Raw genomic sequence first — 72089 nt, 5'->3', positions numbered from 1 at the left:
TTCTCCGTGACACACACGTTCTCCTTCTCATTACGGAAATCGCTCTTCTTTGCTGATTATTTTATTTGAAGCCATGATTATAGCTCTGTGCTCCAGATCACGCAATAATGGAGACCAGGCGGAGGGCAGCGGGCCTAATTGGGGCATGAGATGCGCGGGGCGATGCAGCCAGGATGGGTGGCCGGAGAGGGACGCCTAGTAATAGCGCTGCCTCTATGATTCCCCGTTCTCGCCCCTCTCTCTGTCTCTCGGGCTCGAATGCAACAAACTTATAGGCTTCTTTTATTCCCCCAACTGTCATCAAATCACCTGCACGAAACTACAATGTAATTTGTTAAACTGTCGTTTCTGCAGATGGAAGATCGATTTCTCCCTTTAGATTTCTATAATTGAGTGAATGCCTATGCGATACTAAAACATTTCCACAGAAAATCCTGCAGTCAGCCTGTAAGCACAATGAGGTTCCCTTGCTTATAGCCTATATGGATTGGAGGATTTTATCCTTTAAGGACTTCGATTTATAAGCCATATACAGGTTACTCTTCAAAAAATGTAAATTGTTGTAATTTTTATATTTTTTATTATTATATATTTGTACCTTTACCTAGAATGCCCCAATAGGGATGCCGGGTTGAAAGTCGTTGACCCCATGCCATCATGTGTTGCTCTTTGCTGTTGTATCATTTTGCCTATATTCCTATCCTCTCAGCAGGGCCCTTATACCAACAATGGATTTAACGCAGTTTGATTGCTAAAAAACCGCGGAGAGGCAGGACACGGAATTCTTGATCTTTGAAATTGCTCTACAAAATTGCATTTGTTTTTGGTGCGCTTCCATTAAAAGTGTCTCCTCGCGTGTAAACAGCCGTTCCGCACTCAGATGCGCTGCATTAACCCGGGGAGGATTGTATGCGAGTGTGTTTTTTTTACTGGGGAAGATTGATGTGGTCCAGTTATGGACGCTGAGTGAGACATAGACCAATTTCTTCTAGGTTCTTCCTCCTATTATGGCAACTGCAGATCGGACAGTAGGCCTATATTCTCTGTCTGTTTGGAAAGCAACAGTAAACTGTCGACAATGCAAATAGTATTATTTGTAATATGAATCTGCTGCTGAGTAACCTTTTATTTGATAATAAAGTGGACCACTCAGCCTCCTTTAATGTACACAAACGTATAGGCTATTATATTTATACTATAGGCCTATAGCCTATAACATGTTTTTTGTTTTGTATTTTTAGAATGAACTATATAGCCTACTGTCACTTCCTCTATTCGGAATAATAATTATTATTATCATCGTCACCACAAATATGTTAAAATAATGAATGCCGTATAGCATATATAGCCTACATGCCTTTTTAGCACAAAGATGAAAAAGCTGTTGCTAATTTAAAATGTATTTAAATGCATGTCTTGCAATAGATTTTGACTTGCTGAGAGACAAATTGTCTATCCCTGCATAAAAGTAGAAATGCATAATAATGCTAATAATATTATATATATATAATATGTATAATATAATATAATATTTGAACTTAATTGTAATTATTTTCTATATATTGATCATCTGCACATGAGTCCAAAATGGATTTGGTGAAAATGAAATACATATTTTTGTCTATGGCCGATCTATAACATAGCTATATATAGACTAGCCTAGCCCTATAGCCACGAAACAGCCAAAGTATACACACCGTCTCTCCTGACTCAAGCCCCTCACATATGCACGCAGGGTTGGCCTTATAACTTCCAATACAGTCCCTCTGCTCTATACGTCTGAGTCAAACGAATCGAAGCTCTGATGTTGCTGATTGTCTCTCTTGAACCTCTGGAACTGGTCACACTTTCCTTTCCTCATCTTTGCGGACCACGGGTGTTTTCACGCTGTGCCAGGTATACAGCCTAGACTTCCCTGCGTCCCTTAACAGCCGATCGCGTCAGCTTTCAGCAGATTGCAGCTGAGAGAGTATAGCATAAAAGATGAGCTACATCCGTAGGGTTGCAGGAGGGAGAGAGGCGCATGGAACCTTCTCGCTCGGACGCCTCCTTTGTGCAGCTGAAAAGAAACCATTTAGTCCCGGGCGGTGGTCTATTCACAAGGTTCACCCTGACATCTGCCAAAAGCCTTCTCTAACCAATACTGTCTGGAGAAGTGAGGGGAGTGGAAGATCAATCCCTGTCCTGTTAATTGTATAATAGCCTACTCATGGACTACTGCTAAAGGGGCTAAATCATTTACGTCCACCACGTCTGATTTTGTTTGAACCACATAGGCCTAAATACCTTTAATTGCACCTGTGTTGATGAAAAGTCGATGTGAGTTAAAGCAGCCGATCACTAACAGAGCTTAAATCCATCTGTACTCGTTTATTTATTTATTTCCTCGATTTGTCTCCACAAATCACCTGCCATGGGGGAATGGGTGCGATATTCGTTTTGTTTGTTATCCAAGGATTGGAGCGAAGGAGGGGGCTGTCCGATGTTCCCTCCATCGCAGCAGACCGACGCTGCCCTGACCAAGGCTGCTTATTTCCTAAAATCACACTCCACCGGGTCCGGTTGGAACAGTCCACTCTAAACCATTTAGTCTAGATTTCCTCTCATAACAGTGATAAAAGGCATGTAGGTATAGTTCTAATTAGAGGAATAAATGACTAATGGACTTGAAAATTACTCCGATCTGAATTATATCAATTTTGTTGTTAGTTCGAGGGGAAACCTCCGTCAGGGAGATGAATCATCTCTTTCTGAAGGAAGAATGTGATATCCAAATGGCTCTATTTTGACATATAATTGCACGCCGACTGAAACTGCAGTCCTGCTCGTAACCCAATCGCGTAATGCTATATGCAGTGAAATTTAAGGGTCAAATATAGGCTCAAATAAGACATCCCTTTGGCGGAATGCGGCTTAGTTTTAGCTATATGTTTTTCAAATATATAGGCTAAATGTAATGTCCCGCATATATATACGATTAAGCAAACACATTAAGATGCTTAATGTAGAATAACTTGAGTATGAAAAGCTAATAAATCAAAGGATGGACTGGCAGAAGATAGAATTGTAGTTGTGCCTGCTTCGTGCATGGTTTGGACCGTGTGCGCGTGTATTTGGAACGGGGGTGGGGTGGGAGGGGAGGGGGGGGATGTCACGTCGCTGACAATTCCAAGCTCCGATTCTGATTGGCTCTCATTTGAGGAAGCTCATGGGCTCTTTCAACTAATAAGCGCCTCCCCGTCGGTCTAAAGGACATTATAATGCAAGGGACCTCCTTTTTTAACCACAAACCGAATTTTCGTTCATTTAGACGATATATACTTTTTAAATTGCTCAAAGTTGTAGGATTTTTTTGGAACGCATCTCGCCCTGGAGCGGTACGCAATGCTTTCTCACGCCGACCTCCTGGACGCTCGGCTCGGTGAGTTATCAACGCTAAACTCCAGCCCGCAACTCCACTGTAAGATAGCAACTTTTCATTTATCCTTGTGAAGTGACAAATAGCTTGTCTTGCTTAACAAATATTCGTCAAAGCAAATATTTATGTCAATTTTATATAAATGTGAGACGATCTGACAGTCTGTGTCAATGAAAAAATAATTAGGCTATTTTTCTTATGGTTAAACGGCTGAAGCATTGCCGCGAAACGTTTTGCAGACTACCTCTTGTTAACTTGCCAGCTTTTTGTCACAAACAAGCAAAAATATTTAATCTATCCCTCATTCATAGCAATTTACGGTTAGATGTCTGTTTATCCAGACCTCTTCCCACTGTCTTCCCTCATAGGGATGAAGGATGCTGCAGAGTTACTCGGGCACCGAGAAGCTCTGAAGTGTCGGCTGGGCGGCGGCGTGCAAGATCAGGGGCATCCAGGCGACATGGCCCCTGGTACAGACACCGTAGAGGGAACAACTCTTCTGCCCGGAGAAGACATCACTCCTGTCGGATCAAACCCCACAGGCATGCCGGTTAACGGCAAAGACCCGGAGAAACAGCAGCAGCAGCAGCAACAGCAGCAGCAGCAGCAGCAGCAGAACTCCGCTCAGTCCAACAGCCAGAAACAGAAGCGGCACAGGACGCGCTTTACACCGGCCCAGCTGAACGAGCTGGAGCGGAGCTTCGCCAAAACCCACTACCCAGATATCTTCATGAGAGAGGAACTGGCTCTAAGGATCGGCCTCACTGAATCTCGAGTTCAGGTAAATGCTGTTCAGGTATGCTGCGGCGAGGATTACCATGATGTTGTCGACATCTAACAAAAGCTAGCTATAGTCTCACTATTTATAGGCTATGTAAGAGATTCGGAGGATCTGTTTCCGAATCTACAATTTGCTTAGATTTCTTGCTGAAATTCAACGTAAATCTTACAACCACTGCGATAGTGTAGCCTAATTATTGTATAATGTATATTATTATTTTATTTATTATTATTATTGTTGTTGTCGTTTGATTAGGCCTACAATTGCAGTTATTCATGAGCCTATATAAAAAAGCCGTATACGGTAGTCTACTTCAAGCCGGCTGCATATAGCTTCCGTCAACTCGAGCGCTGTCCATGGTCCTGAACACACACGCGTTTTGTTAAAACCGTGATAATTCATAGCAAAACGCCACTTGTAGCACTTTGCAATTTCCAAACGGGAACACTATTTTCTTGCTTTCCAACGCAATACTCTATTAGTCTGGCTGTAGTGAATTAAATCAATAACGTGTATGAAAATATTCTGACATGTATCGATTAGCCATTAAAATGGCTATAAGACAGAGCTTTTGTGCAGTCAGTATAGGCATTTTTTCGCGGAGGCCTCTATTTCGCCCCTGTAATTTGTTCACTGCAAAGCAACCTACTGTGTTTTGTTTTACAAGCACATAATATGGATGAACAACAGTCTACATTGTGGTCATTTGTGGCAGCCGCATGCACGATATCAGACCATAATAAACTCAACACATTATCAACCAATTTCTGTCTTATTTATTGTAGTGAACGGGTTATTAACCAGTGATGTGAAATTCATGCAAATTATTCCTCTGAAAGCAATAAAACATGTATAATCATTAGTCATCGTAATAATCAATTCTTTTATCTATAAAGCCGAAGACTGTATATGCTCATATAGGTCTAGCACGCCATGCGTGTTGTTTACAAACCTATATGTGCTCTGCAGGTGCAACCTTGTGTGAACGCTGTAGGCCTACTCTCTTAAAATGCTATATCAGCGACGTCTTAATAGGACTCAAGACTATATTGTACTTTTTTAATGGAATGAGAAATTGCATTTTCTTTCCCCCGAGTGTAATGGGTTTGGTCGACGTTTCACGGATGGCTGAGCGGAATGAGAGCGAGATTTCAGTTTTAATACGGCGGCACCGACTCTCCGCTTCGCGCACGCATTAATCATGCCTGAAGATGATGAAATCTTTATAACGCTCAACCACAACACCGGCTGTGTGTGTCACAGTGTGTGTGTGTGTGTGTGTGTGTGTGTGTGTGTGTGTGTGTGTGTGTGTGTGTGTGTGTGTGTGTGTGAGCGAGAGAGCTCTAGCGCACGAAAGAGCGTGCGCGTGTTTCATTTTTACGTATAGGCTGTAATATATATAGGCCTATAGTGCGCCTATAGTTCTTTAAAGCTACAGAATGTAAGATTTTTTCACTTGTAAATAACAAGTCAAGTATAGCTATTATGACAAATTGTGCGTAACCACAAATATCAAAATTGCATGATGCTTATAGTCTACCATTACGTCATTACTTTGTTATAATAAGCTATGTAATTTGCCAGTTTTAATTATGTTTGTTGTTTCATTATTTGAGATGTATTTCCTTTTATCCTAAAACCGCATTACATCGTGGTTCTTGATGTTAGATGAATTAGCTATACAATTTAGAATTATTTATGCAACATGCATTGGAGCAAAGATCAGCTTTGTGAAAATAACAATATGCCGTGCATGGCTAAGGCTAATGACAACAGATATGCAAGCTGTGTCCCCTTGAATCCTGTTCCCAGTTTCTTATCCAATATATTTGGTCACAGGTTTGGTTCCAGAACAGACGCGCCAAATGGAAGAAGAGGAAGAAGACGACCAATGTTTTTCGGTCTCCGGGAACGCTTCTCCCCACTCACGGCCTGCCCCAGTTCTCTGCCGCTATGGAGAACAGTTTGTGCTCCTTCCATGCCAACGACACCCGATGGGCGACCGGGATGCCTGGAGTCTCACAGTTACAGCTCCCACCGAACATGGGCCGCCAGCCGGCAATGTCACAGTCTTTGTCACAGTGCAGCCTAGGACCCGGTCCCCCCAACTCCATGGGTCTTTCCAATGGTCTATCCTCCAATGGCGGCGGTCTGCAGTCTCACCTCTACCAGAATGTACCTTTTCCTGGAATGTCAGGCTCTCTCTCCGGCCCCACGAACGTATCGGCCTCACAGCAGCTGTGTACTGGCCCGGAAAGTGACATGTGGAGAGGGACAAGCATTGCCTCCCTTCGACGCAAAGCGCTGGAGCATACAGTGTCCATGAGTTTCACTTAGTGACGTTTCAAAATGCCCCATGCGGTGCTTGTTTTTCATTGCCGTTATGTTTAGATGAAATTCGAAAGAACGAGCTAACCAGACCTGCATTTGTGAGAGAAACCCGGAGACTGAGTGTGACTCCATCTAGAGACATTTGACCATAACCAAGACGACGAATGGAAGGAACATTAAATGATTGACTTGATGGCGGGGTTATTTATCTTGTTAATCCAAAAGGATTTATCAGCTATTGATGATACCTACTATTGTAATGATCTAGCCTATAGGCATAATTATTGAGAGCCAAACAACCGTCGTATTTACGTTTCCATTTAGTGTGTCTTTATGCACACAAATGTTATTGTGTTCAGGTGAAGTTGTGTTAATATTATGTCAAATTAATATTTATAAGGTTGGGTATACATTTTGGTAACAGCCTACCACACAAGCACATAGGTAGGTCTATTGAAATGGGTCTCTGAGGCATGCGCAGTGCACGTGGATTTAACTCTTGGAAATATTTAGAGAGATGATGGTGCCCACTCAAATTGAACAAATAAACAAACACCTGTTAGACGACCAGTCTCGTCTGCATGAGACGGGAGCGTAAAAAATATAAAAAATATATATGATCTTTCAGTAGGCCTACTCTGTTTTAGGATGTTTTGTGTAGATAAAACATTCTTGCTATGTACCCGCTGGTCTTTTTTGTGACATGTTTTAACTTATTGTCTGTGCTACTGACACATTTCTTAAATGTTTAAACTTACATCAAAATGCACCATAATTGACAGGTTTGTATACCAATTTAAAATGACGAATAAAAATAATTTTCAAGAATTCAAATGACGGATGATTTATGTCTTCATTCATGTAATAGGTGTGTAGTGGCTATTCCAGTGGGCTATAGGCTTGATTTACTTCACAAGCGCCAAGAATCCGAATGTTAGTCAATGTTCAGTGACCTAGGCTTTTTTACAGTGTTAGCTCCACTAGCTAGATAGGGTTTATGAAGGGTGACTGGTCACACTCATATCCGACAGCAGCGGTAAAGATGTCAGCACTGTGATGTGACGGTCATTGCCTTGACCATGACGGTCACTCTGATAACACCACTCTACTGGACACGATGGATGGATTCAACCTCTATAGTCAGTCAATCCACACTATAAATAAATCAAATAGAATACCCAAACCTGGATATAACATTAGGCTACTCTTAAGTAATCATTTATGACATTATTTATAGCACTTAATAGTAGGCCTATCGATTTCAATGAATCACTGCATGTGATATCAATTGCCAATCAAGGCTATACAGGGACGTCATTGTTGTGGTCAAATATGCGAGCCTCGCATTGAGGTTGCAATAATATAGGCTATCATCAAATCGGAGTCGACCAGACATGGTTTACACATCAATCTGACTCTGAACTCATCTATCGGCCTCAATCAATGTAGTCTCTTGAAACTTGAAAATAGCTGCAGGCTAGCTAGCCTATCACACTCTTTTATACAAACCAAACCACAACTGCATTACGCGAACCATTACCATTAACTTCGATACAGAGCAGCCATGTGACTTTCTCCCTGTCAAATAAATACAAATCACACCCGTGTGAAGTGAGGGGCGATCTTATCAGCATACATTATCATACATCATCTCATTCATGTTTGTGTTTACACTATGACGTAACATTTGACGTAATTTGACTATGACGTAGATTTTACACTATGACGTGAAATTCTCCATTCAAATGGGAATTTAATGTTTGTGTAGGACAAACATTATTGGCCTGAGAAAACACACGTACATTGCCAAAGCAAAAAGTGGAACAATACAATAATTCACTGACTAACTTGTGTCTATAGAATCAGTTTGACACATTTCAATGCATGGACCAGCATCACGAGCAAACAACCCATAAGCATTAAAAGCAATCTATTAAATAGCATAATAACAGTGTGGTTGACAATCGTTTAGCCCCGCACCCGCACGTGGTATATAGGGCGTTTGCAGAGGGTGGCACTGGCTTGATTAAGAAGACATTTGTAACCTTCCTTCTTTGTTCGATACAGAAAGTCACTGAAGCTCAAAGTGACCTCCTGCCTTCCTCCCCATCACACACCCACAACTCACCCATTTTAACCCCCTCCCTCCTCATGAAGGTCTATATGACCGAAAGCTTGCTATATACAACATTATAATAAAAATCTGATTTTGCAGTTTTGAGTGTGCGAGGCTCCCTTAAACGTGATCATTTAACCTCCTTAATACACGGGTTTGTTGTGTTCATGGCATTTCCCCGTGACATTTTTATCCCAAAAGTCCCCAAATCATTGATCAATATTTGTGCAAAATAAAATGATTGTACAATTAGCTGCTCACACAAAGTGGTATATGCATACACACATTTCAAGGTTAATAATATTTTTCAACAGCAGCATTTCGCAATAATTCTCTTTTCTCTAAAGATGTTATTAACAATAACTATGTATATAGTCTAGCCTAGCAAAAAAAACCTAATAAAATCAAGATATTAATTTATAGCAGTCTATAATAGCTCGTAATGTATGACACGCATGTTATACCAAACATAATACAACAATACAACAAAAGGCTACGAGAAACCATGCAAATGATGCAATGCATGCTGCAATGATGCAAAGCATTCGCATCTTTTCCTCGCTTGGTATTTATTTAAAGCATAATTAGGCCTAGCTCCCATGATCACATTTCCGTATCTGCTAGCCTATAAGAAAACATCTCAAGTTAACCTTGACATGATTTGGCTATACGAAATACTCGTTCAAGACGTACGGTGATGTCTATAAACTTAAACTCATCCCCAAAAGGAGAAAAAGAAAATACATTTTCTGTTTTGAAATTGCCTGAACTTCTCAGTCTATGTCAGAGATTAGAAGTGTCAACTTCAGCCTGAAATCACAGTAGCTCAAATTAATCAGCGTGTTAACCTCATCTCGTTGTCAGCGCCGGGGCCAATTTATGGTCACGGGATGGTAATTGATGAGATATGGCATTACCATAAGCGGCCCCATGCCTGTAAACTTATAATTGGAGTTTCTGTAACACTGCTGGGGGTTAAACAAAGGATTAATCATAATTAACAAAAGTATATTACTTTTCCCATATTAAACAGTTGGTTCCCACCTTTTCTATTAACATAAATTTGTTTGCTGTAATTTACTGAATTATTGGAAATACCAACCAAGTTAAAGACCCTGAAAATTTAATTTATTATACTTGCATGCATGCATTCAGATAGTGTGTGTGTGTGTGTGTGTGTGTGTGTGTGTGTGTGTGTGTGTGTGTGTGTGTGTGTGTGTGTGTGTGTGTGTGTGTTTACCGTGGAAGTATAAGGCCTTGAACCAATTTGTGAATAAGGTAGCCCATGAAACGGAAGTGTTACATTTGCGGATAATTGTTCTCTATTTGTGTACTATCGTAAGTTAGCCTCTGTATATGGCGCAATGACCAAGTCACTGCCTACCATCATGCCATGAAACTCACAGACTTCAATTAGGCCAAAGGAACCTGCATTTGCTTGACGTGCCCTAAACTCACTGATAGTGAAAGTGAATAGGCATACTTTGGTAGGTCTATTGATTGTTCTACTGATTTCACATCACAGCCATGACTGGTGTTGTCAGTTCATTCATTGGCAAATGGCAATGCACGCAGACTTGCGAAGAGGGAGGGGGGTTAAAACATAAGTTGATCACTAGGATATACACAGCCAACATACCGTCTATAGCCCATGTCCTGACCCATCGGAGTGTGTTCTGTTATAGCTCTATAGCTCTATGTGGTTCAGCCTCCCAGATTCAGGCCTGTGCTGACTAGTATGTCCTGGGCTGCAGTAACAGATGTGAAATCACATTACCCAAACGCTGCAATTAGTCTCACTCGCTCGCGGGTTAATGAGTTTGTGGAAATGTGCGACCCATTCCTCATTAGGTAATTTCTCATGCACTGATGAGAGCGAGAGAGAGAGAGAGAGAGAGAGAGAGAGAGAGAGAGAGAAGAGATGTGGGTATATAGCAACTCAGTGGAAATTGCATAGGATATTAGTCCACGACTGAATGCACAATATCCATGAGAGGGAAGGTGGTTGGTGTGTGTTTTTTGGAGGGGACTCGTCATAAAAAACAGGCATGCGTATATGCGTGTGCGCGCGTTTCTTCGTCCGCTTAAACAAATCAATAAAATATGAACAGGTTCCACTATAGGTCCTTATACCGTTCTTTGCCAGAGGCTCCACCAGTCACCAGACCAGCCCTAAGCCCCATCATGGTGGCTTAACAGAGGAAGTCCTAATGGCCTGTTAGGGATGCAAGTGTTACATCACGCTGTCTGTCTCATTATGGAGTTACTCTACGTATGTCCTGGCTCTCTGAGGCCAGCGGCTCTATGTGAATAGACAGCCTAGGGCGAGCCTCTGTCAGGACACAATGGATCACAACAAAGGAACTAATTAGCAATCAATTACCGACATGCTTCTGTCCTGCACCTTTTATGTGGTTAAAGTGTAGAGCGGGTTACCACTCGAGATGTCCCATTCGGCACACTTGCCACCTGCTGCCTGCCTGCCAGCGTGTGTGTGTGTGTGTGTGTGTGTGTGTGTGTGTGTGCGCGCGTGCGCGTGCGTGGCCTAGGCTATATGTGTAAATTTGCATTATTGTTTCACAAGGCAGCGGAGCACGCGGTATCCCTGGCTGTTATACATGTCTGTTGCATGGTGAACGTTCCTCTGACCCGCTCCTCGGCGTGAGTTAAGGCTGAAGAAGAATTTTCTAATTACTCCACGCTGGCCTTTATAGACACACTGTGGCTGTAACCATCTGTCACTGATTCTTCGGGGCACAAAGATGCTTGTTCATTAGCCTCATCTCTGCCAATCAGTCTCATTCTCTGAAATAAACACCCCTTTGTTGTATAGAATTGATTTTGATCTTCACTCTGATTACCTGTAGCCTACTTGATCCCCCCTCCCCCACCCACGATTGCTGAAAGAATCAAGCTTAGCTACGAGTTTACAAAAAAGATGAGACTGATTTAGATGTTTTTTTTAGGCTATAGAAAATAAATTGGGCCTGCTGCTAATTCCATCTCTTCCTTCTCTCTCTGTTTAGCTCTTTCGCGTGCTCTCTCCCGAGTCCCGCGCACACACACACACACACACACTCTGGGAGGAGTGCGCGCGCGTGCGTGTGGAGCCCGAGAGTGCCTCTCATGATAACAACTCTGCATCTCAACAGCCTGCATCCATCATCATCAACACTAACATCTGCTCTGAGCCTCAGCCTTAAATCTCTTTCTACCCCCCCCCCCCCACCTCCTCTCCTATACCTTCCGCACTCTCTCTCTTTCTTTCTTCTTTACTTTCTCTCAGACAGGGTTTCCTTTCATGGACGTATAGCCTATAGCTTACTTAAACCAGATTTAGGCTATTGTCGTCGTAGGATATGACTGACGTGTTGCGTGCAGAAAATAGCTGATCTACAAGCGTTGCATCCCACCCGCAATGCGTCGTGAGCTTGTAGATCAGCTATTTTCGGCGATCGTACAACAGCAACGTATAGGCCTGGCCTAGCTCTGGTGGACCAGAGCTAGGCATGGCTATATGACATAGGCTAAGTAGGGCTTTACCATGGCGTCATTCTTGTCCAGAAAGGTCCTCGTCGTCTCTCGCTGTCTGCAGCAGCGTGCAGAATGCGCGTGCTTGTGCGCCCTCGTTGCAACCGCTTAAAATCAATATTTAATGATGATGTTATCAGTGCTTTTATGTGTAATTTAGCCGGAGTGCCAGTATGAATGAGACTCTGTCAGGTTTATGGCGTCAAACATTTATTTTCTGTTAATGGGTGTTCCTGGTGGCTACAAACGAAAACCCCATTGGGCATCTGATGGATCTGTCTTTGTTTCATTTATTCATGCATGCACTCCGCACACGCACATATTAGGCGGCGAACGGCCATGCATGTGCAGTTGTGCACACATAGGCTATACACATCACAGTCAGGTGCACACTAGTGCACTGTAAAAATCCAATGTTATTTTTAATTAGCCTATACATTTGTAACCCCGAGAGTAGCCTAGACTACGAGATACGCGACCTATAACAATTGTTTGAATTGTGGGGCAGGCGCGCATTCGTAGCCTAATGCATCATTGCTCCGTCCAAAACAAGTAGGCCTAGACCCGTTATTTTTCTTCAAATGGAGTGAAGTGAACTGGCCGATTTCTATTTTTTTTCCGAGATTCACGTCAACCGGCAACCGCGAACATGTTCAACCCCTGGAATCTTAAGCGCAGCTTGTCGAGGAGGGCCAATAATAATCACACGTAGTTTTCACAGTAATTTTTTTCCCTTCTCTCTCTTCCAATAACAAGCCATTTTTAATCCAATTAGGTGTGCTAACGTGAGAGGCATAATACCACAGCCCCTGGGACAGATGAGAGAATATGCAGGACATTTATCCCGACAGTCAATATTGGATTTCTCACTAAGCATCTGTGCCTGCTCTCTCTCTCTCTCTCTCTCTCTCTCTCTGACATTCTCCACCTCTGCACAGTGATCAGTCCTGATTAGAACGGCTTTTCTACTTTATCAACATTCATTACATGACCTGGTCATGCATGGCCATGCAGGGAACCCAGGCCAGGACTGAAGTTTGCATGCGTCTCATTGGGGATTTTCCCCACCCGCTCCGGTTTTCACTTTATCCGACGGTTTGGTTTGGGAGGGTTAGAGATGATATGTCACAGTCACAGACATACCCTCTTGTTTTCTGCTATCTGGAGCTGATGCGTGCCGCAAGTTAAACCCGATTTATTCGTATACGACGCTGTCGCGCGCAGAAAATAGGTGAGCTTGTAAAGACACTGGATAGCTAGCCAGCCTATACTGTTGCAGTAGGCCTAGCATCTGTCACACAGAGCCTCTGTGCTGTGGCAGTGTAGCCTATAGCTACCTACCTTTGTGTAAACATTTCAGGGTAGTGTTACTGTTATTCATTGTTGGTAGGCTATAGTTGGTTTATTTTACAATGTGCCTATGCTAAGTGATATGATAGTCCTGCTGATAATTGTGTCAGGGTTGTAACTTGTTATGTAAAGTTTTCACGGTCACGGTGGTGGGTTGATCAACCAATAAATGCATTAGCAAGTTATTTATAGTGAATCTGTAGGCCTATGTAATTGTAATGCATGCTGGTGATCAGGTGATATTAGGCCTACATTTGAAAAGAACAGAGGAAGAAAGAGCTGGCAGTAATATAACTGCAGCTAAATATTGCCACCTTGTGGTGACTATCTAAATGTTCATTGTTCTATGGAGAGAAAAAAAACCCTCATTAATCTGAACAGATGGTCAATTGATCCCATCTTGTTTTGGCATCACTAAATGAAATACACCTAATCGATCTGAAGAGAATATTGTCATTATTGTTTCATCTAAACATATCTGATAAAACACTTGAAAATTCTTGAAGAAGAGTGTGGCTATTTACGGCTGATTGTGATCAATACATTTATGCAGTGTACTGAATCATTGTCATTGAGTGCATTGATTATGCACTGTAATCGATGTTTATTAGATTGGATAAGACTAGCCGGACCACAGTGTAGGGCAGGCCATACACTGTAGGGTGAATGATGAAGGAACACATTTAGTCTCCTGACTTGACACATTTACCCAGGCTGCCAAACTTGTACTGGCCAGGGGGATCAATTGGTAATGGGTTGGAACTTGGATTCAATGTAGCTAAAGGTGCTGGGTAGGGAATCGTTTTTAACCACATCATGAGCCCATATAGCATCCAGTTTCTGAGCTTGCATGCAATAAGAGGTGAACATTTGACAAAATGCTTGTAGTTCTGCTATTTGCAGTGAAAATAAGTGGTTAATTAGTCTAAAAACAGGAAATAGACCTACTTTACAAGACAAAGTGTTCTGAACTGAAGCAGCCTATACTTAGTAATAGTATATTGTCATGAAAGACACATGTATTTCAAACTCTGTGTTAAATTGAACTTCCAGGTATTTTGTACAAAATTCCCTGTTTGTCCTTGTATGGTACTTGTCACACACAGGCTGGACAAGAGCTAGCATTGAGAATTGCTTTTCTGTTGTGAAAATGTCTTCAAAAGTCACCTCTGGACTTGAATGAAGCGCTCAGAGTGTAGCCTATACAGTATACACAATAAAATACACACTTTCTGACTAGACAGTATACAAATTGAAATTACATTGTTAAACTAGAACTGCACTCTGTCGAGTGCATACTTGCTTGTTGCACACTAGTAGGCCATAAAAAGCAGAGCGCACAAGTACTTTCAACCACTACAATCTGTCAAATCTCAGTTTCTCTGTGAAGGAACCCTAACTATTTGCTACCTACCTACTTTATGCATGTAAAAAAGTATTATGTATGGTACAAGTTTCTATCTATAAAATAAATAGTGTTTAGCGATTTAGAACTATTCTGGATCCATTTTTAGTTTCTCAAAGAAAAATAAATGTTATCACGTATACAGTATAATTATTTAATTATTTATTGTAAATTGTCTCATACTCATGCGTATGAATTAATACGCATGAGTGACGGCTTTCGATGGTGACGTATATGTCGATCAGTGCCGGGTGGATTAAAGGAAATGCCTCTACGTATACTATGTATATGTAATTTGTAAGTTGATTAGCGGTATACTGTGGTTACTTTGCGCCACTTTTGATGCGTATGCACCGTCCCAGCATATTCGATGCTAGTAGTAGTCATTACGTCATTTGCTGGGACGGTGCATACGCATCAAAAGTGCTGGGACGGTGCATACGCATCAAAAGTGCTGGGACGGTGCATACGCATCAAAAGTGCTGGGACGGTGGTGCCCTGGGCGAAACTAGTACTTGCGTGCTCTGCTTGCGCAAGTAATGAACACTCTGGATTTGCTGTGTATTAGGCCAGAAGACACCTGCCTCCATTCACCCCTGGGCACATCATATAGACATTCGTTTGTATAAGCAAAATTATGGGGCGCTAATCCCTCCTATGTCCAGCTTTGAGGGGAACACAAACATTGAAGACAAAAGTGAGGACGCAAATTGTGATTGGCCAGAATGAGATGATGAATGATGACGTATGATGATACGAGCTCCCCTCACTTCACACGGGTGTGATTATTTTGATATTGAGGCATGGTCATTATTGTGCCAGTGACTTATGTTTTTGTCATAAAGCACACACAAAAAAACATACAATATACAATACTATTAAAAAACATCACATACGAGTAGTAATAAGTTAAAATGTACAGCCACCTGTAGGTGCTCTTTTAACTGACTGTTGGTGCACACATTAGAAGGACTCAGTCACTAAAATCCTTCGCCCCTCCCGTTTGTAATGCGGGAGCTGGCGAAAACTTCTGGGAACTCAGATTATACTGAAATCTAGGATGTGTGTTTTAAATGAGTCAAACAAAATGGAGATTGAAGTTGAACAGGCTTGTATAGGAGGCGGCATGTCTGATCTAATGAATATCAAATATCGAAATATTGAATCAAACTAAACATCCATTGTCTCGCCCTCAGACTGTGGCTCAAACCCTAGCCTGGCCTAACACACGGATTGTATAGTGCAGTGCCCTTTTCTGGATTTAGATCATGGGTTTCAACAGGTGGTCCGTGGACCACTGGTGGTCCATAAAGGTGTTGCATGTGGTCCCTGACCATGCATTTAGTAATGTAGGAAAGTGAAGATTCGTATTTGAATTTATTGTATTGGGTTAGGGTTAGAGAAAGTTGAGAAACAATGCAGTAAATGATCTGGTGACAAATTATGACGCATCGATGTTGTCAGTTACTGGGAAGTCGGATGTCAAGAACGTCCACAGAAAAGTGAGTTAGAATCTCAAGGGAAACCATACCGGATTGCCTGGTTGAGTCACCATTACAAGGAACTGTGCCCATAATCAATCGCAAGTGTCTGCTTACTCATAATAAGTTACAATGAACAGCAACATGAGTTTAATATGGAAGGTTAATTTCTTTCCCCCACACCATGACCATATCCCCCCTCCCAACACAACAATGGTCAGGGTGGTGGTCCCTGGTTCATACTCAGTTGAAAACCCCTGATTTAGATGAATTTCTTTTGCCTTTGATGCTTTATTCCATTATACAGGTCATCATTTAGAGTTTTCTCTTGAGCAAAAGTATATTTAGTTCCACTATTATGAAGTGCTGCAAAGTGACAGTCTGTCTTTGTACATGTATCCTGCCAGAACTGATTGAAAATAAGTTTGTACTTGATGCAGGGCTTGACATTTACTTTTTGAGGCACTGGTCCTTCAGACAAGTATATTCACTTGTCCGGGCACAAATGTCAGTTGTCCGGAGCATGAGCACAGACAAATACATTTTAAATAAAATATAGTAGCCCTAGAATGTCTTTGATCTTACATACATGTCATGTAGTCCAAATACACAGCCATTTAAACTTGTAGCACTGTGTGTGCACTCACAAAAGTCGTGACGATATTTGGACAATATAGGACAATTTCAGACTCAAAGTCTTGGGAATTAATTCCTGGATTAGTACACACTACACACGCAGTCCTACAAGTTTAAATGCCGACTTGGTCAGTCTGCTAACCGTCTGGGACCGATCTATGGCTGTGTATTTGGAATACATGAAATGTATGTAAGATCAGATCACATACATTCTAGCACTATTAACAATATTGAGAAGGTGATTATTAGCCACATAATAATGCCAGACAATATAGCTGCTGCTAGGAGAGTCACAGGGAAAGTGAAACCAAGAATCACTTGTCCAACGGACAAGTACAAGTTTAATGCACTTGTCCGGAAAGATGTATTACTTGTCGCGGACAACAGGACAAGCCTTAATGTAATGTAATTAATTATATGTACTCATATAAGATTATTTGCTATGTTATGTTATCAAGGTATTCTGTGTCACCCATGGACTGGCATCACCATGGCTCCCACTTTGAGAAAGCGTGATCTGCAACGGGACAGGATAATGGTGTTGTTTTTTTCAGGCCTCTATGTGGCCTCCACATCTAGATTTTCAGGTGTGATTTCAGATGTGACATCTAGATTTACGGATGCCCAAATGTGACAGATATATGGACATGTTACTTGTGATGTAACATGTGACGTGGTTGTGTTGAAGGACCACAGCCTCTGAGACATTTTCACACTTGCTAAGAAATGCTTGAGCTAAAACATGACACAAATCTATCACACTTTATGTAACTGCTGTTGCTTCCCTGTACAAACTTGACAGATTTCTTTCCCTTTTTCTGACTGGTAAAACAAAAGCCTTAACTTCTTGCAGGTGGACCAAACACACACGCTGACCTCCCCTGAAGATCTGCCCTGGAAGGTAATTAAAAGAAGACTGTGTTATCCATCGCTCCTCATTAATGTTCTCTGAATTAACCACTTTCAGGGGAGAGGCATGAGGAGGGAGGGGACAGGAGAGAAAATCCATGCAGGCTTTAAAGTAATCTCTCCCTGTCACGTCGGCCCAAATGGGGAGGGGTGGCTCATTACAGCCCCTGCAGGAGATGAATGGTGCAGTCAGGCAGTGAGGAGAAGCAGGCTGGACCACTGGGTTGACTGGCAGATCCACCAGTGTGTGTGTGTGTGTGTGTGTGTGTGTGTGTGTGTGTGTGTGTGTGTGTGTGTGGGGACAGGGACGGTGCAAACCACAAACTAAAAGCACTTAGCTATGTGTCCTATCTCTGCCTGGGAGCAGGTGTGCGGAAGGGAGCTGCCTGCTGGGATACGAGGAGGGTTAAGATGCGAATGTCTAGAGTCAGCGATCACTCTGATTTAACCCTGACCACATGGAGGGATGGCTGTCACACCCGGCAAACCACGGTAATCATCACCGTCTCTGACCAGAACCTCTTCTTCTCATGTCGTTAACAGAACGACAATGTCCATGTATGATACCCTAGGTGGTTATGTGAGCAGAACACGCACACGCACGCACGCGCACACACACACACACACACACACACACACACACACACACACACACACACACAGTGTGTACTGTATATATATATATATATATATACGGGTAATCCCCCATTTTTTCATGAGTAGACATTGATGCAAGCCTTGTGTTGTGATACACTGATACTTAACTTGACCCAATTGTGAAACATGAATCAGAACTGTACTTATATTGGCCACCAGATGGGGTAGTAGTGTTGACACATGCTAGACAGTGTAAAGAGAGTGGTTCTGGGCAAGACTTGCTTTTCACTTACATTGAGTCAGTTATAGGAAAGTTGGCGTGAAACTATACTCTTATACACTTTGCACACACACACACACACACACACACACACACACACACACACACACACACACACACACACACACACACACACACACCTCGGAGGCCATTTGTAAAAACCTATGCCCCAAATTTCTCACATAGCGCCATGTAGTCCAAACATCACACCAATTGGTACACATTATCTCAATAGCCATGTGATCAAGACGGATCTGTTTCATATTCCATCCTGTAGCTAAGATTGGCTGCCAAATGTTTGCATAAGCTCTTAAAAACACACCCATGTGAAGCTCTTATCATCATACATCATCAATCATACATCACATTCCGTGCTCAGCCAATAAAATCATCACAAATGTCATTCTGGCCAATCACTTTTGGCTCTTCACCCATCTTCACCTATCATGTTTTGGCCTAACTCTTGAACTGTATAGTCAAACAATCAACCTCTTTATTTCCCTGGATTCCTTGGATCATGCATCATGATTCATGATGCAATTTATGGGCCCCATTTGTGCCAGATTATATTTATAGTGAGTTTTCTTCAAAACACTACTACTCTTACAGATTCTGTCCAAAAGAAAAATCAGATCCCTGCGGTAGGCAACCCAGCCTCATGGTGGAGACCTGTGCTCCGACTCGAGGGACTTTTGCTATATATAACTATTACGGTTAAAATGTATTTGTAATCATGTTTTTTATGTTCTATTTCTATATGCAGAAATGATTTGTAACAAAAAATACAAAAAGCCAACCAACCAATCAACACAACCAAAGAAACAAGGAAATATTAAAGGAAAAATAAAAGATAATTTCACTTTTATAATACATGTATTTCACTCATTCTGTTGAATGAGTATTCTTTTTTTCTATTGTCCCAAAATAATCCCAAAAGTCAGTCTCTCGTGACCCCATGTGGGGTCGCGATCCCAACTTTGGGAACCCCTGGCCTAGAGGAAGTTTTATGACCAAGCTCATTAAATACCAACCACTTCTACAAACCATCTCAGAGCTGGGCTATAGGTGCAGAGACTGCAGACTATTTGCTTTTATATTTGGCAGCCTAGGACATACCCAGACTGGTTATTAACAAATTGGGATGCCCAAAAAGGAGACAAAAGGCTGGAAAAGTATTGTGCTGTCTCTGCTATGAAGACATATGCACGAAGAATGTAACCTTAACTGTGTACTTTTTATATTTGTGTCCTTGCATGCTTATCCTTATGTGGACATGAATAAATTGTTACGACGTGTGCGTATGTGCATGCGAGCAAACCAGGAACCTTCTGATTCCCAGGAGGCCTAGCTGTATCAATTCAGCTATAGCCACCCCAGTGATTTAATAAGATGTAGAGAAAGTATCAACAATGTATCAGTCAGTGTATCAAGAATGTATCAGTCTCCCTGGTGGATATACCAATACAGTCACTATTACGTTGCACTGACAGAGAGAAAGGAATGTTTCAGACAAGGAGTCAGTGGGTAAATTTATCGTTGGCTGGAATATGGCTGGAAGTTGTTAAACGCTTCCAGCTTCAGAGGGAGGCAAAACTTTCAAGTTGGCCAGCATATGACCCTGACTTCATACCAGCAGTATTAGAAAGGTACAAACAATGTCACCACAATGACATCACCTCTATACTGTATGTACTATGATTAGAAATGAAGATATTGATCGTTTTGAAAACCTAAAGCAGAAATATGGGTTGGCTAACCAGGACTTATTTAGATACTTGCAGGTAAGGGATTATTTTGGTAAAAAAGTAAAAGGGTCTACTCCAGGTATTACAACAAGCCTAATCACTATATTTACAAATGCTTATGGCTCAGGAAGTAATAGGGGTCTTGTAAGTAAACTATATAATGGACTTATGTAGTTGAAAAAGCACTCTACAATATATGTGAAAGAGTGATGGGAAAATGAGTTGGGCATTGATATAAGTGATGAAGTATGGATGAATATATGGAAAACGCAATCAACGACCACTAATTCCCTGACTTGGAGAGACATTTTTTGGAAAAACCAGATTAGCTTATTTTACTCCAAAACAGAAGTCCAAACAGACTGGCAACCATATGGACTGTTGGAGAGAATGTGGAGATACAGTGGTCGATCATGCACATGTCTTTTGGTCTTGTCCTGTAATTCAACCATTTTGGAAGGAAGTGACAACACTTATCTCAAACATTATGGGTTTTGGAATAGATGATACATTCACATCTTTGTACAAATCCCAGATGGGCTAAATCAGGAAAAAAAAAAAAAAAAGCTATTACAATAAATTGGTTACAAAAGAACTGTCCTACTGCTGACTTATTTATCAACATTGTGAAACAACTACATCTCCTAGAACAGATGACCTATTCTTTAAGACTGCAAAAAGAGCTGGGTGAAAGAAGATGGGAGAAATGGATAGAGTATTTAGCTGGGGGGGCGGATATGGAGTGAATATGGGCTGTGTCTTTCCGGTTGTCAATGTAAGGAATCCAAAAGTCTGTAATATGTATTGTTGTTGCTTGTTGCTGTAGCCTACATACCATGACCTCTTTTGTTTTTTATTCAGTTTTTTACTGTTGATGTTTTTGTTTTATTGTATGTCTTGTTTGTCTTTTGTGTCTGTCTTGCATATTCAAAATTAAAAAAAAAAAAAATAATAATAATTTATCAACAATGACTACGAGTGCATATATTCACAATCTATCAAGTCTACCAGTAAGACGCCTGAGGCGAGCGCTGGCGCTTTGGCATGGGTAGGTCAGATCAACATATGGAATGAATTCTGTACTGGCCATATACGGAGCGTGTCTTGAGTGTACAGTGTTTGATGAGGTCAGATCAACATATGTCAGAACAGGTCACGTCCATACAGGTATGTACTGCAGCTAGTTCTAAGGGTGGCAGCGGGGGCAGTGTCTTTAGGTTTTGATGAGGGCCCAGGTAGGGCCAGGTCTTCATTTTCAGGCCTGTTGAGAACTCTAGTTTTCGCCTCACTAATAACTTTGGGGCAGGCCCGCCAGTTTAAATGGACATGTGTCAGTCAAAAGGGAGACATTGAAGAGGAAGGATGGATGGGGAAGGATCAACAGACAACAGGTCAGCTCCATGTATGGAGATCTAAGGGTTTGAGGTTTGAGGTCAGATGTAGAGTTTCTGGACAATATTGATGACAGCGTATGGGTGTATGGGTGTAGTTGTACTGTGTTGTGTAATTTAACTTGAGTGTTATCTGGTCATCTGGCCTTGTTGATGCCGATGCCGAGAGATGGTTGTGTGTGTGTGTGTGTGTGTGTGTGTGTGTGTGTGTGTGTGTGTGTGTGTGTGTGCGTGCGTGCATGCGTGCGTGTGACGTGTGTGTGTGTGTGTGTGCGCGCGCGCGTATAATATGTACTACAAATATAATATGGTACAAATATGGTAATATAATGGTAATATGGTAATATATTATGGTACAAATATAATATGTTACAAAACTGTAAACTGAGGAACAATATCTCATATTGTGGTGGATACATTCCTTGATGAGCTAAAACTCTACACTGTAAAAGGAGACTTGCAAAACAAACTGCCGTGGTCGGTGGTTCTCACCTGCATGGCTGCATGGATGGTTAAGAAAGAATAAACAAAATAAAGGATTCATCACGCATCATTGTGTTGTAGATTGTGCAAAAGTCAGCAGGAAACCGGTGGATTGTGCAGTCCGGGTAGGGAATGAGGCATTACCCCAGGTGAAGGAGTTCAAGTATCTCGGGGTCTTGTTCACGAGTGAGGGAAGGACGGAGAATTGGAGCGGCAGGGGCGGTATTGCAGTCGCTGTACTGCAATGTTGTGATGAAAAGAGAGTTGATCCAGAACTGAAGGCAAAGCTTTCTTCGTTCCTACTCTCACCTATGGTCATGAAGTGTGGGTCATGACCAAAAGAATAAGCTTGCGAATACAAGGGCCGAAATGAGTTTTCTTCGATGGGTGGCTGGCATCTCCCTTAGAGATATGGTGAGAAGGCGAGAGAGACTCGGAGTAGAGTCGCTGCTTCTTGGTCTGGAAAGGAGCCAGCTTAGGTGGTTTGGGCTTCTGGTTAGGATGCCTCTCGGGCGTCTCCCTAGGGAGGTCCTTGAGACCCTGGGGCAGACCAAGGCGCAGTTGGAGGAAACACATCGACTCACTGGCTTTGGAACGTCTCGGGATCCCCCAGGAGGAGGTCACTAATGTTGCTCTGGAGAGGGAAGTCTGGAACACTCTGATGGAGCTGTTGCCCACGCGAGCCAACTACGGATAAGCAGTTGAAGATGGATGGATGGATGGTGCACAGGTTCTCATCCACATTGTTTTCGACCAGGGGCGCTGGGCTGTCATCACATCATCACATATTTTGTACTGCAATATTTAATGGTTGCACGAGCGACTTAACAGTGAAACTATCTTGTGTGTGGGTGATCTAAAGAAATGTAACTATGGTATTCAATTCTGATATTAATATTGCTTTACTTTACTAATTTCCAATTAGTGTTTAGCTTACATTTGTGTACTTTACATTTGTGTACTTTCTTTCACATACATTCTGTGCCTTCCTGTCTGCCCCTGTAGTTCTGTACTTGTCTTGTCTAACCTTACCTGTGTCCTCTTAGTTCCCCAGCCTTCACCTGTGTCCTGTTTTCCCTGTATCTACGTATATTTACTCCCCTGATTTTTCAGTGCCTTTGTCAGATTGTTATATACCAGTGTTCTGTTCCTTTTTGAGTTTTGTTAATAAACTGTTTGCATTTGAACTCCTCTGCATTTGGGTCCTAATCCTCCTGCCTCGCACACGTGACAGATCCAATGATTCTGTGAGTGCAACGTTTCTTTAAAGATATAAATACATGTGCATTGGTTTGGAAGTTAAGTTGGACAGGTGTGTGTGTGTGTGTGACTGTGTGTGTGTGTGTGTGTGTGTGTGTGTGTGTGTGTGTGTGTGTGTGTGTGTGTGTGTGTGTGTGTGTGTGTGTGCACGTGCTCGCAGACAGTGTGAGAATCGTGTTACCATTATGTATGCTAAATGTTCTACTGTAGTTGTCTATTAAGTTTGACCATTATAACGTTTTTTTACATGTTAGAAAGTGCTACACGAACTTCCTCTTGCTGACATATCCAGTAGGATGCAATTAATTAAATCTTCTTTCTTTTTTTTTCACTCAAGAGGAGGCTGGGAATGGGAGGGGGTGATGTGTGTAGTCTGTAAGATGAACCGAGTGAATGTACTCTGTTTATATAGACAGAGATGATGTGAATTGATACGTCTGTTCGTCAGTTAGAGCAGTCTAATGAGGCATCGTGGTTATGTGTTCATTAAAATGTATCGATTCATTTAGTACAGTGGATTCTGACTAGCTGGCTTCTCGCTGGCAATGTGTATTTTGGTAATGTAGAAGCAAACTAACAATTACAGCATGGATTAGAGCATTACATCACAGCTCTGGTGTGAAATTGCAAAATCGTAACACATGAGAACACATGGAGGAGTCTATCACACAAATGACACACGTGGACACGCTTGTGCGCGCGCGCACACACACACACACACACACACACACACACACACACACACACACACACCATCTGAGCAGGTATTGGTTGGGAGAAGCTGAAACTGAATTGAAGAAGAAGAATAAAATCACAAACAAACCACACACACAGTGCACCAGCCCTATGCAAACATGCAAGCCATGTTCTGTAGCATTTTTATTAACATTCCCATTTGCACCCACCCTGCTTATGCATGTTTCATGATAAATGCTTTCATGTGATGTATTCCCATGCTTTTGTTCTTGCTTAATTTAAGTCGCTCTGGATTAAGAGCGTCTGCTAAATGCCTAAATTGTAAATTGTACCCTGCTGCTGTCATCCACATGCATGAGCAAAACACACTTTCCTGACGAAACCCCTGCTGCTGACAGGACTGGACATCTTTTCGACATGTGGACTTTTAATATTGCAACCAATTGTGCGTGCGCGCGCGCGCACACACACACACACACACACACACACACCCACACACACACACACACACACACACCTGTTGTGAAGCATTTCGGAGTCCGTCATCGCTTGACCATGAGCAAATGCCAACAATCATTAAAAACAAACCGTTTCAAACAGACAGCTTCTTCCTCATTTCAGATAACTGTAGTAGCCTATGTTGTGAACTGTGCAGGGTGCCGGGTGACTCAGAGACACCCACTAACTTCATCATCATCATCATCTCCGTCATGCAGCTAATTCTTGAATTTGACCTTTACTTATGGTAATAAGGACACCCACACATGGTCTCAATGAAATGAACTGGCTGTCAACAAAGTGCCGTGCATTATAATAGTTATCTAAATGGACTCTTTATGAGACAAGCTCCTCCCTCTGTTTTCTCTCTCAGCATAAATAGATAGGCCTACTTATGTTGGACATGTGGTCCTTTGCAGTGGTCCTCTGCTCTCTCCAACAGTCTCTTACACACACTCTCTATGCACATGAGTCAGGGGCCAGGGTACTGCCCAATGTATAATCCATTGTAGGCTACGATGGTGTCATTCAAGGAATAAAACAGATCTTCACAAGACACAATCTTGTAGATCAGCTATATTCAATGTGCAACCTCGTCGTACCACAAAACATAAATCGGGCTTAATTCACTTGAGTCTAATTAGCGCTGTAGCTGTGTACCGTACATCTGTTTTGTCATTGTTGTTAAATAAATAAATGATAATTAACTAATAATATTAATAACCCAACACAATAATGTCCGAAGACGCGGCGTCATCGCCGCTTTTAGAATGGAAGTAATTAAAGTATGATACTCTAAAACCCTTTCGGCGTACAAAGCCAAAAACCATTGAGATAACCTCAAAGGAGCACAAAAATGTAGTTGTGTAGAGACCGTTGTAAGAGGATTGTAAGAATGTAATAGAGTAAAAGTACTCAAGTCAAATGTACCGGCATGTAAAACCTTACCAAGTAAATATTAAAATGTATCTTTAATGGTATATTGTTAACCTTATAAAAATGTAATACTATATTAATAAAACTGAAAAATCAAAGAACATTTTTAGAATCTGATCTCAGGTCAAAATGGGTTAAGGATAAATACTTTGAGGAAAAACTACAATACTTAAAGAGTAAAAGTATCACCTTACGCCAGGAAAAAGACCAAGAAGAAAAACTCAGATAATGTAAGACACCACTGAATGTGGCTAAATAAAATACAGGAGATATCTCACTGGGCAGAGAAAGCAAAGATATGAAAATCAGCGGGACAAAGGGCATGAAGATTATAATTATGCTGGGCACAGGGCACGACATCCACAAACAACAAATCTACAAACAAGTCTGAAAATACCCATCAATTGTCTATTTGAATGTCTATATTTTCCAAATTGTAGCCTACGCCATTTATTCTTTTGGAAATATTAAAATGTTCCCCTTATGCACAAGATTGGTATCGGCTGATCGTGAACAAAATCAATCGGTGATCGGGATTAGTCCGAAGAAACTGATCGGAGCACCTCTAGTTTGAGGATCTACTGGAGTTAGGAGGTTTAGTCAGAAGACCTTTTTTAAATACTTTTCATTGTTGCAATAATTGTAAAACCCACACACAGACGTATTAAAGGGTGTCCAATAGCACTCATTTATAAAAACAAAAATTAACTCATGAAGGAGTATAAGGAGTATTTCTACTTTGTGGTATTGCAACTTTGTTTTTAGTAGCCTATACTTCTTCCACCACTGAGCGTGCTTGGAAATTATTCTGTGGTTCAAGACAAGCAACGTATCCCATATGGGGTTTTGGATGGTTCTGTCCAGCTACTTAAAGGTTGCTTTCTGATGAAGGAGATTATATTTGTCTCCACCAGGCCGAAGGCATGAGGAGAGATTATGTTTTGCACTCGGTCGATGTGTGTCCGTCCTTCCTTCCTTCCTTCCTTCCTTCCTTCCTTCCTTCCTTCCTTCCTTCCTTCCTTCCTTCCTCCCTCCCTACCTCCCTCCCTCCCTCCCTCCCTCCCTCCTTCCTTCCTTCCTTCCTTCCTTCCTTCCGTCCGTCCGTCCACCAGCTAATCTCCTCTGCCCTAAATATTCCTCAATGACCTGTTATAGCGCCACCATCAGGCCGATTTAGGCAAAACACATCACACAATTCGGTATACACTATCTCCATAGTCATGTGATTAACACGGATCTGCACCATTTCCCATCTTCCATCCTAATTGGCTAAGATTGGATGCCAAAGCTCACATAATTGGTCCGTTTCGAACAAAATGCCACAAATCACAAACTCAGTGTGCAATTAACGGGAAATTATGCACGCACATTTCCACTAGGCGATGACATGCCACTCATTGTTTTCCAAATCAGCCTCACGGTGGCGCTATAACAGGGCAATTCCTGTTTTTACCTATAACTGCATCGATCTGTATACAACTTATGTATGCACTCCCTAGAGGCCATGGAAAAACATTTTCCCTGCATCACTCCACATCTGCCAGTTATAGCGCCACCATGAGGCCGATTTCTGGAAAACACATTGTTTATGTTAGTAGCACAGATTTCATCCAAATCTCATGCAAATGAGAGTGGCCCATTTTGTATAAGATTCTGCTCATCCAGAATTCTATCCTCAGAGATACTATGAGTGATCTGGAACTGCATTTCCTTAACAAAACGAAGAAAATTGTTGCAAAAAAAAAGCATTTTGCCAAACATCACACACACTCCTATCCTCCTGGTGGAGACCTGTGCCCAGAAGGGCACTTTTTCTAGTTTATTTATGGGATGGCTCGATCTATCCAACTGCTTAAAGGTTACTTTCTGAAGTAAGAGATATTATATTGTTTTTATTCATCTATTATCCTTGCCATGCCGGAACGGCCAAAAATGAGGGATTACGTTTTTGCTGCAGTCTGCCAGTCCGTCTGTCTGCTAATCATCTAATCACAGACACCAGAAACATAGTACACACATTCACTGGAGGCCAGGGAATCACAGACACCAGAAACATAGTACACACATTCACTGGAGGCCAGGGAATCACAGACACCAGAAACATAGTACACACATTCACTGGAGGCCAGGGAATCACAGACACCAGAAACATAGTACACACATTCACTGGAGGCCAGGGAATAACGTCCAACCCATATGTAAACATAGTACACACATTCACTGGAGGCCAGGGAATAACGTCCAACCCATATGTAAACAACATAGTACACACATTCACTGGAGGCCAGGGAATAACGTCCAACCCATATGTAAACATAGTACACACATTAACTGGAGGCCAGGGAATAACGTCCAACCCATATGTTTCACATTAGCCTGTTATATCGGCACCATGAGACAGATTTAAAAAACATATTACTCCTACAGATTATGTCAAAACCTCACGCAAATCGGTATACACATTATCTACCTGTCAGATATTTCAGATTCCATTTCGATTGGCTAGAAGATGATTGTCTTCCAAAGTTCCAAAGAGGGAGTGGCCCATTCGCACAAAATGCCACAAATCATGAACTCAGAGTCCAATTGCCGTTAAACTTTGCATGCACATTCTCAATAGGCCATGGAAGAATTGGGGAACTTTTCACAGAAAGGACTAACCTCCACCTAAAGGTTTCAAATCTGTCTATTATAGCGCCACCATGAGGCTGATTCCTGCAAAACAACTCCCAACAAGATGGTTCAAAGTTCAAACCTCATGCAAATCGGTGCACATCAAGATCTGTCAGAATTATCATCCATTTCCTATTGCAAAGTTTGCAGGAGTGGCCCGTTTTGCATAAAATGCCATAAATCATGGAGGCATGACCGCAGCATCCGATTGCCCTGAAACTCGCTTATCTCGCTTATCACTCTCGAACCGTAGGTTGCACAATCAAATCCCTCATGTGATCATGTGATCAAGATGTCAGCTCTCTCAGATTACATTTCCATTGGCTTTCAAAGTTTGTAGGAGGGGCCCGTTTCGCATAAATGGCACAAATCATGAATGCATTGCATTGAGCCAAAGTTAGATCTGGCACCCCTGCATGGCGCTAACACATTGCAACCAGGTGACAAGGAAGTTCTGCAATATAGGAAAACAATAAATAAAGTGCTTTTCAGGACTGCCGTTTTCATCGATGGCCTAGATTCTAGGTAGCCTAAATATATAGCCTATAGATTCTAGGGCCTAGAAGGTGTGGCTATATATTTACCCCCTGCTGGCTGGAAAACAAATACCACACCATTGATTACAATGGGGATTGGACCGGACTTTAAACTTGATGTTATTACCTTATTATCATTGTCATGAATGCTTTCATGGCCCACCCTATGTCCTTCCATGCAGTCAATAGCATTCATTTTGGTTGCTTTTCTAGACCAGAGATTCCAAAACTATTTGGAATTCGCAGAAAAAGTGGCTTCAAAACTAAAATGGGTCTGTAGAAACCAATGGGTATTAAACGTCACTTTTCCCTTTGTCCATATTCTTTACTGTCTGGTATGGTTGCAACAGCCCAGGGTGGCGGGATCTGCACTCTGAAGAGCACATAACACCATGCATATAGCGCCTATTATTGGAATTTATTTTTCTAAATGAATGTTAAGAAATAAATAAATTGGAAATGGTGCAATGTAAATAATTTGGAAAATACAAAATAGTCTGCCTGATTTGAACATGTTGGGTAAACCAAATGCTACAACACCTGTGGCCAGCTAGTCATATAATGGGCATAAACAAAAGGAGGCTATAATGATGCACCATGGTGCAAATCATGTGTGCTAGACATTTTACTATAGAAAACAAACAGGACATTTTACATTGAGGTCCCCACAATGTTTAGGTGCCCACTCTTTATTGATTTGTTTGTTTATTTATTTATTTCAGACAAGGCTCATATATGGTACAAAACTTCAAATTGTTGCTTTGGGATCGTCAAAACGTCAAATATGTGATTCCTCATAACCTTTCAGCATGTTTTTGGAATTCGATTCCCTGATTTAAGAGTAGAGTAGCGTTTTAATGAAGGGCCGCCAAAAGCTGCGCCCCTATAAAAGCATGCCGCCTCTCAGTGCGCGTCGTTATTTCACTTGAGCTTCACTTCACCAGGAGACCATGTCGGTTCCAATGAGCGCCCAGCTGTTTCTCTTTGTAATCTCCCTGTCATCCCGCGCAGGATTCGCTCGCTATATCGAGGTAAGAGCATTTATACTACAACACGTCAAAATAATAGACTATAAGAATTTCAACTTGACTTTAGCTTAACTTGTGTTCAGCATCAGCACAAAAGGCAACCAGCAGCAGAACACATAGTGACGCGAGATGTATTTTATTTTTCTGTTCTCACTTTCATGCGCAGGAGGATGACGCTTCGGACAATATACTGTCTCTGCTCAATTTAGACCAGAAGAGAGAAGCGGAGAGTTTTATTTTTCGTCGACCCCTGAGTAAGTGCAGCTGTAAACAATTGTAACATAATGGTTTTATTCAGTAGCCTAGGCTAATCATGTTCGACGTAGTCATTATGATTAACTCTGTTTACCAGCTTATTGGTGTATTGTGTTGTTGTTTTTTTCTTTTTTTCTTCTTAGTGAATTCAACTGAATAGAGGCTTTGTATCAAGTAACTGCTACTAAGTTTGTCAGGAGAGAATTGGTTCAAAGACAGTTCTGCAGACATATTATTTAACCCTAGAACACTAAACGTATTTTTTGTTACACCATCACTAAACACGGGTAGCCTATATTTTACCCAATAGGCTATAAAATATTCCATAAAAAATATTTCTCATCAAAATATATTGCAGTACATGGCAACTTGAGGTAATCTTCTTTAATATTTCATCATGACTTTTCACAAAAAATAAATAAATAGATAAGGGGCCCTATCATGGGGGGCAAAATCAAAAGAAAAAAACGTGCATAGGCCTATTATTTTTAAAATATTCCAAAAAAAGATAAATTAAGTTGGGAATTTATCCTTTGGTCCAACCATTCCAACCATGTGAGAATGGTCCAGTGAATAAAACAATTCACTCCATTGTGAGTGTATTGGATTTTTCTCTATCAAGCTATCACTAAACATGGGTGAAATTCACCAGAACACCTGCCTGTAGAAAAATCACACCCATGTGAACTGAGTGGTGCAGCACTAACAGTGCAGCACTATCTCTCTCTCTGTTTCTGGCACAACAGCGCCCCTACTGGTACTAATAGTCATACTCGTGCTCATAGTCACATAGGCGCATGGGTGGGTAGGCGCATGGGTGGGTTAACATCACATACTGTAGGTGCACGGATACGGACATTGCTGTTCCTTGGAGTGGTTGCAGCACTCAAAAATGTGGGCATGGAAACAAAACTACCTTGATGTCACTGAGCATCATGAAGGTACTGAAAAACCCACCCACCTCATGAAAATTGCAAAAATATAATCGTCCTGGTGAAAATCATGCATGTTTAGTGTTGTAGGGTTAAAATAGCTAAATATAGTCGAACATGCACGACATTATTAATCCATCCACCCACCCATCTCTGAACAAGTTAGTTTCATGAATGTCATTATAGGCTACTGGGTACAAAATATCTGTGTGTGTGTGTGTGTGTGTGTGTGTGTGTGTGTGTGTGTGTGTGTGTGTGTGTGTGTGTGTGTGTGTGTGTGTGTGTGTGTGTGTGTGTGCGCGCGCACGCACGCGTGCGTGTCCATACATGCATGTGTATTTTAGGATGCTTGGACATGTTGGCATCTGAGGGCAAGTTCACGTTCGTGGCCTCTCGGCCCCAGCAAGCCTGTGCTGCCTTCATCATCGCAGAACCCAGTGAGGTCATCAACCTGGAGCTGTCAGATGTCAATATCGACTGCGCTGCTGGAGACTTCATCAAGGCAGGTCTACCTCCCCTCAAACAAACAATGATAACCCATGTACCTGTCTAAATACTTCCTTAATGTCAACAAAGTCCACACCCACAACACCAGAGGGAGCCCAACAAACCATGTTCAACCCAGATTCGGCACCAACAAGGGACTAAATTAATTTCGCTCCTATGCCACCAAAATGTGGAACGCCTTACCAACAATCATTAAGACATGTGAATCCCTTGACTCCTTCAAAACCGCTCTTAAAGGGCACTTACGTATGGATTCTAAACTGGCCCCCGTAAAATCTGAATCCACCCCCTTTTCCCCTCACTGTATGTATATGCCCCCCCATGTAAAGCGTCTTTGGGTACTCAGAAAAGTGCTATATAAGTTTGAGATATTATTATTATTATTATGTTTTCTGCATGTTCCCTTTTTCCCTCCTTTATGATGATGATTTGTTTTTGGCTATATAGAAGTTTATGTCTCTAAATGTTATAATGAATTGAATAAGGTTCAACCCTGTTTACCCTCTTGTAAACAATTCTAATGCTTTATTGGTCGTCCACTCACAGTTAAAAGTTTTTAGTATTGAGTTGTGCTTGAAATGTACTGTAATTCTGCAACCTGTTAATAAATACTTCAATCAATCAATCAATCAATCAAAATGCTGACAGACACAGTGATTATATTGGTTCTCAAACGGTTTAACATCAAGATCTCAACCGGTCCATTTCGTTCCATTTGTAACTCCCTCAAGGAACCACTTCGAGAACTACTGTGTTATGCGAGGCTCGCATTAACGTGGGAGCTTTTAACTTCTATTCATGCATGTTTACCTTCCTGACACAACGTGTAGAAATGCAGTCTGAGAGTTAGAGATGCTGTATATTATTACAGCACCTCAATTTGTTTGTTTGTTTGTAACAAGTGTTAAATAGCTCTATATTCCCATAGGGTCATTGCAATCATTGCACATTTTGAGCACTGAACCCTCCTGTCTCAAAGATTCAACTGAAGTGACTAGTCTTGCATTATTGCACAAAATGGAGAAATGTTTTCATTACAGTTAAACAATGTGATTTAAATTAATAACATAGAATGCTCAATGTATTAAATGTAGTTTTCTATTCTTATTAACATTCCACTATGTACAGATTAGAGTAGTAGCCTATATAACCAGGTCAGCATACCAATTTCATCCAATCAAGACAAACTCATACAGGCTACAGGAAAAACAAGTGAAACTAGAAGTGATGAACCCAAAAAATTGAGCAGGCAAATTCGAAAATGTAGTTTTCTCTCATGATTGGTTGACATTTTTAAGATGCAACTTATTAACACCCTCCCTTTACATAATTTCACTTACATGACCTTTAAGTTATACATTTAAATGAACACTGAGGATTTGAGACATTCTGAGGAGTTTAGTACCCAGTGCCCTGCTGCATAACGGTTGGTTTTTAAGGAGCCAAATGGCTCTGTGTACCCCCTTTATGTGGTCCGTTTACCTTGGGCAAAGAGGAACTTGGAGCCCTGCCAGCCAGTTACACGGCAGTCCAGTATGTGTAGGCATGTAACATGTATCGGTGGCAGGGTTACTGTGACAGAAGTTGAAGGGAGAAGATTTGGGACACAAGACTTTGTAATTCTCCCTGGGCTTGGTGGCTGTCCTATAGAGCGGCGCAGTCCCTCCCCCTTTCAGAACAACGAACGGCCCAGGAAATGAAAACGCAATGCATTTCCCCATAGGCAGTTTTTATTTAATTTATTTAAAGACCTTATAAGCGTCGTACGAAGCCAACTCTTGTCGTGACAAATCATGACAACACACACAATATTTTGGACCAAACAAATAATTACAAAGAAGAAAAACAACAAAGAAAGTGTTGTAACCTGCCGTTTTTTTGTTTGGCCCGAAATATTGTGTGTGTTGTCATGATTTGTCACGACAAGAGTTGGCTTCGTACAACGCTTAAAAGGTCTTTAAAAAAATTAAATAAAAACTGCCTATGGGGAAATGTTTTCATTTGGGCCGTTCGTTGTTCTGAAAGGGGGAGGGACTGCGCCACTCTATATGGTGGAGTTCTGCCAAGTTACTTCTGATGTGGTCTCTCCGCTTTTTTCCACTACTCAAGTCAAGGCAGACGGCTGTGGAACGAGCGCTTATGACTGAAACAACACAAATAAAACTTCAGCGAAAACAGAAGCCCAACACGAGGATAAAGGAAACATTCAGTCCAAATGTCCAGTTTGCTGGAAACTGAATTCCTCTAACTATTATAAACTTTCACGACAGTACAAATAAAAATTCTGAAACGCCTATACTAAATTGGTCAATATAAGTAAAATAATATAGGCAGCCTTTCCATTCCACTTTTTATATTTTTCCAAGAAGAATACAGCCAGTAGCATATTAAGTTATGTAATAAATAAAACATTATAGTGGCTATAGGCTATTATGGGAAATGTACACTCATTTACCTAAGAGAATGTTTTCATTCTGGATAAAATCCCAAAATGGTCTATGGTCTGCATAATGGTCTGCAAAATGGTCTATGGTCTGCGTGCACCCTTTGTGTAGCGCTTTATAGTTTTATTTAACACAAACACCAAACTTTGGTAAAACACTGTTGTAAGGAGATGTATAACGCAGCTGCGGGAGTATACTGGCAGCTGCATATCTCTCAGTGCAGTGACATTCTGTGATTTTTGCCATAATCATTAACATTTTGCTAGGCCAGGAGGTAACGGGCAAAAACGTTTGGGGACCGCTGGTAATCTAATGGAATAAATGGATGATCAAATGCAGGAGTTTTGACGATTCAACTAACTGTAACTACGGCCGTCGCCTTGCCCCCCCCCCGCCTCTCCCTCCACCCACAGGTGCGTAATCGGGTAGGAAAAATGGGGAAGCTGCATATTTCTCCCAGGAAGAAGGCAGCAGCTGTCTTGGTGTAACCTAAGCTTTCAGCATACGCCAGCCCCTCTGAATCATACCCCTAGCAGGCAGCGTTCTGTCTTACCTGGAATGTATATGGAAGTAACATGAACATGAACTACTTAATCCCTATTTTATAGTGTGTCTATAGATAGCCACTAGCCACTGACCTCAGGCTATGGCCCTTTTTTCTTAGCCCAAGGAGTGTTTTTCCTGCAAAACTATTGCTTGGAATGGATTCAGAATCATAAAAACCCTAGAAATGTAGAACATTTTGCCTTATATTGGTTGTTGATGGTACCCCAACTTTCAGCAGCTCTCAAAGAAATCCCCTAGGGTGGTTGAATAGAAACCAATGTGGGATGTTAGTAGACACCTTTACAAACACAGTGGTGAAGAATTTATTTCCAGATTTAATTAATATCCTCTGACTAGAAGAAGTAAAGTGAACTATAAGATGTAAAGCAGAATAAAGTACAAGAATAAAGTAAAATAGAGAAAAGAAGAAAAACAAAGGTCTTCAAGAAAGACTAAAGTGAAGGGGGCACTATTTCTGGCGTGGATCGTCGCATTGTGTACTTAACATTTCTTTAGACGTGCAGTGATGATCCTAACAAATGCTTTGTGTCTAGAGAAATTTATATCACCCCAATTGCAACATGACATGTCCAATTGTCTGGGAAATAACTCAGTTGCATGCATCATCAACACTAACCTGTCCACTCAGGTTATCTGCTTATACAGCCTAAGCATGATCCTGAGGATTTCATTCACGATTATGTTTTGGCATTTCTGGTTTATTTTCAAAATTGAGAGTAGAGAAAATCGGATTCAAGCCCCTTGTTTTACTGTTCTGGTATTAGTAATTTTACACCATCGACATAACTTATATTATTGTGTGTTTCCTAATAAAGTGGATTATTTAGTTGTCTCCCTTCCCCATGTAAAGCGACTTTAAATCTGAGATATTCTTATTATTATCAATACTGTAGATCATTGTTCTCTTCCTGTAGATGTTTGACGGCTGGGTTTTGAAGGGAGAGAAGTTTCCCAGCAGCCAGGACCACCCACTGCTTCCACACCAACGCTTTACAGACTACTGCTCCTCCACTGGACCAGGACTAGCCAGTCGCTCCTCTCAAAACGTGGCCATGGTTTTCTTCAGGATCCGTAGCCCAGACAGTGGGTTTACTCTCACTGTCAAAAAGCTGCACAACCCTTTCCGTGAGTCTCTGCGTACTTCACACCACAGCTGCAAGCTATTTAAGGGATTATTAATGGTGAGCCGTTCATTGTTGAGAAATAAACCCATTCAGGGTTCACCCCTTCAGGATTTATTTCTCAACGATGACCGGCTCATCGTAAATTGTCTAGGTATATTCAGTGATTTCACTTAATTCAAATATCACTTATTCTTTTGTTTTGTTGTGATAATCCTCCCTACTATAGAGTGTGCTGACCATATAAGGAGCTCCTCCCTGTCCCCAGTTAACCCCTGGGGTCAAAACTTAGGTTTCGTGGCCCAGCCTTCATCCAATCAGGATAGAGAAGGGCCTTCAGCCAATCATGATCGAGCGGGGGCGGGCTTTGGTGTGCTTTGTCACGTCTCCCCCCACTGGAGTGTGTGCATGTGCACATCTTGTTACCGGGGCGGACAACACAGCACAGCACAGCACAGCAGCTTCAATATCAGCGTTCAATTTCAGAGGCAGAAAACAGTCACATGTTTCACTGCCAGCCAGTCATTGGGTCCCAAACATAGCAGAACATAGCAGAGCAACAACAAGCCTGTATCGCATTAATTAGCACATCACCATTCTCAACCTTTTCTGGATCTGGAAAGGACCACCACCTGATCACCAGCTAGACCACCGGTCAGATGGGTGGTCCGTGGATCAGGGCCACCACACGACCACCGGTCAGATGGGTGGTCCATGAATCAGGGCCACCGGTCAGATGTTTGTGTTCATTGAGGTTTGGCCTTATAGACAGACATGTGTCTTTTTACTGTGCGTTTCCTTATTGTTAGACTAGTCGTGTAGTCTCTGAAAAAAATGTGTAAACATTTCAAAATAATACTGAGATCCCTGATTCATCTTAAGTAGTTGAGTAGGCCTGGCCTAGTCAAGTGCATACTGTACCGTACCCTATAACTGTCACAACTCACTATAGCTTCAACATCAGCCACAACACACACACAGCCTAGTGTGCATGTACCATCAACCACAGCACAGCACAACACAGCACAGCACAGCACAGCAGAGCACAGCACAGCACAGCACAGCACAACACAGCACAGCACAACACAACACAACACAACACAGCACAGCACAGCACAGCACAGCAGAGCAGAGCAGACCAGAGACAGAAAACAGTCACATGTTTCACTGCCAGCCAGTCATTGGGTCCCAAACATAGCAGAACATAGCAGAGCAACAACAAGCCTGTATCGCATTAATTAGCACATCACCATTCTCAACCTTTTCTGGATCAGGAAAGGACCACCACCTGATCACCAGCTAGACCACCGGTCAGATGGGTGGTCAGATGGGTGGTCTGTGGATCAGGGCCACCACACGACCACCGGTCAGATGGGTGGTCCGTGGATCAGGGCCACCACATGACCACCGGTCAGATGGGTGGTCCGTGGACCACCGGTCAGATGGGTGGTCCGTGTGCATGTTATTCAGAGTATGCATGGTCATCGTAATGAACGATCAATTTTGAGAGCCACTGCATTAGCAATGCCAAAGCAATAAAGCAATAAAGCAAGAAAGCAAGAAAGCTAAAGCAAAAGTAGCCCTAGAACGGCTCTTGTTGTTACATACAGTATGTACAGTATTTCACATACAGAGCCATAGTACACCCTCGTATTTTGTGGTAGAACTCTAACATATGCGGCATAAATGTGATAAATGCTCCGTTTGTACTCACCCATTAAATAATTCCAAAGACGTGGTGTGAAAAATGGTCCTCTAGTTTTATATCCATGTGAAAGTTCTGGCACAAAACGCGTATTTAGTGAATTATATCCACTTTTTCAAGAGATGCACACGGACGCCTTTCTCTCCGGGCGAGGGCGGGCCGGAGTGATAGTTGAACCTTCCTGTTGTTTACCGCAGAGTCGCAGACGTCATCACCAATTGACCAGGGAAACACAAACGTTTGCGGTCACACAATTGGCAGGTGCTTTGCGATAGGTGCTGGGTAATTAATCACACCACCTGCCAATTGTGTGACCGCAAACTTTACAATACTATAGGAAGGTTCAACTATCACTCCGGCCCGCCCTCGCCCGGAGAGAAAGGCGTCCGTGTGCATCTCTTGAAAAAGTGGAGATAATTCACTAAATACGCGTTTTGTGCCAGAACTTTCACATGGATATAAAACTAGAGGACCATTTTTCACACCACGTCTTTGGAATTATTTAATGGGTGAGTACAAACGGAGCATTTATCACATTTATGGCGCACATATTCATATCTACAAGGAAACGATGGAAGGTATCTATGCCTCTGATACATGAAAATTTACGAAGTATAATTAAATGATCACAGGCATTCTAGGTCTAAAGCAAAAGCAAAAGCAAAAGCAAGCAAGAAAGAAAGAAAGAAAGAAAGAAAGAAAGAAAGAAAGAAAGAAAGAAATAATTCGTACCTTGAGCTGTCTTCTTCTTTTTCTTTCATGTAATTCCATCAACATGTCCAAAAGTTAGCTCCCTATTAGCAGAGCTAGCATTGAGCTAGCTCACCTGGAGACTCCATAGAAGCAAATCAAAGAATCAAACTTCCAACACAGTTTGTCATGAAGATAATAATGAATAAACTTCTGTTTCTCCTTCAACTGTCATTCCCTGACATTTACTGAGAAATATACTCCACTCTTCCATGAGGTGTGTAATTATTATGTTGTTTATTTCACTCTGTTTGCTTCTAAACAAACAGACAAACCCTGGCTGTCAGTCAGAGGGGGGAGGGGGCGGGGGGGGGGAGGGGGAGCATTTAAAGAGCCAGCCCTGCAGCCTGTGTTGTGTGGTTGCCAGATCTTGAGAGATTAACAAGCGCCCCATGGTCTAGGTCTAGGCCTAGGAAAACAAAGGCCAAAAGCATAAGTGAGCAGTTCTACCACTTAATAGCAGATCTACAAGCTTTGTGTGAGCTTGCAGATCTTCTATTTTCAAAACAAATCTTGAAAAAAATGTGAAATATTTGAAAATATATAAACGTTTTCATTTCTCCATAAAAACCCTCAACATTCATGTACCCCGTACAGTAGGCTACGTACAGCAATAATGGGAATATGATTAATATGCTGAAAACTGTATTGTGTGTGTGTGTGTGCGTGCGTGCAGCCTGTAACATCATGTCTCAGAGTCCAGAGGGCAGCTTTACCATGCTGTTGAGCCATCAGCACAGGAACTGCAGCTTCTCGGTCATATACCCTGTGGAGTTCCAGTTGACAGAACTCAGCCTGGGTGAGGCCAAGAGCAACGAGCTGAAACCACAGGTCAGACATACGGTATACCACCTCACGTTCTCACTCTCAGTTTAGTTTTTTTTTCAAAATTATAAAAAAAATTGTGAAGATACAGATTTTCACTTCTTAATGGGATGGAAAAAAAACACAGAAAAAGATAGAAATATGGAGCTACATCTGCCCAACAGTGACAATATAATCTTTGAGAGTGGGAGGAGATAGATAGAGAACAGAATTGGACCTTAATGCAGTACTCAACTGCTGAACTATGTTGTGCATAAACCACCTGTCAAGAAAAGTGATGCTGTTTATCTGAGAGATATGGTATAATCCAGTTAAAAACAGTGTATTCTATTTCAACTAATAAAACCAAAAAAGTACAAAAGTTCAAGTATAGAACTAGAATGAACTAATTTGCAGCTGTGAAAAATAGTACATTTATACAGTCAAATATATTCTTTGTTTAGAAACAAGGTCAAGGTATGATAAAAAAGGAGGAAAATATTTTCTTGAATTCATCTGTGTACAAATAACTGTTATTACTAACAGAAATGGCGGGAGTTTAGAAATGTGTGATCGGATCTAGAGGAGAAATGGCTCTGTCCAACTGCACATTCAAGTTAAGTTAGTTATACTTACATGCTAGTTGCACAACCTGTAGCCAATTAGGTTGAACATGAGCTATGAGCTATGGTAATTGGTAACATTGAAAACAGGCATGCAAAGGATAGTGCACGCACATCCAAGTGCCCAGGTGCAGGACAAATACACAATACATACAATAAGGAACGCTCACTGGAAAAAGTAGCTCCTTGCTTGATTTATTATTGCTCATCGAAATGTTGACTCAAGCAATAAACAGTGGAGCTTATTTTGTCAGTGTGCGGACCTCATTTTATGAAAACATGTCTATTTAGTAATGTATCTTTTTTATTAGCTTAAAACAAAGTTATTTGTCCAATTTACTTGGGTAAATAACATCCAAACTTGTGTGATCTGTTTTCTTATGTTCTTTAATTTTCTTAGTAGAAATATTAAAACTCTTACCGGAGTTCAGTCTTAATTATTACAGGAGCATTAACAAGTTGATCAATGGCGCACTTGTAGTCGCCAATAAGATTTAATAAATACTTTTCTCTTGCAACATTGACCGCAATGTTGAACTCCTTAATATTGTGAGGTTACAATAAAAACAAAAACACAAATATTACAACATTAACTGGTACTGTACTGTTTATATTATAAAATTATCTGTTTATTATCACAAATTGTCAAAATGTGTAGTAGCAGTAGTGTAGCAGAAGCAAATGTGGCTAAAACTCTCTCTCTCTCTGTCGTTCTCAACAAATACTTAGCAATAAATTATCAATGTAGTATGAAATATTACAGCTTGTCAGAAATATTGGCCACCGGGAGAATGGCGCCAGCGGCACAATAATTCACTTTATATGCTTATTGGGAATAGGCGGCACAGGCATGAGATGAGTAGAATTACATTCACTGTCCAAAGAAATAAATATAAGTCAACTAAATGGACTTACGTTTTCGATAAATCATCAACTTCGTATGGGATGTTTCCAGCTTGTCAGAAATATTGTCAAAAGAAAGGTGGATAGTGCTGTGAAAAGATTTAAGCTAATTTATTTCAAATAGCATATTGGGTTACAATCGGGAACATGATCCTACAAAGAGGCAAGGCTTTGGCGGTGACTTGTTGCCAGCAAGTCCCCAGGACTGAGAGGAATGTCTCAGTGGCCAAATCAAAGGCTAAATCTGGTAGGCCTACTGCAAGTTTGGGCCGGTTGGGATTCGGACCCACTACATGAACAAGCGAAAAGGGCGTGGGCTCGATTCACTGGCTTGCACACAGAGGTAGTTTGTGACGTAGACACAGAAAAGACGCATAGCAGCACAAATGTTAATCGCTGTTTTGTTTACAGGACTGTTGTTGCTGTATATTGTTCACAGTTTTATTCACTATCAAGGACCACACCACCAATGAGGACATTTAACAGATTTTATTAACGATGCATGACATGATGAAGGAACGAACGATGAACAGAACGAAGATGACCCTCGACGGGTCGTCTGGCCATCCAGCTGGACGTCGGGTAGTTTAAGCCGATGTGGGGAGGCTTCGGGGATCTGCCATGCTCCCGGGCACAATGGACCCCCCTTAGGGATCTGTTAGGAGATGTTAGAGGGATGTCAGAGGGATACAGACAGTCTGTTTGAATAAAAACATTTACAAAGAAGTTTTTGCTCTGGCTCCTCATCTGAAAACAGAGTCGGTGGCCAAATGTAATAGATCTGCCATGATATTATATAATATGACTGGCAGATAGGTTGCACCAGAATACAGTCTTTAAAAATCCAGTGGTTAACTAAAATTACTGGGGGAATGGAACATCATTCCCGACATGCATGGCCCCAAATAGGCTGGCGCCCTAGTAATAATAATTAGATCTATTCCATCCCACAAGGGAAATTCAGTTTTGAGATTCACCCGGCTGAGTGCTTACAGTAGGCCTAAGCATCTTGCTCAAGGGCAGATTGCTTGAGCTGGGAATCAAACCTAGAATCGTCTACTTCCCAGAGGGGCTTTTTACCCATTCAAAAAAAAAGCTCAATGACTAGACCTCAGCAACAATGCAAGTCGGGAACGATGCTACGTGGGAATGCATGCACCACACAGTTATGCAATCCCTGTTGTACACCTTGTTGTAGTACCCTGTATCTGTCTGTCAATGTCCCTTTTATGCTCATATACGGGGATCTCTTTGCCATCTTCTACAGAGGCGGGTATGGTCAGGCTGCTCAGGATCAGGAGACTATGTGGAGCTGCTGGGAGGTAACGGGGTGGACACATCTAAGATGTTCCCCGTAGCTGACTTTTGTTTCTCTCACAGTACACTGGGTGAGTGCAGAACTGTCTCATGTGTTTTTTTGTCTTTTTTTTGTGGCAGAAATGCGTACTATAGCGACAGATTTATCAGGGCATTCAGGAAATTCAGGACATTCCTATTTTATAATTGCTGGACTGTTTCTGAGGAAGATGCTAGCCTACTGCTTGTAGTAACCTGTGCTCTGCTGTGCTGTTACATTATACTATACTACACTAATGACATACCTTATCATAGTAGGGCTGAGTAATATATCCCTTTTATATTGAGATTGTGATATGAGACTAGATCATCTGGGATTTGGGGTATTGAATTATGTTGATACTGTATGACATAAGTGTTATCTTATCCTGGTTTTAATCATGCTGTATTCACGCCAGCAGTGCAGTCTGTGTAGTGTGTGCATATTCCACGCCCAGCGACAGCAACGGTGATCTAGGCGTTCAAAGCCAGCAGCTGCACCCGGTTGGGGCAGGCAGGCATGAGTGCCCCAGACACTCAATGCAATGCACATTTTATGCCATGTATTTGCTCAGTATTGATTACTTTCACACACACAATTGTTAGTTTAACATTCATATCCCTCATGTATATCCCTAGTCTATGCCTATTCCAGAGCACAGGTTGGGTTCTCTGATTGATTGTTTGGACACTCTGCAGTAGCATCAATGTTGAGGTTTTCTCCACACATGCATCGAGACGCTTGTCACTATAGATTGCATTGAAACTTGATACTCAATCAGAACGTGCCATCATCGTGGCACTGCTCGGGTAAATTGGAAGCGGCCAGATTCAGGAGAGCTTTTAGTTTCGTTTTTTTTTGTCCTCATTTTTTGTATGCATGTATTTGTTGTATTGTTCTGTCTACTGTATTTTGTTGGACCCCCAACAAACCTTATTTTATCCTTACCAAATGTGCCAACTTTTTCAGAAATGACTTGCATAATGCATTGTGAGCTTGTAGATTGGCTATTTTCACTACTCTTGTTTTTTTTTAAATATGAAGAAGACATTTAATATTGGTAGTTGATATCGCCCATGCCTATACCATCCTATGCTATACACTATAGTGATTAATTAGCACCTGTGGCGCTAGTCCCAAGTTAACATTTTTGCGTGGATGAGTATATGTGTGAATATCGAAGCAGGCTCCAGCCAGATGTGTTGGCTGTTTGCTGGATTGTTTTGGCTGTGTTCCAACCACCATTTATTCCCCTCTGTGTTGCTGTAGCCCAGATGAAGATTGGCTGTGATAACTCAGTGGTGAGGCTGGTGTCCAGTGGGAACTACATCAACCGTGTTTCCTTCCAGTACAGAATACTGGAACGCAGCGAACTGCCCAAAACAAGTGAAAACACTCTAGATGACTTCTGCACTGTGGAATGAGTTGGCATGCATGTGTAAGTACATGCATACCAGCTTACGCACGCACACACACACACACACAGTCACACACACACATACACGCACATGCACACACACACACACACACACACACACACACACACACACACACACACACACACGCACACGCGCACATGCACACACATGATTTATATTTCCCTAAATAAATATATCATGTTTTGAGAAATGTTGTATTCAGATATCTACTAACAATTTATCATGGCGTATTTATTTGAAGATTTCTATTTTTTTTAATCACATATAATGGTCCTTGAAATGGAGGTTATCTGTCTTCTTTTCTTCCTGAAATGATGTCAAATTAAACTTTTGGGAGAGCAGTCGAAAATCAAGCCATTATTGTATCATTAGTTCACATCAGCTGCTCTGTTCTTAAGGAAATGTACCGTCTTTACCAAGCATATTGTATTTATGTTTTAGAAATAAATCTTACTTGCATGACGAAGCACTTTCAACTGTTCTTTTACTTGACATACTACACAGTAAAATCCTAAATGTTCATTTATATCTGAGAGTGTATACCACGACCCTGGACCCTTTCAGGGGTCTCCTAGAGCAGAAGCAGAGTAGCCAGGCACTTTGATTTTGATTTTTCAAAACAAAATATGGCGTGCCCAACACCCGTAGCCCTTATCAAGCAAAACATTTGACAAATAATTATTATTATTACTTATAATTATTTAATTAAAATGAACTGGAACAGTCAGTGTTAGTTTCCCCCTTCACCTAATGCAGTGAGGTCAAGTGCCCTCCCACCATGTTAATCTTGCAGCTGCATTGCAATCAACTTGGTTTGTACACAGTCAGGCTAATTGTTTCCTCCTACTTCCAATGAATGTGATAATTAAGTCTAGCTCTGGTCTAGCTCATAGAGAAATAGAGATTTAGGAGGCATAGTACTGGGGAGTGTAATAGCAGGAATTACATGGACCAAGCTATTGTGGAACATATTTGCTTCTATTACATACTACATTTCTGGTGTGAAATGGCACGAGTGACCCCCTCAAAATACATCCCCCCAAAATCAACATGCACAAAGCATGAATGATGAATGTGCTCTTTTATGATCTTTGATCACCCAGCTGCCCCTCCCGTGGTCTCTGCATAGCCATGAGAGTAGCTGTTGTTTCCCACGCAGGACACACAGGTTTGAACCTCGGGTGTTCCATAGATAAGATTTTGTTCCTTTTGATGTCGCAGCTGTACATCCACGTTTAATATCTACTGTTATGCTTGCTTTAGCTTCCTTGTGTGCCGGTGTCGTGTTCCAAAATGAACAGATCTACAAGCTCACAACATGTCGCACCGTAACACGTCTGAGCTTGGGTATTTTCTGCGACACTGGCAATGGCATGCAATGCCGTATATAGTACATGCGGTTTATGTGCCATCACTGGGTAGTCTGGGTAGTCTCTTCCCCACAACTATGTACCAACTATGTAATTGGATTCAAATGTTTCCCATGAGTTACAGTCCAGTACCCACACCAGCCAGATACTGGGTGATTTATGCATCTGGTTTGCACACCGTGATGTGATGAAATTTCATATACATACTGTGACTGGGCATGACCTTTTGGATATCAGTCAGGAGAGGGCTGTTGGTCCAACAGATTTTAAAAGTAATCGTGGTTATGAGTATATATATATATATATATATATATATATATATATATACACACACACACACACACACACACACACACACACACACACACACACACACACTCACACACGTTACATATAATGTGCATACACACACTACAGTAGATGGGCATGTGTACACACACACACACACACACACACACACAAAACCAGGCTTCAAAAACTATGCAAATTATGTCTATATTTATAGATCAATGATTAGCTTGTGTGGGAGAGTGTGTGTGTGTGTGTGTGTGTGTGTGTGTGTGTGTGTGTGTGTGTGTAGTCCCACTGTATTCAAGTATGTCCTTGGCAATTAGCAACACTCAGTGACGCATGCATTTCTCTTATTTAATTTAATCCAATCAGTTCCAGAGACAAAATGTGCAATGGCTTTGTGATGGTCAAACAGCATCTAAAAATCAAAGCTCTGATCCCAGGAACGCTATCCCAAATTCATGGAACACCACATTGTGACGACCCTGAGAGGTCTTATTGTTACCAGCTTTGTTTTGTGGCCTGTCACCCCCAGCAGTGACGATGGAGTTTTAAACGTCCACAGCATTGTGCAGTCTGTCTCAAATGTTGGCTTCTCGTATGTGAATATACGCAGTGCTCTTAATGGGATTACACCATAAGCTTCAGTGCTCTTATTCTACATGACATCCTTCTAACTGTGGCTCGCTTTTGATCTTCTCCTTACGAGGAATTAATCTCAAAACAGCTCAGCCGTGATGATTCAATTAAACCGCCGGATGTTTTCTTTTTTTCCCCTTCGCCCTGGATGTGTAACACTTTTCACTGTCCATTACTGAAACAAACACCTCAGAAGATGGCATTGAAATGGATAAACGTCTAATTATTCGTCTCTGGAAATTAATTGGTACAGACATCACTCAATGTATTTATTGTGGCCTACATATTTCTGGAAGTGAGTTCATCACTCCAGGGGTAAGAAATCCGAGTGAATGAGCTATGACCCTGTACGGAATTAGATTCCCTCTTATTAACATATTAGACACACTGAGGTGGTTGATGAATACACCAACGGGGGAATGACATCATCAGCACAATAATACACTTTGTACGCATATTGGAAATATGTTGCCTTCTACAACATTGGTTCCCTTTTCCGTCTATCCAGGAGCTTTTCTAAGCTAATAACATGATTTACAATGATTTACAATGTTTGCCTCTGTTGCAGGCAACAGAGGCAGTAGATGAGTACAATAGCACTCACTGTCCAAAGAAAGAAATATAAGTCAACAAACTTGATGTGAAGTAAATCAATCTCTTAAAAAACAACACGACTTGGCTCTGTACTTGGAGTGACCTTTTTCCGTCCACCAAATCTCTTTGCCTATGTTTGGCTATGCTGGGGTTCGAGTGCAATTTGTCAAGTTAGATTAACATGAATAAACAAATATGTTTCATATGATATGATATATGTGATTTATTTTAAATTATGTGTGAATGTATATCTTTTATTTAACCCTATTTATTTAATAGGCCAGGGTCCCCCAGGGCCAGGGATCTATACTTGGTGCCATCCTTTTCCCCCTCTCAAATCTATTCTCTTATCTTTTCTCTCTCTTCTCTTCACACTGTGAGCTTAAACATAGATGACATTCATGAAAGTTCACAAGGAATGTATTATATTCACAAGGAAAACATTAACAGTAATTATATGAACGATTGTAAACATCGGTGTCCATATATGGATGAAAGCTGCATTAATATATATTTTTTAAATCTGACCGTCAGGTCATTAAGTGCTCTGAACATCACAACAGAAGCATAATAACCGTCAGGTCATTAAGTGCTCTGAACATCACAACAGAAGCATCATTTGTCACTTCACACTACTTCTATTTCTCTTTACTACTGTAGTTTGACTCTCTTTGCAAATTCATCGCACATGTGCATTATGTTATAAAATCTAAATAACAACCGCAGCGCAAAACTATGTTTTCTACCACTTCCCACTTTCCAACAAGAGGAAAAGTTTAACCAGAAGGAAGCTATTCCTTTTATCTGAAAAATGGCAACCATCTAATCATTATACTGTAGCTTTGTCAAAACACTATTCCATAGCTAAAGACTGCTAGGTCTTCTGTTATTTGTATTGTTCAAACTTAGGTCTTCTTTGGTGAGAGAGTTTTTCTTCTTATCATCATAGATTAACTGATCTTTGTATCTCTGGCACTCAAGTGAGTGTGGAGCAAAGCACACATGGAAGTTGTACAGCTAAGTGGTGTTTTTTATGTTTTGCTATTTTGTCACTGACTAAATAAATGAAAGCCTAGGTATCGAGGCTACTGAATAAATAGTTGGGGTGTAGATGTTTACTGAAAATTCAGCATGGTGTTTTTCAGCTCCTTTTTTATTAAACTTTAAATAAAAATTGCATAGTGCTATTGCTGTAATAGTCATACAGCAACAGCACTAATGTAGCCTATCAGTGCTGGCAGGTCTTCAAAGAGGCACCTTCAACACACAGGGCAACATGAAGAAAACAGCTGTGTAGTTTTTTTTTGAGGGGCGCTAGCCCCTCCTATATTCAGCTATACGCTATAGTGTAGTTTTTTTTTTTTTACACAAACATTAAATTCCCATTGACAATGAATGGATGATGTACGACGATAAGAGCGCCCCTCACTTCACACGGGTGTGATTTTAATTGACTGTATACAATTTGTATAGGTAACTTTATCTCAGAAGGTGATGAATTGTATTTTTCACACCAACCAAGTATCACTGTATAGGACCTGGCCTTTCCGAGTTCAATGGCCTCTTACTGTGTTGGTCAGTAATATTAGTCTGCCCTCTACTGTTGGTCCCTGGCAAATAAAAAACTGGAACATCACTGCATGCCATGGCTGCATACGATATAAGCCTCTGCTCTGTGGTTGGAGAAAAGCTTTCAGTCATTCTTGTACGTTTCTATTCCCATGTCTTTCATCCATCAACTCTAGTGTTAACATTGTGTATTTAATATTATAGTGGAATAATCACAGTGTTTTAGCCACGTAAACACACACACAAACCTACCTGGACTGCACAATCCATCGGTTTCCTGCTGAGAACCATGGCCTCAGATTTAAAGACGCTGATCCTAGCTTGTGTATTCTGTCTGCCATAACGAATTTGTTCCAGCTTAGCAATGGAGAGCATCTCGTTGAGCCATCTCTTGAAACATGGAGAAGTTGGTGACTTCCGGTTTATCAGTATACAGTACATATTTTTGCAGCAACCGATACCTGCCTTCGTCTTCCGTCTTCGGTGGGAAGGACGGGCCCTTGTCACATCAGAGCAACCAAATATTGCTAAACAACAAACTGGCTCAATATCCTTTCCCTATTGTCTGGAGAACCAATATTATATTTACCTAGAAATGTTTTTTTACTGAACACTGCCCGAAATGATGTGACAGAGAATGCTCTGCAATACTTCGTCTTACCTGACGAAGGCACCTGAGGCCGAAACCAACGACGTCGAGTCTGTGGGGGCTATGGGGCTGTAGCCCCCATGAAGAATTAAATAGCCCCTTTTAACCCCCATGAAGATTTTCGTGGACATTTTATATTAACATTACAGATTTTCTGGGAATTATTGACCCTCTGTGACTGTCGCAAAATTCCGAAAATGTGAACCTCTCCGCCGGCTGTTCAGAGGTGTTAAAAGTACTCAAATGCTAATCAGGTTTCTTTTGTTTTCACCTAGCCAGGTATTATATGCCTACAGTACAGTGCCCATAGGCGGCGGGTGTGTATAAGGCTAGGGAAGGCTTAGCCTTCCCAAAAATTATGCTGGGTATTTTTTTTAAATATATATAATATATGTGCGCAGCATTATATAGAAGGCTATTGTGTGTGTGTGTTGTTGGTCCCTGGTGATCGGGTAGGTAGGCTATACAGCAACTGGCCTAATCAGCATATGATTGGCTACTATTGGTATGTCTGTAAAGCTCGTCCGCTTCCAGTCGCTTTGTAGCAAACAGTAGCGCGCGCTGGTTTGTTTTGGGAGACAGCAAAACGCAAAATGTATTTTCCAAGGCAAAGATAAAGTAATTCAGAAGAAGCTGTGACTCGGCTGTCAGAACTCAGCACCACCACCAGTGCCCGCACGGTTCACAGTTCACACCACTGCAGCAACACTGACACGTTCAGCGGAGTGACTGCCGTCTCTGTGCAGTCTGTGAAGAGCCATGAGCCGCGACTCCCGGGAGGGGCAGCAACACTGCCGGGTAATCTACACAGACTATAGTGAGACTACACACTGACTCGAGAGAAAAGACCCATATCGTCCAAAATAGGCTAATCAGTCGTTGTCTGTGTATAGGCCAATTCATTGGTAAAAGTGCTAAATAACTCATTTTTAGACCATTTGGGAAATAAATAAATCCACAGCGGCGCGATCTAAGGGTAATGGACACATAACGGACACCCGGGTATAAATGCAATAATTTATTAACAAGAAAATAATGAATATTTACAGATATATGGCATCATGCATAAATTACAATCAACATAAAACATATTACTTTTATTACAATTTTTTTTGACTATGGCGTCTTCTCTCGTGTATCATCAGATGTCCGGCTCCATGCTCGCCTCTCCTTGGAGGCCAGTTGGGTCAAAACAAAGTATATCACATTGTGACAGCTGTAGTGAGTCTACAGTCCACCTGCCTGCTGGCAATATAGCCTGGTTGTGATATGTAGATGTGATTGATATGTTTGTTTGTTTGTTTGTGCCATTCTATAACACAAAGTAATTGAATTTATTTTATGTATTAATTGTATTTTATATATTACTATGTTATTACTAATTTTATGTATAACTATATTACTAATTGTATTTATTTGATGTATTACTATGTTATTACTAATTTTACTTCATGCATTACAAATTGTATTTGTTTTATGTATTACTGTTATTACTAATTTTATTTTTTATGCATTTATTTATTTTATGTATTACTGTGATTACTAATTTTATGCATTACTATATTGATAATTTAATTTATTTTATGTATTATTGTCTATATTACTAATTATATTTATTTTATCCATTACTATGCTATTACTAATTTTATTTTATGTATTACTAATTTAATTTACTATTTTAATTTACATTTATTTTACCATTTTAATTTACTATAATCTATTTTTTTATCGTTCGTTTTATCCATTTATTTACATTATGATCTAGTTATTTATATTGGTTTATTATTTTATTGTTTATTATTTTCAAAGAGCCCTGATTGATCACATCTACATATCACCACTACCAGTCAGGATCTGAGTGACTCAGAACCCTGGTGACCTCCAGATGGAGCCACACAGGAGACCAGCAACGTCCTAAAGAAAAGAAAGAAATGCTCATTACTACTTTGTTCATAAAACAATATTGATTGAAATATTTATTAACAGTTTGCAGAATTACAGTACATGTCAAGCACAAACTCAATACAAAGACTGTTAACTGCAAGTGGACGACCCAATTAAGCATTACACTTGTTTACAAGAGGGTCCACCATGTTCAATTCTTCAAAACATTTAGAGACGTACAAATAAGACACTTCTATATAGTCAAAGAACAGAACAGGAATTCATCATAAAGGAGGTAAAAAGGGAAAATAAACGTATACAGTGAGGGGAAAAAGGGAGTCACATGTCTTAATGACTGTTGGTAGGGCGTTCCACATTTTGGTGGCATAGGAGTGAAAATAATTTAGTCCCTTGTTTGTGCCGAATCTGGGTTGTACATGGTTCGTTGCACTCCCTCTGGTGTTGTGCAGGTGTGGACTTCGTTAACATAAAGGAAGTATCTAGACAGGTACATGGGTATCTTGGTGGTGTATCGAATCTCTGTCGTCGACCCTAAGCCATTCCAGCCTGTCAAAGTGGGCAGGAGTGAGGTAGGTTCGGGGGGTGAGGCCAAGTAGGAGCCTGACCAGTTTGTTTTGAGAGGTCTGGAGCCTAGTTTTAAGGGCCTTTGAGGTGCTGTGGTACATGCATAGTCAAAGAAACCTTGTACGAGGGCTCCTGTTAAGGTCTTCAAGGTGTTTTTGTTGACCAGTGAGGAGATCCTGTAAAGGAATCTTGTTCTTTGGTTGACTTTTTTGATTACGTTGGTGGCCATTTTATCACCGGAAAGATTAGCCTCCAGGATGGAACCTAGGTAGGTAATTTCATCTTTACGTGTGATAACATTGTCACCAACTCTAACCAAGAAGCCATTTGCCTTGCTGAGATTACTATTAGATCCAAAGAGAATGGATTCAGTTTTTCCCAGGTGTAAAGATAGTTTGTTATCAGCGAGCCAGGTGCAGATTCTACCGAGTTCAGAGCTGAGGGCCTTTTCAACCTGCAGTTTGTTCCTGTCCGAGACTAGCAGTGCCGAGTCATCTGCGAACAGGAACAAGTTGCAGTCACAAGCTGATGTCATGTCATGATCATAGTGTGTGCGTGTGTTGTATAGTTACCTTGCTGTGATGTAACTCCAAAGGTGATCAGAAATAGTTGCTCCATCGGCTAGAAACGTGCTCTTCACCGGCATGATGATCTTGTTCCTAAAAAAAAGTCTATAGTCAACCCCAACTGATTACAGAACATGATATAAAAAACACAACTAGAAGGATTTAGGCCTGTCACAATTACCTAATCGCCAAGTATTTGAGATACTTTTTAGAGATTAGTCATAATCGTCTCCATGTTGAAAATGTTCATATATTGTCAAACATTTTAAAGAAATAATGGAAGCAACCGATCTACAAGCTCTAAACGTGTCACTTTGTAATTTTCTTCTCTTTTAGTGTATAAAGTTGTTGAATTATGACATGTGCAGCTTTTTGTTTACAAAGCCTACAAAAGCCAAAGTTTTATTTAGAATGTTATGTTATGACGCAATTAAATTGTTACTAGTAATTTATTTGAGAAACAATTAAATCGGCCATTATAAAACCTCAAATTCCGACAGGCCTAAACGGGTTCCAGTGATGTCTACCGAACCTTCCAGCTCCATCCGAGCCTCCCAGAAGTCCTCAGCGGAAACAGGAAAGCTTCGGATCTCGGGCATCGGCTGAGATCTCCAGTCTAACAAAGAACGAAAGACAGACAGACAGACACACACGCACCCCAAATTAGCTTTGCTGTGTGTGGGTGAGAATAGGGATTGACCGATTATCGGCAACGGACGATTATTGGCTTTTTACTATAAAGCCTATAAAAAAGCCCCAACCCTAAAGCGGTTCGTACTGTCGAGTTCCTCACCGAAGTCCTCCAGCGTCTACCCAGATCTCCGTCCTCTGTCCTCCCATACATCCAGGCCCAGGTCGGAAGTCCTCCAGCGTCTACCCAGATCTCCGTCCTCGATCTGTCCTCCCATCCATCCAGGCCCAGGTCCGAAGTCCTCCAGCGTCTACCCAGATCTCCGTCCTCTGTCCTCCCATCCATCCAGGCCCAGGTCCGAAGTCCTCCAGCGTCTACCCAGATCTCCGTCCTCCCATCCATCCATGGACAGACCTGCAGATCTCTAGAGGCTCCAGCTGCGTCTGCCATTTCCATCCTGAGAGAGAAAGAAGAAAGCATTAGCTCTACAAGCTCACAACACGTTGCAACGCGGTGTGAGCTTGTAGATCTGCTATTTTTGCTGAACGCTCCCTCAGAATAGGGATGCTGGGGTTGAAGTGGTAGTGTCATTAAGACTTTGATTAGCTTGGAAGGCTGACAGACATTCAACCACAGTGCCACTAGGAGGCATCAACACATGTACAGTCCTCAACATCTTGTCATTTTTTATTAAAGTGCTTCTAAAAGCAGATGAGATATTGACTCTCAAACTATTGTGCAGAGTCATTTAGATTTATCATAAAACATTTGGATGACTGTAGTAAATGATGCCATTCTTCGTGCCATAACAGTACAAAAGCAGTTATCCATCCTCAGAAACAAGCCATAACTATTCCTACTCACAGCTCATCAGAGTCCTCTGAGGAAGCCCCCGGGGGGGGGGGGGGGGGGGGGGGGGGAGCTTTGGAACGGATCTCTGTCCGGGAACATCAGCTCGTCTATCGATATCTCCATTCTAACAAAGGAAGAAAAGAAAAAAAAACACACCAAATTAGCTTTGCTCTGTGTGTGCATGTGTGTGTGTGTGTGTGTGCGTGTACCCTGTCCAGCAGTGGCGTTCCAGCGACGTCTACCCAGATCTCCGTCCTCCCATCCATCCATGGACAGACCTGCAGATCTCTAGAGGCTTCAGCTGCGTCTGCCATTTCCATCCTGAGAGAGAAAGAAGAAAGCATTAGCTCTACAAGCTCACAACACGTTGCAACGCGGTGTGAGCTTGTAGAGCTGCTATTTTTTGCTGAACGCTCCCCCCAGAATAGGGATGCTGGGGTTTTAAGACTTTGATTAGCTTGGAAGGCTGACAGACATTCAACCACAGTGCCACTAGGAGGCATCAACACATGTACAGTCCTCAACAGCTTTTGTCATTTTTTATTCAAGTGCTTCTAAAAGCAGATGAGATATTGACTCTCAAACTATTGTGCAGAGTCATTTAGATTTATCATAAAATATTTAAAACATTTGGATGACTGTAGTAAATAGTGCCACTAGGAGGAATCATACTGCCATGCTATACTTCGTACCATAACAGTACAACAGATATCCATCCCAACAAGAAATATTCCTACTCACAGCTCATCAGAAGTCCTCCAGGAGGGAAGCTTTGGAACGGATCTGTCCTTCCACGACGTCTACCACGACCCATCCACCCTAAGAAAGAAAGAACGAAAGATTAATTTAAGTGACCAAGAGCCAGATATACGTACATTGTGTCCTTTCACATCATACACAAAATGTATAGAGAACATTTAAAACAGAAGCCGACCATACCACTCGCAGTAATGGAAAAGTCTAAGTGGTTTCTTACTTTGAGCCGCCTTCAGAGCCCCCCCATGCAGATTCATCCATGGACAGCGAGAACTGCAGATGTCCACCTGTAGGGGCTCCGGTTGAGCCTCGCAGCATCTGGAATGAATACATGGTGGTTATAGTCTATGAATGGCTTTGCACATCGTTGCTGCTGCCAATAGGAATTTGTGATGTCTGTGTGGCGACAATTGCTGGGTCTGTCTGTTTTTTTAATAATACATACAATTTATATAGCACTTTTCAAGGTACCCAAAGTTGCTTCACAAAACAGTAAAAACAAATTTATTTGAAAATAAACTAGTAACTGCTGTTCAACACCAACAGCTACATCCACGACCTCCCTGCAACAACATCAGTGAAGTATGGCTATGCAGACGACCCGATTACTGTGTCCCAGTCTGGAGCCGTAGCTCTCATGTCAAGAAGCTGGATGCTGCCCTCAACACCGGATGGGCCACCCCAAACAAACTGCCTGTTCTCGCTGGAATCACTCCAACAGAGGTCAGACGAGAAGCAGCCACGCTGGCCCTCACTGAGAAGGCACAGCTGAGTGAATCCCAGCCATCTCCTCCACAAGGTCGTCAGAGACACCACAGCACACATGCCTCAAGTCACGGTGCCGTTTGCCACAACACACACACACACACCAAGTCACGGCGACCTTTGCCACAGCACACGTGCCTCAAGTCACTGTGCCCCTTTGCCACACAGGCCCAGGAACTGCTCCACACAACACCTCCAAGGCATCCTGGGTGAAGGCAAGACAGAGGGACCAGTGGAATACATTGAGGACCCCAAATATGTTCTTTGCCAGCACCTCCACTGCAAGGAGTGGACAACCCTCAAAGCAGAAGTGGGACATCTCGGACAGTGCCCACTGTGAATGCGAGGATCCACTACAGACTGTGGAACACGTAATGACCATTTGCCCCAAATACCGGCCACCGAATGGTGATCGTGGCTTAGGTGACCTAGACAATGACACATTGTACTGGCTTGCTGCAACAGAGCTGAAGTTCTATGGACATACGGCAGAAGAGGTTTAAGAAACTTTTTTGTAATTTCTTCATTTTTTCGGCAAACCTTTGTGGCATTTAATTTATGGAACTTTTGGATGTTTCTTTATTTATTGGTGAAGTTTTAGTGCCACTTGTGGCATTCTTTGAAATGTATTGACACGTTTGATATATGTTTGTTAGGGATGTCCGATAAAGGCATTAAAAATTAATAACTTAATTTTACATTATTTATTATTTTACATTAAAAACATCTACAAGCTCACAATACAATAAGACACATGAGAGCTTGTAGATCTGCCATTTTCAAATGATTTTTATACATTTTAAATCTTGAGATGAGAGATTAGATCATTTTAGATGAGACATTTTGCATAATGAGTAATTATTAATAATTACTTTTGGTATTTTAAGTAAATTTTCTACCAAAACCTTTGTACCTTTACTCGAGTACATGTTGAATTGTAACGGAGTATTTCTATCTTGCAGTATTGCCTACTTTTTTTAAGTAAAAAGTTTGAGTTATGTTTCCACCACTGGAAAAAGCCTGCATATAATATATATATATGTATCTGTTGATATCGGCAATTAGGAGTTGGACAATATCCAACACGGACTGTCGGACATCCCTTGATTTGTGTGATTTTGTCCATCTTTTAGTGAGTTTGTGGCATTTTGTTAACAACCAAAGAGCACACCCAGTATGTATCACAAGGCTATTTCCACCAGTCAGGTGTACTTATATCTACATCTCATAAGCGGCCATGAACTAAACACTACAGATATCACAATTTGACTTTGGCAGCAGCAAGAAACGACTGATATGCAAAGCTCTTCAGCCATGCTTCTCTCTATACAAACACTCATAATGTCCACATGGACATAGCAGCCATGATGGGGTGGTTCACACAGGAGACCAGGTTCAGTGTTCCAGCAGCATCTACGGTCATCTCCATCTACATCTACAAAGAAAGAAAGAAAGAAAGACATCAGAAGCTGACCATATCACTCACAGTAATAGAAACATTTTAAAAGGATCTCTGGCTAATAAGACAAATATTCCTTAACATTATACTTGCCATCTATAACTAAAATTGTAAAATATAAACCAGTTAAATATTTTATTTATTTCATATAATCTTTTACTACATAGGAACTGTTCCCGTCGCAGGTCCATGTGTGGTCCAGCGCTATGGAATGCACTTGCTAATAAAAAGTACTTAAAATATTGCTTTGATGCTTATATCAATTAAGCTGTTTTTGTATTAGCAAACACACAGACAGGCCTCTTTCATACTGGAGTAATTCATCCGCTTCATTTACAGACATCAGTAAAACGTGACATGACGTCCGTATTTAAAAAACAGCAGCGCTTATTTTCCAGATCCAAACTTAGCGTTGCACAAAGCTTGCTTAATAGCGACATCAATTCATTCCAATCCACATTAAATGTCGCGCTCTGCGCGTTCATTCATCCGTATGGTATCGCTCATTTCATTAGCTTCAATAGCGTGACACATCCATTATGGTTAGATCCTTCCAATCGATCCAATTTCAATACTTGTGTCCGTATCAGAGTAAAGATTTCAACTTGAATGTAGGGACAATATGCCTTTCTTTCTTTTATCACCAGAGATATACGGTTTAACAACGTGCTCACACTTTGGGACTTGGGCGTCTTGTAGTTTACTCACTTGTAGCCGTTTGTCGATGGTGATTGATGATGACTGCATGTCACACCCTTCTCTGAGGCTAGGGTAGTATGAACAAACGGATGGCACGGCTACGGAGTTGGGCAGAGTTTAAGCAAGATTTATTAACCCCAAGTGGCAACAAGTGATAACAACAAAGGAGACCAAACGTCTGCAAAATAGAAATAAAAAGATATTCAAAACAAAGTACTGCATATCATATATAACCACATAAATCAAACTCATTTCCAAATAAATCATTATCATATGATATAAGCATAAGTATTTATAAATCCAGCCTTTTCAAATGTACATTAAATAATTATAATCTATATATATAAAAAATTATATATATATATATATATCATAATAAACATCACAGTAATAGATCTATGTAAACCATGGTATTAAATAATAACAAAATAACATCACCTCCTCAGAGACAGCTCCTTCCCCGACCAACAGCAGCAGAGTGTGCAGACAGACTGACTTGGATATTCAGTCTCTGAGCTTTATACCCCCCATGGCCCTTCCCACTAGACTGGACCAACTGAATAGGGGTCAACATGATCCACAACATGTCAACTCTGCCTGGCTTGGTACAAAACACATTCATATACATTATATTCATATTCACATTTCAGTTGAGCTTGTAGCTCTATTTTAAAGTCTTTTTAGGTTTCCCAAAAGTCCTTTAATCCTTTGATGTCCTTCTGTGACAGGCAAGGCAATCCTCCCCCTCCCTGGAAGGGGAGTTGGTTTGGCCCAATATAGAGTTCAGCTGCTTAAAGAGACAGGAATCTAGAGAGCAGTGTGTGTGTGTGTGTGTGTGTGTGTGTGTGTGTGTGTGTGTGTGTGTGTGTGTGTGTGTGTGTGTGTGTGTGTGATTTGTGTTTGGATCATCCACTGTTGATGTAACTGCTGTGTGCACCACACACACACACACACACACACACACACACACACACACACACACACGCGCACTCATGCACTCACGCACGCACGCACGTGCATTATTTCACCCTTTGGTTGGTTATAAAGGCTTATATTAATAAACACAAGGACGTGTGTGTCTGTGGCTGTCTCTATCAAAGTAAGAAACCACTTAGACTTTTCCATTACTGCGAGTGGTATGGTCGGCTTCTGTTTTAAATGTTCTCTATACATTTTGTGTATGATGTGAAAGGACACAATGTACGTATATCTGGCTCTTGGTCACTTAAATTAATCTTTCGTTCTTTCTTTCTTAGGGTGGAAATTGCGGAAATGGTAATTGCGGAAATTGCTCTTCAGTTATAGCTATCTATTTTCAGGTAGATTGTTTTATTTTACTCAGTCAGCCATTTACTCATTTTTTTTCATGAAAAAGGTCATAGCTGGGTAATCTATTTTCAGGCAAATTGTGTTTATTGTATTTTATTTTACTCAGCCATAACAATTTATTTTCTGTTAACCAACTTGCTGGCTGGCAGGCAGGCAGACAGCTACTCATAGACAGGCAGACAGACAGACAGCTACTCATGGAGAATTGGACAGGCAGGCAGTCAGACAGCTACTCATAGACAGGCAGGCAGACAGCTACTCATAGACAGTAAGACAGCTACTCATTGACAGACAGACAAATAACTACTCATGGACAGACAGACAGACAGACAGGCAGGCAGGCAGGCAAAGAGCTACTCATGTTATGTTATGTTATTATAACAGCTACTCATGTTATGTGCAATAATTTGTGCAGTTATGGAAACAGCTCTTTGTGTTTATGCAAGAAAATGTAACACATTTATTTATTTACATATTGTGTGCATGCACATTGTACTTTGATACATTTTGCGAAAATAAAGCAATTGAAAGGGAGAAGTTATCAAGTATCATTAATGTCGTAATTTTATCTACTGGCCCCTGGCCCCTTGCCATTTTTGTAATGTGGCCCACAGGTAAATCTATTTGAGTATCCCTGGACTAGAGTGTGACAGGAAACAGGGACAGGGAGTGACATGCAGCAAATACCGTCGGGCGTGGGAATCGAAACTGTGACACTCTTTCATGCTGCAGGCAAGTTTAACCAAGGCCATCAGAGCCACCCCAAGCATTGCTCTTTACTCCTGGAGTAAGGCCCTTATGCAGCAGTCAAACTGTACTGCAGTGTTGTGTGTATTTCTTTTGTCTGATTATTTTTTATAAATCACTATAAAAGACTCAGTGGGATTCATTATTCAAGTTTATTGCTTTCTTTTTAGTTAATGTACATGCATACACTGATTTCAGTGTTCATGTACTGTAAATGTCTTTGGCCGCTGACCCCCATGTGAAGATATTTTGTGCCAGGGACCTCCACATGAATCTGTGTTGTTAAATTGTTTCCACATGTTTTCAAGATTTTTGGAAAATAGCCAATGGGCTCCATCTCACCTTATCCTTATTTGCCATTTTTTACTATTTTGAAAATCATTTTAACCCAAATGTCTTCTACATCCTGACAGTTTTCTGAAAAAGCTATGTTTCTATGTCAGTTGTTCTTGGATTTTTCAAAAATAGCAGACCTACAAGCGGCGCGCTATGAGCTTGTAGATCTGCTATTTTTCTATAGCTAAAGACCACCAAAAGGGGTTCCCGCCAAAAATGGGTTAAAATAGTTAAACTAGCTGATCTACATCTACATGTTGTGAGCTTGTAGATCAGCTATTTTTTAAATAGTAAAAAATGGCAAATAAGTTTAGCGATAAGGGTTAAGGGGTGACGCCCAGATATAGCCCAATGTATATAAGGTTAAAGCAGTTAAACAGATTTTCATGCTATAATAACTATCAACCATGGAATCTCCTCAAGGACCCCTGGGGGTCCATAGACCCCACTTTAAGAACCACTGTTGTAAAGTATATACCATACTGTATGTATCTAATACACATAATGCCATCAGTTAACCCAGTGTACTGTAAATACTGTATCTAATACACATAATGCCATCAGTTAACCCAGTGGTTGGAGGGCTTGCTCTCATCCCAGTGTTCCCAGAAGGGACGGCGCTCACTTCCGAAACTGGTCAATGGGGGAGGGGACTTGGATGTCTTGACCATTCTCCAGGCTCTTCTCACATTCAATCAGATAGTTGACTCCATCGATCACTAGTTGGACCAGCTCAACCTGTGGATACGCACAGTTACCGTTATCGTCAAGACCATCACAAGTACAACATTTGTGGTAAACTCAAATGCCTCAATTCCTCTTGACGTCATATCCGAATAATCCCTTTAAGATGGTAGATAATGCTAACTACGTGTACTGCTTACAGGGTTCCCACGTTCATGACATTCCTGGTGATATTTTGATATATAAAAAAAACTGTTTTTCAGGCATGGAAAAGGTTTGGAATTAATCAAATGTTTTGGATAAAATTTAAGGAATCCTAGGTTCCATTTTTTCCACTGCTTTGTGTTTTGTCTTGTGGGTTGTGTGTGTGTGTGTGTGTGTGTGTGTGTGTGTGTGTGTGTGTGTGTGTGTGTGTGTGTGTGTGTGTGTGTGTGTGTGTGTGTGTGTGTGTGACACTGTGTGTGCATGCGTGCGTGCGTGCATGTGTGAGTGAGAGAGTAGTTTCTATAGTACTCCATCCTGTTGTGACTGACTGACTACAGTGTGACTGAGTTCTTGTTGTTCTAGCCTCGGAGACCGCAGGCGTTTTGTTTATTGTTGTCCTAGTCTAGTCTTCTTTGTCTTCTCCTACAGTGTGTTTTTCTCTCTTTCTCCGGACTGCACCCCGGGCTAGTGAAATAACTGAATGGGGGGCGCACTTACCAAATACCGAACCTATGATCTATGATTTATGACCTACGTAAAATTATTATTGCACCATATTATTGTTGTAGGACTGGAAATGGATTAAATGATTTGGAAAAGTTATGGAAAGTCTGTGTTTATCAAAAACTTAAGACGTAAGACTATACTTGCTTGGAAAGAAAGCTACCCTACGCTTGCCTCTCCCTGATAACATTAACAGTTACAGTTAACTTTCATGGGGGCAGAGTTACCATTAAATGTCCATGGTAAAACAAATTCCACCAACTCTGACACTGCTACACTTTAGGAATGTGGTATTTCTCCATGAAAGTAGGTTGATTGCATACTGTATACAAACGTATGACTTCTACAGGAGCATATAGCATAGTTTTACAAACAGGACACCTGTGGTGAGTGTACAGTATATTGGATCGTTTCGACAGTACAGATGAGTTACAATAATCTATGGAGAAAATGAATAGGATTTCTACTGTTGAGCTCAGTAACACTACTGTATATAAACTGCTGATTCTTTGGTTCAAACAGATATGAGGTGTAACTGTTCTCAGTAGCCATGTAAGCTACCTGTTTAACCACATGTATACCTGTTTAACCTTGCAGGTAACAGCTACAAGTTGAGCTCACGTCATACATCAAAGATGTACAGAATTGGGAACAGCGGGAGTTAAAGTTATTTATCTGCTAGAACTGCTCCTCTTACTGTATCTCTTTATGTCCCTCTCTATTCATCTTCTGCTCTCTCCCACTCTCGATGTCTCCTGCACTCACTTCAATCTAGACTGTGCCTCTATGTTTACCTCTGACTTGCCCAGACGGTCATTGTTGGAGATGTCAAATGTGTCTCCAGTGGCAGCTGTGTCCACTCCTCCTGTGCCTCTCTTTTGTAGCCTCAGGTTCCCCAGAATTTTACTGAATCGTGGGTCCTGCATGTGTTACAGTTAAACATAAAACACAATGGGAAATTGGGAATATATAAATAGTAATACGCGTGATTGCATCTTTGTGTATGTCTGCTGGTGTACACATGTCATCTTTTGAGTATAGAAGTCACCAGTGTGCCACCTTGCTCAGGAGGGGCAGGCGGACGTGCACACCAGCCCTTAGTCCAGTGCCCAGGTTAGAGGGACAGGTGAGAATGTAACCCAGACGCTCGTTCCACATGAACTCCCAGCCTCGCTCTTTGATCAGCTGCTCTACCTGAAAGAAAGAACCACAACTTACATGCTGAAACTATTAGTCAAGCAGTCATTCATGCATTCAAATCAAAGTAAAAGGGAATAAAAAAGACTTTGTGTGTTCAAGTTCTGTTCTGTTGCCAGGCGACGATCCCAGTCAAAGCTTTACTTAGTTATAGCAAATATATAGGCTACAGGTTTTGTAGGCATTTGTAGCAATTGTAGAAATATTAGACCTTAATTGTCGAATGTTTAAGCATGTTCTACTTCAAACCAGTGGGTTACTTTACTTTACTAGTCAAATACATTTCAAAATATAAAAATTGACAAAATAGCCCATTTTACATAGAGGTTCCCAGATGTCACTATAGTTACTGTTACCTATGCAGGTGGTGACGTAATCAATTTTACCTTGATGCGTCCACCAAAGCATTTTATTTTTAACCCAGTGTATGTTTTGAATTCCTTTAGTTTCAACGGTATAGTTATAGTACCGTACTAGAGCGGTGCCTGTTGGGCACCGGCTATGGGAACAATGCAAGTTGGGAGCGATGCAAGTTGGAAATGCAATGCATACCCCAAACGGTTATGCAATATACCCGTTGTACCTGTCTATTATGCATTATCTGTCTGTCTGTGTCACTTTTATGCCCATGGATTTCCGTGAGAAGCATACCCAACTATGAAGTCCATGGCAGTCTATATCTCTGGTGTTTTCATATTGTCTCAGAGTTGTCACTTGTCACTTTTTACCCAGCCATTCAATCACACTGGACGAGGGGCAGGACAAATGCCACAAATTGGAAAAAGTTACACAGTATGACCTTAATTTCGAAAGATTAAGGACACATTTTGACATAAAAGAAAATGTAAAAATGTAAGTGTAGCTGCATATAGGTTGACATCCAAAGTTTAAATATTGTGAATGTTTCTGAATTATGATTGCACTTTTGGGTTTTTGGCTGTTGGTTGTTGTATCGACACGGACAAGGGAAGGTGCACCCACAGACTCTATATAAGTGACACTTCCTGTTGTTTACAGTATGCAACGTGCCTATTTATAATAAATAAAGTCCTTAAAGGACATACATACAGATTTCTTGTATAAAGTTAACTTAACTCAAACGCCCACCCGGCAAGACTGTTCAGACAGATTGAGATGTATTGGAGTCATGCAGGCTTCCTTGCTTTAGTTAAAATGATATGACATCCACCAACACCAACCTGTTGGAGTCCCATGCAGAAGCGTTCAAACACTCTCTTCATGTTTCCTCCCTTTTCCATAGAGATGACTCTGGTGTGATCCTCCTCATTGATCCAGATCAGGAAGTTCTTGTCATTGTTGTGCCTGGAATATTTAGAAATGGATGTAGAATCAGAACTGGACCCGCAAGTTTAAGTTCAGTTGCCAGGCGACGAACCCGATCAAAGCTTTACTATTACTGTATGTACTTACTTCACCCCATCCTTTTTCATGGTGAGGCTCTGCAGGCTAATTGTCTGTGCGTGTGCGTGTGTGTGTGTGCGTGTGCGTGTGTGCATGCGTGCGTGCGCCCGGAGCTAATCTCGCAAACCTCTGGACCGATTATTAACTAGAAACTTTGTGCCGAATGTTCGCCTATTATGACATGCCCAGAGACGCTAGGGTTCATGTGGTTAATGTTAATACACGTGCCGTGCACACAGTAGATAAATGTGATGGGTTTCAAACATTTTAAGCAAAAATAAAAAACAGTTTAATGATCTAATGAAAATAGGTAATAGTCCACACAGGAGCAACTATAGCACTAAGGCTGCATGTGGCAGCACAGCAGACAGAATGCCTGTGGCATCGGGCAGAACCGGGCCAGCTGTGAATGCCTGTGGCATCGGCCAGAATCCTGGAAGATGGAGAGTGGGAGGAGAATGGAGATGAGACGTGTATGGAAAGGACATACTGGATGGAGAGAGGAATGACGGGGCATGTCGCAAAGACTATTGGTACTCTTTAAAAAATAAACAAATCACACTTGTGTGAAGTGAGGGACGTTCTTATCCTCATACATCACATTCTGTGCTGAGCCTATCAAATCATCACAAATGTCATTCCGGCCAATCACTTTTGGCGTCTTCACTTTTCTGCCCTCACTTTTTATGTACTTTACTCAGCCAATTAAATCATCGCTATGGGGTGATCAGCCAATCAAATCATTGTGTTTGTGTTCACACAAACAGACAAAGCTGGGCATAGGAGGGACCCCTCAAAAATTATGGATCCGCAGTGGTGTTCAAAGTGGGGGTGTGTCACCACTTTCAACCCGGTGTCTATTTTTGTAATTTTTGTGAAAAATTCTTTCAACAGATTTCTAAGATTTCAAACATTTTCAAAAATGGCAAGAATAGCTGATCTACAACCTCACAAAGCATCACAACATGACACGTTGTGAGCTTGTAGATTGGCTTTATTTTCACCATTTCTGTATTTTTGCAACAGAGGGGTCGCAGCCCAGCGGCCATGGTTACTTGGGGTCCTTGGCATGCAAGAGTTTGGGATCTAGATGTCATTGTTACTTCAGCAGGGGACTGAAGTTTATTTACCTATAGTTTACTACCAAACTAAAGCTACCACACAGGTCAGTGGTAAGTTACTTACCAGATGCCACGTGCATCAGGCCAGTCTCTGGCCATGCCAGATGATGTGAGCAGAGGGGACACGGGCTTATCAAACAGGAAGTGCTCCTGATTGGCCAGTACAGGGACAGAGGAACCCAGGGACATTTTAGTTCAAGGTTCATTAAAACAATAGATTTGGGGGTGTTTTCTTGTGTGTGTGTGCATACATTTGTGTGTGTGTGTGTGTGTGTGTGTGTGTGTGTGTGTGTGTGTGTGCTTGGTGTATGCATGCACTCACATCAATCAGCTGTTGTTGCTCCTGCTCAGTCATCTCTGCCAGGCTGTAGTATCGACCGGACAGGTCTCCCTTCAAGCCAGCCAGGGCCGCCACGGCCACGCGCTCTACCTCGCGACGTTCAGAGCGAGTGCACGCAGGGGGAAGACTCAGACCGCGGATGCTGCGTCCCGTACGAACACGAGATGACAGCACGTACTTCTCATCGAACATTCCTGATGAGATCTGAGGAGGTCAAAGGAGGGAATGAATTACATGGATGTATGCATGCCATGCATGCATATATATGGTGGAGAAGAGAAGAGAATAACCTTGGAGGCGTCCAGGTCAGTGGGGTGTTTCATGGTTTTAGAGTCATATCCATTATGTCTGTCCTTGATGACAGGGTCAAAGAGCTCTGCAAAGACCTGAACACAGCAACACATCACAGCTTTAGAAAAACGGACACGTACTGTAAAAGAGTACAACATTTTGCCCACTAGCCCACCCAAAATGTAAATCCTCACCATGCGCCTGAACTCCACACAGTTGAAACAAACTCTAAAGCCATATACTGTAACTGTACTTGACAATAGCCAGTCTACAAGCAATGCGTTGTGTGCTTAGATGATAGATCAGCTATTTTCAGCATGCTACACTGGAGTAGAATAACTACAAGACTAACTACAAGAATAAATCAGGCCTGAGAATTTGACTGCACACACACACACACACACACACACACACACACACACCTCGTAGCTCTCCTCGTCTCCTGCCACCATGCCCACAGTCTTGATGAAAGGGTGTCCTGCGTTGTCCACTCCAGTCTGGATGCACTGGTCCACAGTCCAGTTGTTTGGGGTTACCTTGTCTCTCAACTGTGAGTATATGGCCGGTGTCAAGGCTGCTGACATGCAGTTGTTGTGCTTCCTCAGGTCTGGAAAGTCGGCACTACAGAAAGATATTAGACTTTTGCTATGGATCAGTCTATCGCCTGGTGTTTTACTCCGGGTTCCAACCCGTCATGGATGAGTGATTATTAAGCCCACCACCCAGACATAGTTTAACTGATGTTAGATTTAGGAATATAGTTGCAAAAACTGTCAATCACAGCGACTACTGGCCAAGCTGGGTTTCCCTAGAACTGAGGTGGGATCCAAGATAATAATAATAATAATAATAATAATAATAAAACTTTATTTGTATAGCACCTTTCATGACATGAAATGCAGCTCAAAGTGCTTTACAGAGAAATGGAGGATAAAAGAAAAGCATGGCAACAACATTAAAAACAAGCAGTAATGCAGTGAGGACATGAATAACAAAAAATAAAAAAATAAAAGATCAATTAAAAGCAATGTTGTAGAAGTGGGTCTTGAGCTGAGCTTTAAAAATGTCTACAGAGGCTGCCTGACGAAGGTACAGTGGGAGCTTGTTCCATACCGACGGCCCGTAGAAGCAAAAAGCTGCTTCCCCGTGTTTTTTAGTTGCCATTTTTTTTGGCAAAGCGAGCAGGCCGGCAGTGGAAGACCTTAGGGGGCGGTTTGGGACATATTTAGGCAGGCAGTCATGTAGGTAGGAAGGTGCGAGACCATTGAGAGCTTTATAGACAAGTAAAAGAATTTTAAAATCAATCCTAAAAACAACCGGAAGCCAGTGCAGTGATGCCAAAACTGGAGTAATATGTTCTCTCATCTTAGTTCTAGTTAAAACTCTGGCTGCTGCATTTTGGACAAGTTGTAGTCTGTCAGTTGTTTTCTTAGGCAGTCCTGAAAAGAGTGCATTGCAGTAGTCAAGCCGAGAAAAAACAAAGGCGTGGATTAGCGTTTTTGCATCGTCCAAGGACAAATAGGCTCTGATTCGTGCAATATTTCTAAGGTGAAAAAAGGCAATCTTGGTAACATGATTAATGTGTGAATTGAAATTCAATTCAGAATCAATAATAACCCCCAGGTTCTTTACTTTACTGTTACTTTCTACAGTCAGGTTACCAAGTCTGCTTATTATTGATTCTTTCTGCTCACTAGAACCGATTATGAGAACTTCTGTCTTATCCTCGTTTAGCTTGAGAAAGTTCTCACTCATCCAACATTTGATGCTAGACAGACAGGTCAACAGCGGGTCTAAAGCACAGGGATCATCTGGAGCCACAGAAAGATAAAGTTGGGTATCATCAGCATATAAATGAAAATTGACTCCGTGGTTGGTAATGAGTTCGCCCAATGGCAGTATGTACAAGGAGAAAAGCAGAGGGCCAAGAATCGAGCCCTGTGGAATACCAGAGCTGATGTCGTGTTTGTCTGAGTCAAACTCGGCTAGATTGACAAAGTAACTTCTGTTTGATAGGTAGGAGGAAAACCAGGACAGGGCCGTACCAGACAGGCCTATCCAGTGTTCCAGACGCTGTATTAAAATTGAATGATCAATCGTGTCAAATGCAGCCGTTAGATCTAGGAGTAGGAGAACAGATACATGTTTCTTGTCAGCAGACACCCTAAGATCATTAATTACTTTTACAAGTGCTGTTTCTGTGCTGTGACCTTTCCTAAAGCCAGATTGGAATTTGTTGTGCACATTATTGTTCTGTAGAAACACATCCAATTGATGAAAGATGCATTTTTCTAAAACCTTGCCCAGAAAGGGTAGATTTGAAATGGGTCGATAGTTACCCAAAACAGAGGGATCAAGATTGTGTTTCTTGAGTAGGGGCCTAACTACAGCAGTCTTCAGTGAGTCTGGGAAGACACCTGATTGTAGAGAGCTGTTTACAATTTTTAGGATATCTCCAATCACACTGTCCAAGACCTCTTTGAGAAAGGTGGTGGGAATTTTATCCAATGAACAGGAGGATGATGTCATCTGTGATATGGTTTTGCGGAGTTCATCTTCATCAATTGCGCAGAACGTTAATAGGCTCCCCCTGGAGAGATCTACTCTGGGACCATTAGCTGCTGTTTGAGGGTTTGCGCTAGCAGCAGCACCATTCATAATATCAGCTCTAATGTTAAAGATTTTGTTATCAAAAAAGCATGCAAACTCATTACACTTAGCTTTAGAGGCCGGGAATGACTGCTTGTAGGACTGGGGGGGGGTTAAAAGTCGTTCAATGGTAGAGAATAGGACTCTGGCATTTTTCTTGTTCTCATTAATAATGCCAGAGAAATATGCCTGCCTTGCTAGACGCAAGGCTTTGTTATAGGCGACTGTTGACTTTTTAAGAATCTCTAGGTGGATGGTGAGTTTGTTTTTTCTCCACGCTCGCTCAGCTCTACGACATTCTTGCTTCAGTGAGCGTGTATGCTCATTTATCCAGGGTGTTATTCTGGTGTTATGTTTCTTTTTTGTTTTCAAAGGAGCCACTATATCAAGAGCTGACTCTAGTTTAAGATTAAAAATTTGAACCATATCATTTACTGGGGGGGTATCGGGCAGGGGGGGCCCCAGATGACGAGAGAACTCGTCGGCTGCAGAAGAGCTAAAAAAACGCTTTTTTATGGTATATTCCGTGATGTTTTTCTCTAGATCAGAGACAGTCATATTAAAACACAGCAAATAGTGGTCTGATAGCTCAGGCCTTTCAATAGTCCTTTCCACAGTGATGTTCAGCCCTCTAGAAATCACCAGGTCCAGAGTGTGCCCATGTTTATGTGTAGGCCCAACAACATGTTGGATAAACTCAAAGGAGTGCAATAACTCTAAGAAGCCCATAGCCACAGCATCCGTAGTATCATCCAGGTGAAGATTAAGATCACCTGAGATAAGAGTTCTGTCATAGTTAGTGGAGCAGATAGATAAAAGTTCTGATATTTCTGTTAGAAATATTGCTTTACTGCATTTTGGCGGGCGATAAATGCTAATCATTGGCATAGAGGGTTGACCAAGTAGTGTAGTGGCCTGGTATTCAAAGGATCATCATGATCATAAGATAACGCGTCATGGATAGGCCTAAGTCATGGAGTCTGTTCTGTTGTGTTAACTGTTTCAACCATGGATCTGGTCATGGAGTCTGGTGTGTTAACTGTTTCAACCATGGATCTGGTCATGGAGTCTGGTGTGTTAACTGTTTCAACCATGGATCTGGTCATGGAGTCTGGTGTGTGAACTGTTTCAACCAGTCATGGATCTGGTCATGGAGTCTGGTGTGTGAACTGTTTCAACCAGTCATGGATCTGGTCAAAATCTGCCTAATGATGATGTCACTGGAGGACGGTTTCTAAACTGCCCATGAGACACAGACTGAGTAGAAAAACATTGTGCCATTTCATCATGATTATTAGTGAGAACCTATTATACAGTATGAAGATAGGTTGAAAAGTGGTGCTTTAATATACTGTATGTGTTTTGAGGCAGGTGGTGCATTGTCTATGTCTCTCACACACACACACACACACACACACACACACACCTGGCTGGATAGAACCTCCTCCTGTCAGCATGAGCAGCAGTAGTGTCAGTCAGCAGGTAGCCTGTTACCAGTGTTCCAGCCCCCAGGCTGGCAAGAATCGCTGCCGTGTTGCGACCAGACAGCATGCGGATGAACGCGGTCGCCATGGTTCTGTGGCCTTGGTGGTCACCTATGGGAAGGTACCCCAGTTCAGAGGTGAATAATACTCATGATAAATACAGGTCACTTTACTTGTATTTATCAATCTCTAGCAAACAGAAACAGTGCGGTCACTCAAGAGTTCTGTCCAGCAATACAGCCACGTATGTTCGGACTAACGGGATGTCGGAGTTATGGGCTGTCCCCACTAACTTTAGATGAACGCTTTAACAGTACTAAGACATCTGCTCTGGGTGACACAGTGATGGTGTAGAGGTATAATGGTCAGAAAAAAGAGCAACTCAAAAGCACCAGGAGACACATTCCAAGGGCCTGTAGCTGTACAGGTTCATTGGAACGTCCACGCATCATACAGATTTTATTTTAAGGTGATACTCCTCTTGACAGTCACCAAGACACCGTGAAAACTACAATAAAGAAACAGGTTTTTCAGTCCATACACAAGGAAGCAGAGTCCTCTAGTTAATAATTCCACACATGTGAGTCCAACTTGTCAATAAAGTCTGCAGTTCCACATTTACAGCAAAATACTACACACCACAATAAAGGAACACATAATAAAGAATATATGTACCGTGTGCGCCTTTGAACCATGTGCAGATGAACTATAATTGTCTGTCTCTCTGACGTTCCCAAAACATCAACTTCTTTCCAGGAACTCAGTTCAACCTCTGACCCTTACTGATAGGTGACGTCATGTGAATGACGTGACACTCTGATCATGTGACTCCCTTCCAAAGGGTGCATTTTTACCTTGTGATATAACCTTTTAACATATTTATTGCCATTTGTAATTCATTATGAAATGAACCCAAAATATGCATGAACATACATAAGCAAAACCATACAATATTATTTATATTTATAGCTGAAAACCCTGTCTCTCGTTCTGGGACAGTTACAGGGCCCAAAGGTGCCTTTGCTCAATTGTGTGGTGAACTTGATTCAAGTAAGTTCCATGTCATCAAGTGTCTGAGTAATGGCGCAGTGGTCTAATGACCAGTCTCTCAGTACAGAGATTCCATGTTCCCAAGTCCCATTGCTCCTACAGAGAGAGAGAGATTCCATGTTCCCAAGTCCCATTGCTCCTACAGAGACAGAGACACAGAGAGAGACAGAGAGAGAGAGCAGCGAGATTTGTGAGCTGCTGTGACAGGAGAAAGCACCTGAAGGAATTCAAACCGTGTACACTGTTTATCAAAAGTGTAAAGCTAACATCTCCTATATGGATGTATATTGTATAACTATATCTCTGACAGAAAATGCACAATAAAAAAAAAGAGAGAGAGAAAGAGAGAGTAGAAGCTATGAGGCAGACAAATATTGACCCCCATGGGCCCTGGTCAGCAATGTATATAGGTTTTAAAGTGGCACTTAGGACTTGGCTTGTGTGATTTGCTTAACGTTTGTAAAGGAATGGATATCATGTGTGAACATGAAAGGGAATTACAAGGGGTACTGTAAGGGCACAATGAAAGCACGGGAAGGTTTTGTTAACAGGTGGCTTGTCTCTTCCAGTATCAGCCGGAATCTGGATTAATGGGATATTAAGATGTAGCCTACTAATGCAAGCGGCAGTGCTAGGGAAAAATGTTTCCACCACAGAGAAAGAGAGAGAAAAAAGGCAGAGACAGTTCTTGGAAATATATCAACAGGAAACTGAGGCTGAGCTATGTCAAAACATCAGCTTCTCCATCACAAATCATGCTCAGATGAACTTTACTGCAATTTCATATCTGTTGATGACACAAAACTGTGGAGAATCTTGATCCTCAAACCATATAGCAGTCCAGTTATTTACAGCATTACCTATAATAGACTAATTTCCCTGTTCAAATAGCTATCCTTTCTCTGTATATTCCAGTCAAGTCACAATGGAAGGGTATAGAGTAGATTAGAAGAGAGAAACAGTACTGTTTGGGTTGAAACCTGTAGGCTAATTATGTTTAGAGGGGATAAAAATGTTGGAGGAAAGTATGGAGAGACAAAGTGTTTTGTCTCTTACCTGATGAGGTTAGATTGTATACTGTACCTGTAGAAGTGGTAGCGGAAGGTTGGAAGTTTTATGTTCCTGCTGCAGCTCAATCCAGAGATGCTCAGCCTACAGAATGAGTGAATGACAGACAGGGATGTAATTAGGGGAAGGGAAAGATATGGGGGGGGGGGGGGGGGGGGGGTGTCTGCAGGATTAGCAACACACAGAAAATCCTCTTTGTACTGTACTCACCATGTTGTCTTCCAGGAACTGATATGACATAATATCCTGTTGAATCAAAGTACCATCAACCAATTCAATACTTTCCTGTGTTTGCATATTTACTAAAAGGTATAAGGCTCCTCCTACTGGGTGACTACAGTATGTACAAAGTGGACTCTTCTTTCCTACACACAAGTCAAGCAGTTTTATGATGACGTCAGTATCATACCATACCATATATTAGGACATCCTTTGAGTGTGATCACTGGCATAACTGTGAGAGAGGATTTTTGGTTTATAATTGACTATTTAAAAAAAATGTAGTCAAATAAATGAAGTCCCTCATATTTGTATGTAAATTACATCCTGCACATAATTCTACATACATTACAACTCAGAACTGAACTCTGAAGGAGTCTGAGAGATGGATGGGTTATTGCTCTGAGTCGAATTATCATTATAACAATGTGAAAGAAAATATTTAAAAAGGGAAAAGTTTATATTCGTGGACAATCACAATATGTTGAAATATTTCATGTGGTATCATTAAAACAAATGTTGATATGGCACACTCTCACAAGACACGGAAGCACCATAGAAGACAAGGAAGCACCATAGAAGACAAGGAAGCACCATAGAAGCACCAAGCACCGATTAGAAGATGGAACCATAAATAGTATGCTGAACAATAAACAACTATAAAAAGT

At 41.4% G+C, this 72089-nt stretch overlaps 3 protein-coding genes and 2 long non-coding RNA genes across 6 annotated transcripts; 2 read left to right on the top strand and 3 right to left on the bottom strand.

Moving 5' to 3' along the window:
• Positions 1-3384: 3384 nt before the first annotated feature.
• On the top strand, positions 3385-6536 carry LOC308317396 (homeobox protein orthopedia B-like; the record flags this gene model as incomplete). Of its 2 annotated transcripts, none has more annotated exons than XM_080766367.1 (3): positions 3385-3421; positions 3787-4199; positions 6039-6536. In XM_080766367.1, 3 exons carry the CDS (start codon positions 3385-3387, stop codon positions 6534-6536), a joined length of 948 nt encoding a protein of 315 aa, XP_080622493.1. The 2 variants fall into 2 exon arrangements, with proteins under 2 accessions (XP_080622493.1, XP_080622492.1); XM_080766366.1 differs by having other exon boundaries at positions 3385-3460.
• Positions 6537-29957: 23421 nt separating this feature from the next.
• On the top strand, positions 29958-43933 carry crhbp (corticotropin releasing hormone binding protein). The gene is made up of 7 exons (XM_080766712.1): positions 29958-30084; positions 30248-30335; positions 31613-31770; positions 35701-35911; positions 39039-39193; positions 41960-42080; positions 43298-43933. The coding sequence occupies exons 1-7, from the start codon at positions 30004-30006 to the stop codon at positions 43450-43452; spliced, it is 969 nt and encodes a 322-aa protein (XP_080622838.1). The 5' UTR covers positions 29958-30003; the 3' UTR covers positions 43453-43933.
• A 6248-nt stretch (positions 43934-50181) lies between these two features.
• Positions 50182-52234, bottom strand: LOC308316726. Its single transcript, XR_013964200.1, has 3 exons — positions 52147-52234; positions 51621-51707; positions 50182-50493 (listed from the first exon to the last, which is right to left on the bottom strand). It is a non-coding gene; the product is annotated as an uncharacterized lncRNA (long non-coding RNA).
• A 1011-nt stretch (positions 52235-53245) lies between these two features.
• On the bottom strand, positions 53246-55094 carry LOC308316438. The gene is made up of 3 exons (XR_013964160.1): positions 54074-55094; positions 53839-53916; positions 53246-53418 (listed from the first exon to the last, which is right to left on the bottom strand). It is a non-coding gene; the product is annotated as an uncharacterized lncRNA (long non-coding RNA).
• Positions 55095-59809: 4715 nt separating this feature from the next.
• Positions 59810-69172, bottom strand: ckmt2b (creatine kinase, mitochondrial 2b (sarcomeric); the record flags this gene model as incomplete). The annotated part of the gene is made up of 9 exons (XM_080766610.1): positions 59810-59926; positions 61375-61500; positions 61640-61770; positions 62973-63100; positions 64385-64470; positions 64643-64864; positions 64951-65046; positions 65374-65572; positions 69027-69172. 9 exons carry the CDS (start codon positions 69170-69172, stop codon positions 59810-59812), a joined length of 1251 nt encoding a protein of 416 aa, XP_080622736.1.
• Positions 69173-72089: the final 2917 nt, after the last annotated feature.

This window comes from Protomyctophum bolini (assembly GCF_963924005.1).
Source record: "Protomyctophum bolini genome assembly, chromosome: 6".
NCBI lineage: Eukaryota > Metazoa > Chordata > Actinopteri > Myctophiformes > Myctophidae > Protomyctophum > Protomyctophum bolini.
The sequence above is the reverse complement of the archived record's forward strand: the minus strand, read 5'-3'. Positions and strand labels throughout refer to the sequence as shown.

Bases quoted from the DNA above. Each gene is read 5' to 3' on its own strand.
- crhbp (XM_080766712.1), top strand. From the start codon at position 30,004: ATGTCGGTTCCAATGAGCGCCCAGCTGTTTCTCTTTGTAATCTCCCTG. The intron at 30,085-30,247 runs GTAAGAGCATTT...TTTCATGCGCAG, and splicing joins GATTCGCTCGCTATATCGAG to GAGGATGACGCTTCGGACAA. The intron at 30,336-31,612 runs GTAAGTGCAGCT...TGTGTATTTTAG, and splicing joins TATTTTTCGTCGACCCCTGA to GATGCTTGGACATGTTGGCA.